The sequence below is a fragment of the Pholcus phalangioides genome, unplaced genomic scaffold (genome assembly GCF_987345545.1).
Source record: "Pholcus phalangioides strain wild (caught in Gottingen) unplaced genomic scaffold, Ppha-v1.0 ptg000007l_1, whole genome shotgun sequence".
NCBI lineage: Eukaryota > Metazoa > Arthropoda > Arachnida > Araneae > Pholcidae > Pholcus > Pholcus phalangioides.
Genome location: NW_028301600.1, coordinates 10,102,127 through 10,174,215, shown reverse-complemented (window position 1 = coordinate 10,174,215; position 72,089 = coordinate 10,102,127). Strand labels below are relative to the sequence as shown.

At 35.0% G+C, this 72,089-nt stretch overlaps 2 protein-coding genes across 2 annotated transcripts; one reads left to right on the top strand and one right to left on the bottom strand.

Moving 5' to 3' along the window:
• Window positions 1–45,230: 45,230 nt before the first annotated feature.
• On the bottom strand, window positions 45,231–50,694 carry LOC149084902 (uncharacterized). Its single transcript, XM_089233821.1, has 16 exons — window positions 50,625–50,694; window positions 50,446–50,514; window positions 49,981–50,189; window positions 49,378–49,867; window positions 48,596–49,272; window positions 48,106–48,453; window positions 47,869–48,009; window positions 47,669–47,751; window positions 47,232–47,574; window positions 47,025–47,147; window positions 46,763–46,925; window positions 46,445–46,668; window positions 46,239–46,338; window positions 45,940–46,127; window positions 45,744–45,847; window positions 45,231–45,603 (listed from the first exon to the last, which is right to left on the bottom strand). Exons 1-16 carry the CDS (start codon window positions 50,637–50,639, stop codon window positions 45,314–45,316), a joined length of 3,567 nt encoding a protein of 1,188 aa, XP_089089947.1. The 5' UTR covers window positions 50,640–50,694; the 3' UTR covers window positions 45,231–45,313.
• A 767-nt stretch (window positions 50,695–51,461) lies between these two features.
• LOC149084901 (uncharacterized) lies at window positions 51,462–57,042 on the top strand. Its single transcript, XM_089233820.1, has 15 exons — window positions 51,462–51,657; window positions 51,768–51,836; window positions 52,092–52,300; window positions 52,414–52,903; window positions 53,007–53,683; window positions 53,827–54,174; window positions 54,263–54,603; window positions 54,699–55,041; window positions 55,126–55,248; window positions 55,348–55,510; window positions 55,605–55,828; window positions 55,935–56,034; window positions 56,146–56,333; window positions 56,426–56,529; window positions 56,670–57,042. The coding sequence occupies exons 1-15, from the start codon at window positions 51,643–51,645 to the stop codon at window positions 56,957–56,959; spliced, it is 3,684 nt and encodes a 1,227-aa protein (XP_089089946.1). The 5' UTR covers window positions 51,462–51,642; the 3' UTR covers window positions 56,960–57,042.
• Window positions 57,043–72,089: the final 15,047 nt, after the last annotated feature.

Below are 72,089 nucleotides of genomic sequence, written 5' to 3'. Positions count from 1 at the left end.
ACATTTGTGCATATATATATATACATTTGTGCATATATATATATACATTTGTGCATATATATATATATATATCCTGTCTAGACTATTTTCTAAAGCCGGGAGTGGAGGCAACGGCCCCCCGAACTCCCGAAATGACGGGCCTGTGTAATATGTATCGATACTGTAAAAGATTTTGACAGAGTTAAAATTCTGAAAAATCTTGGAAGAGCTAGTATTTTCTAACAGCTTTAATCTAATATGTTGGTGAAACTGAAATAGTAAATAATATAACTTCTGCACAATGAGAAAATCTACATCCTTCTTAATGATAGCTGAAACAAAAAAAGTGGAATTTTTAACATGTAAATGATGAAGTAAAACACTTTTATTGAAAATGTCTTTCAATAAGAAAACATTGATGCTGATCATTTGATACACGATTCACTTGCGTTTTTTATTGAAAAAAATGTATACAGATTTTCGTCTCAGATGCGTTTTTCACTTATAAATTTGTTTTTGAGTAAACAATTTCGTTACATAAAGATCATATAGATACATAACAGCACAATTTGATTTTTCTTCCGTGCAACAGACATTTTTTTTGCTGTTATGAAAGAGGCATGTCGCAGAATATTTCCAGTCTTTGAATGAGTCTTGTTGAAGAGCGTTATTAGGACGAAGGCGGTATTTCATAAATCATTCCTGATGCCGGGGGGGGGGGGGGAAGGGAGAACACAAGAAAAAAAGGAAAGATGTTTGGGTGGACAAAAGTATTTAATATAACGTACAAGAAATCGTATAAGAAGATATTGATGTAGTTGTAGCACGAAAGAAGGAGGAATGCCTAATATTGCTCAGAAGCAGCAGAAGAAAAAACACAGCAAATTGCTCTTCCGTTATGAGATTCAATTGGGTTTCTTGTGTTCCTTTCCTTGCCCCACGAAGGTGAAAGGGTGAATGAAGGTGATGTCAAACATATGAATAATACATAAAACTTTTGCTTAAGGTATTCGCTCTTCATGCATAGTCTCTTATATATTTATTCAGGATTCCTCTACTATAAACACTTTTCGAATGTGATGATCGAAAGATGCTAGTTATTTCGTAGCATTTAGGAGAAGAACAGAAATCTAAACGTTCCAACATCACGATGATGAAAACGGGCGATTTTTTTTTTCTTCATTTTTTGTTTGCTGCAAAGAAATCTTTTTGTATCTCCATCACTTTTATTGCTTTCCGAAACCGATTTTTTTGTTATGTGGAATTTATTCGAAGGAAAGTTATGACCATAACGTGATGAAAATTACGGTAATTCCTCACTCTATAGTTACATTACTTCTGTTTGGATGGATTTATCGTCATTCCTCAGCAATTTGCATAAGAATGATCAATCTAGTGATAAGAGGGAGTAGCAGTTCGGGTCGATAAGATAGCGGCTTAATGTGTTAGAGTAGACAAGATTAAACCCGTTGAATGAATTCAATAATACGGATGAAAGGTACTATAATGATTAGTGTGGTAGAATTGGACAAGCAATCTAAAGGGAAACCGGAATGCAATTGTATTTGTTAAAAGAATTCACCGTACGCATTCAACTCTTTTACATACAGTATCTTGGCAACAAATATGAACGATGTATAGTTGAAGTTTCAGCGATATATCTGAGAAAATGGTATCTTTATTAATATTTAGGATATAGAGGTAGAAAAGATTAGTGGAACAGGTTTCCCCCTTCTTCCCTTCTATCCGTCCCTATATATGCGATGCTATTTTTTTATTTGTCAAACCACAGCAAAGCGAGACAAGATAGAATAATAATGCGAAAAATAATGATGATGTAAAGCAAAAGAAATAAATTTATGTTTATATAGCTACCAATGAAGCGTCTAAATTAGGGTAAGAAAGGTGAGAGAACTCAAATGTATTTCTTCCATCCATTCTAGTTTGAGATATCTCACCCTTGTGCGGGAAGACATTAGATACGTATGTAACTTTTACAGAGAAATGATACTGTCCATGAAGAAGGACTTCAGTTGATTTACAGTTACACTTTCGGCCAGCTGCATAAAGCTATCAATAATACGTGAACTAAAATAGTCTTGCACAATACGATTTTATTGCATTATGAAGCATGCAGTACCTCACGTCAGTTCATATCTTTCTTTCATAGGTCTCAAAAAATGAAAGTCGCATGGCGTCATACAGGGGCTAAAAGATGAGCGGTGCAAAACTTCCTACTCTTTCCTTACTAAAGCATCCTGCATGAGATTTCCAACACGTCAGCGAGCATTATTGCGTAGTGAAACCATACTACCTGAAAGCATGCCGGGTCACTTATTATTGGTCCAACTTGCACTATGTGTCGTTTTAGCGCACCGACAAAAATCGTTCTTCACGGACGTTCCGAGTCTTCCTCGAAGAAATTAAATGCATATCTGAAAAATGGGGGTAATCGGGAATCAAAGCGATAGGGAGTCGCTCCAGACCAGTCTAAACAGAATTGCAGCATGGGCAAATGAACGGAGCATGATGTTTAGCGTTGATAAGTGCATGGTCGCTCATTTTGGTTCGAACAACCCACGGTTCTCTTACGAGTTGAATGGTTTCACTATCCCGGATGCAACTAGGGTCACCGATTTGGGAATTCTCATTGACGAGCAGCTTAGGTTTTCTGAACTTTGTTCAGCGGTGGTCAAAAAACGAATAGAATGCTTGGTCTCATTTTCAAAAAAGTCTCTTCGCGTTCTCGTAAAGTCATTCTTCCGCTTTTCCGAGGCTTGGTTCGTGCTGGACTGGAGTATGCTGTAAGGTTTTGGAGACCATACCTACAGAGGGACATAGACTTGGTTGAAGGAGTGCAGAGAAGAGCTACGCGTGTCCTTATTGGCACACAGGGCTTGAGTTATGAAGAGAGACTTCATTTCTTCAATATGTTTACATTGGATGAACGCAGGTGTCGAAGAGATATGATCGAAGTGTTCAAAATTTTCAATGGGATGGATAGGATGGACCATGAACTTTTAGTACACCGCCAATCGATTGCTTTTACAAGGGGACACCAGTATCGATTGGTGAGGGACAATGTAAGGTTATGGTGTCGCAGGGAATTTTTCTCTAATAGGGTTGTTAATAAATGGAATAGCTTACCCCCGGAGGTAGTAAATTGTAACACAATTGACACGTTTAAAAAGAAATACGATAAACATGTTGGGGTAAATCGAGAAACTATCATTAATTGCATTTTTAATTGGGTTGCTGTATTTTGGAAATATATGACATCCATATTTTTATGGGCATCTTTTTCTCAGCCACCTCGTTGGGCATTTTGCCTGTTGTGGCGTTGTATTTGTATTTGTATAAATGCCTACGGGGTAACTTCTTATGAGAAAAACAATTGCATTTTGGGTTCTTTTAAAACAGCTTTGTTTGACTCTACTGCACAATCCCATGTACGTTTTGGAATACCGAACGTATTTCACTTTATCGAAACCTGTATCTGAAGATGCTTTAATTTTTTATGAGTATGAAACTGACTCTGCTTCAGTCAAAATCTTTCCGAAAAAAAAAAATATATTCAACTTCCACTTGTGGAGGAGTAAACCACGCAAGGAAATGGCTACCATAGAAAGTTTTTGCACCCAGCAGTAGGCGCATCAATCTCTTCATTATAGACGTTGAAAAAAGGTAAACCCTTAGATTTCACTTGAAAACTAAAAATCACGGTCCTACTAGCCTCACACGAATAAAAATGATCGTAGCGGAACAACAGTTCTTCAAAAATAATCTATGAATAAGAATTTAGAATGTTTGTCAATATGTTATATTGACGTTATTTATGACGGGCAAAAACTTCTTGTGATAATAATAAAATTCTGTTGATTTCCTCAATAAGAGTTAAAAGCTCATTCAACATTAATATATTAGATTTAAGGATGGGAAGATTCCTGATGTCTTCTTAACAGTAAAAGGCCCGATCCTGTATTTTTGAAACATTTTTTTAGAAATAGTCAGAGAGTTTTCCCTGTTTATATATACACAGCTCCATAGAAACTTTTTCTGAAAACTTTATGTGCAGTGTTCAGGATTTTCAAGAAAAGTTTTGGTTTCCGAACGAAGAATTTGCATCAAAAAGCTAACTTCAAAGAATAATGGTCGTTGGAATAAATATCACGATGCTAAGGGAAAATCCGCGCAAGCAAACGAAACCCATTTCCTTATTAAGAAAAGATAGTGCATAAAGGAAGCCTTAACGTTTGCTAGAGGGTACTATCTATAATGGATTCCACATGACTACTACAAGAAATTTTCTCATGTTCCAAATGTAGTGGAAAGTCATGCTTCAATGGGAGTGTGTGTGCTTGCTTTGCTATCCAAGAGAAAAATTTCGATCTGTTTGGCCATACCAAAAGAATAAAAAAAAAATGCTCGACATTTATATAGCAAAGAAAAACGTTTGAATATGAAAGTTTACGTGAGGTAAACAAAATACATTAAAAACCTAAAATTTGCTTTCCACATTAAAAACAAAAAATAAATGTGTGCTATTGCATATTTTTATGAGATGATGCATCAATGTAGCCAACATCATCGATATTTGATCGAAATGCAGATCATAGAATTGGTAGGATTTGTGGTTTATGAAAGAATATTCAAATTTAAAAATTAATTTTTTTTATTTGTGACATCATAGCCCTCCACAGCTATCATAGTTTCTAAAACATCTTTCTTATTACCCAAGCTCCTGGCATTTATAAGAACACATTTTAATTGGCCCAGTGATTTAGTGTTAATCAAGAAACCATCCAAGTCAGAGGTGGGTAAATCCCCGTTAATACTGTTATTATTATCATTGGCTAACCCCCCATTCCCGCCTACGTGGTCTGGGAGTAAAACACCTGACCCTAAGCCTATCGTAAACGTCCCAGACCACCACCTCCTGACACACATGGAAAAACGGCCATTCTTGATCTAAAACTCTAAATATTTTTTCTTTAGCTAGCAGAAGGTTCCATTCTTTTTTTTTTACCCTAGAACTCAAAATTTCAGCTTACTTCAATTGAGAATGGTTTATGTTGCGGACTAAATCATTCGGGTTCTTTTTTTTCTATGAGGTGAGATCATAATTCAGGTCTGTACAGTTGTGAAGGTCATGCATCTTCTGATTCACTTTCTTCTGACATTTGCAATTCAGTGCTTTTCAAATTAGACTCGCTGTGTAGTATGTTCATTTACAAAGAGTATAGAATAATCACGGATTTATGAAGAGATGGTATATTTTCGGCCTGAAATATACTGAGAAATTGAACTTTCTGGATGTTATCCCGAAACTGATGTTTGGAAAGAAAAGTTATTTGTCTCCTCCGGGAATCGAACCCGGGGTCCCCTTGCATACCGGGCAAGAGTGCGCTAACCAATACACCAGAGACACACTTTTCAACTCCTTATAGTACGCATTAGTAGCGTGAAGCGCTGAGCGGAGACAGCAGCCACCCTTAACTACAGCAATTTTCGCCCCAGTTGACGTTTTTCTATGAAAAACGTCAAATGTATTTTTACCATCTCTTTTCATACAAAACAACACTTAGTTCACTCGAATCAAACAATTAGTCTCTGAGATATGGTCCCGTTTGTTGACATGTCGAATTCGAAAAGTTGAAAATCGTGAGTTCAGTTTGTGAGAGCACAGCTCACGATGTTCGGTTACAACGAATGTCAGTTATACTGGCAAAAACTTCACCTTGCTTGTTTAAAACGAGACCAAGATAGCTGAGCTATGTGCATTTTTAATTGAGTTATTGAAGTTTGAAATTACTTCGATACAAGCTGCCGGTCATTTGGGTGCGATTGTTTCTCCACACCCGGCATCGATTTTAAAGACGTTTCAACGTCAAAAAAGAGGAAACAATAGTGACGATTTTTAGGAAATGAAACAAATTTGCTTACCATTGGACTAAGGAATTTTTTTCATGGAAAGAATAGAGTACAATTCGTAGCGCAAAATTGTGAGATAAATTTAGTGTATGCAGCGCTGATAAAATAACGGACTTGGCACAGCACATTAGAGTATAGCATCGTTTCCCAAGCGGCCACCTGATGATATAGCTCACGCTGGACACGTTTTGTGCTTTCAGAGCCTGAATAAATCGAATTTTAGTACTTACAACAACTCTTATTGCCACTATGCAGTCGTGTGAGCATGGTGATGAATACGCATCGTTAAAGCTTACGTTCAATGTTTGTTCGTCATATTTACTGATGTCCACCTTGCGCTGTTGCTGTGATATATGATCATATGAGCTCATATGATCATTTTTGTTGCGTCATGGTCATTTTCTGCACACGAGGGCTATTTATACAGCAGCCTACAATTTATTGCCGATTCCGAACGGCAGCCTTTTTTATACTCATCGAGTGGTTGGTGTGCTAACCACTCGATGTGGGACTCCCTGCGGTTACAAACTTTTTCTATTGCCATGTCGCCGTTTCTGTTGTACCCGTGTGTAAAGAAAGATTCCGACAAGGACGAACCGGGTATCGAACTCGCGACACCTCTAAATACAAGCGGCCACCTGATAATACAGCTCACACTGGGCACGTTTTGTGCTTTCAGAGCCTGAATGAATTGAATTTTAGTACCTACAGCAACTCTTATTGCCACTGTGCAGTTGTGTGAGCATGGTGATGGATCCGCATCATAAAAGCTTACGTTCGATGTTTGTTCATAATTTTTACTGATGTCCACCCTGCGCTATCACTGTGACATGAGTACGGGTACATTTGAATTTGTTTATTGATTGGTGGATAATGTTTTTAACTCGAACTCACAAGTCTCTGTAATATTTAAATACATTTTTTTTTATTTCTGCTGTCGACTGTTTTTAATGTTTCAATTAACTTCAATGATGCAGGCTTTAGAAAGGCTTAATAAACACACACAGATCATTTTGTTTCAGAGTACACAATAGTTTGTTAACATTATTAAAGCACAAAAATTGAATCCAAATATTCAGCTTATTTTTGTTTTGTTGAAAAGCCAAATCTGTAAAAAAAACGATGACTTTACCAATACAAATGCAAAGGCCATAACAGGCAAACTCTCTAACAAAAAAATGCATGTTAATAAAAATTAAAAGTTAGCAAACAAAACCAAAAACAATTACTTTCTGATTTCGTTTTTGCACTGAGCTATTTGCTTTCAAAATTCATCTTCATTATTTATTTTAGCACACTATATATTCGGGATGCCTTAGGCGCTAATATTTGTATGTTTTTGTTTTAAAAAATTATTTAATCTGATTTAAAATATATATATATATATTTTATCAGTTTTTGATCAAATTTTAATGGAATTTTTATCACTCCATTTTTGTAGTATATACTCTTTCGTAAGAAATTCATTGCCAAGTTCTGGATTCAACAAGTCTTGTAACAAAAATGAAAAAAAATTCAAGCTTTATAATTATAGCTATAGTGTATATATCTCGGGTATTTAGCGCATTTTTTGCACACAACACATTTTGTTTCTTAAAGGGACGAGAAAGAACAGAATCCCTACATACAAACAAATAATTTCACTTTACAAGAAAAAGAAAGGTTTTGAATTGGAAATAAAGAATTATTTCTTTTCAACGCGTATACACGTTGTGAGACAATACTAAGGAAGGTAAAGAGAGAAGACAAATTGCCATTAAGTCTTACGTGCCTGATAGATATATAACTGCGGAGGGAGAACAACAGCAAGCTCTGTGGACTTCCACGCCCATTCTACTTGTGTAAAAGGGCTTATATAAGGGTGGGTCTCTTGTAGAGGCTGAAAAAGATTATACTAAACGCTTTCGCATTCCGTATTTCCACCTGCGTCCCACAGATCCTCGACACTTTCACGTCCAAGTGCTTCCTAACACACATTTCTCGTATTTAAAAATGAATAGTAAAGCATCTATTTTTATAAATTCTTTTTAAGACCGTGTCGACAACTTTGTCCAGGAAAGAAATTTCCCATTCACTTCCTTTATTTTCATTTTCTTTCTTTTTTTCCTTACAACGAATGCTAGAAATATTATATAAGATTCAAGGGGTGCAACGAATTAAGAAAGTGTTTAAGAAAGAAGAAATTCCATTATTTTCGAATGAAAATAACTGATTTGGAAGATATTTGTTGTGAAATTTTCAATTACTTTTTTAAGTGAAATACAAAAATTTTTTCTCAATAAAATTTAAAGTTTCATTTCTTGAATATTTTGCTGGATAAAAGCAGCTTACTGACGTATTTTTCGATGATGTGATTGTGATTGCCACATGAATTAAATATGAATTTTACTTTCATGCCGTGACAAAAGACGAACGGTAGACCAAATAAATTTACTTTTAGGACTTATTTGCATTTGTGCTCACAAATATAGAGATTGAAAAACTTTTTTTTCGTAAGACGTTTAATAAAGAAAATCAGATGCTTGATGTGTCAAATACACTTTATTTCACTGAAACAGTATTTTTCAAAATAATTTAAACCTAGAATTGAAAACGTCAGAAAGCTAAAAAATATAGTAGTATTTAAAATACTTCAACAAATAAAAATTTCCATTTTAAAATGTATTCACGAATTCGTAAGAATATAAATGCACGTAGTAACTATGTAATCCAAAAAAGGCATGTTTATTGTGAATCAAATTTTATGAATAAAACGAATAAGAAAACACTCTGGTCTATTGAAAATGCAGACGATATAGTTTACTCTTTAGTTGTATTTCAGAACATCAGATGAAATTGAGCTACGAAACATTGCTGAAGTTACGAAGTACGAAAGCCTGGATAAACAAGCGGAGATCGAGATGTCGTTCGGAAAGAAAATTCAATTTCTCTGTGGGGAATCGAACCACCAATCTCTCACTATCCGGGCGAGTGTTCTATATAACCATTGAACTACAGGGGACAGATATTTTCATTCCTTAGAGAGGAATGAAAGAGGAACTAGGCTGTCCATGCGCAGTCCCGTTCAGCATTCATACATATGCTCTAAGGCAGCGGTTCTCAACATTTTTGACTCGCGGAGCAATTTTTAGTTAAAAATTTCTATGGCGGAGCCCCGTAGGCCCATTTCTTAATTATTTATCAAAGTTACTGATTTATTTTTACTGTTTCAAAATATTTATAATTATAATTTTTTTAATTTTACCGTTTTTTTTATTTTCCTCAAGTGGTCGCGGAGCCCCTGGAGAGTGCACAAGGAGCCCCAAGGGCTCCGCGGAGCACCTGTTGAGAACCGCTGCTCTAAGGAATAAAAATATCTTTCCTCTGTAGTTCAATGGTTAGAACACTCGCCCGGACAGTGAGGGATTGGTGGTTCGATTCCCCACAGAGGAATGTGAATATTCTTTCCGAACTACATCTTGATCTCCGCTTGGTTATCCAGGCTTTCGTACTTCGTATGAACAGCGGAGTGTGACATCGTTTCTCTCTATTGCTGAAGTTATTGTTGTTCCTGATAAAAGCAGTTTTTTCCAACCTGAGACCCCCGAAAAATATACTGTGAATATTGACTTAAGGGAAAAAGTACAAGAGTCAGTATAGGCATTTGTTGTATTTTAAGACAGATAAATCCATGCAAGATTACATCAATGACGAAACTTCCATGACCAAAGAACGAACGAAGTGTTTAAAATTTTCAATGAAATGGATAGGATGGACCACGAGTTATTAATATACTGTCAATCAATCAAACTGCTTCGACAAGGGAACAATAGTGCTGTTTAGACAGCGCCCGAACGGGTGGTGGTAAGATGATCGTCTACCACCGTGAAGATTGCCGTCAGGTCCTATATCAAGAGAACATAGATAACAAGATATTTTCCCTAACGATCTTGCGGCAACCACCAACAGATGGCACCTTCATTTCCAACCCAACTCGTTGATGACAGTAAATTGCATTATAGCGATATGGCCCCGGAGTTGGTGTTTGGTGAAGTAGTATTGTTTAGTAAAGGACAACTTCAGATTGTGGTGTGGCAGGGAGTTTTTCTCCCAAGGGCTGTTAATAAATGGAATAGCTTATTTCCAGGGGTCATGAATGCTAACATAATTGACACGTTTCAAAAGAACGTAGATAAACATAAGAACGTAAATAAAAAAGTAGTTCAAAAGAAAGATAAACATAGTATGATAAATCGAGAAGATATCCATACTTAAAATAAGACAACCATAATCTTCTTTATGGGCGGTGTATTTATATGCTATTAATATTTTTGACATTCATATTTTTTATGGGCTTTTTTAAAGAATGAGGGTGGTTTTATCCATACTTCATTCAAACATATTGGAATAAAGAATCTATCCATACTTAGATAAGACAACCATAAGTTTTCGTGGGCAGTGTATTAAGTTTTACCATAATTATTTGTTTGTACTAGTTTTTTTTCAGTGTGCATTTGTTTTCACGTGATAATTGCTCTTATTTTGGGTTGCTGTATTTTAGTTATATCTGACATCCGTATTTTTTATGGGCATCCCTTTTCAGCCACCTCATTGGGCTTTTTGCCTGTTGTGGCATTTGCATTTGTATTTGTAGTGATAATACCGAATAAAATAAGGAAATCCACAGTGAAGTTTCTGAAATATATCTATTACTATTGCCTTTTGAGATATTTTATATTTTGTTCTCAAAATTAGCTTATTTCAGTACTTACGTCAGACATTATACATACAATTTTTTATAAACTATGTCTGACATTAAAAAAACTATATATATATAGTTTATACTATATAAACTATATATATACTATAATTAAATAGTTTTAGTACCGTATATTGCTATGATGGTTATGTGCGCAAAGTGTAAAATTCAATATTTTATATTACAAAAGCTGTAAAATAATAAATTCTACGCATAGGGCCCAGATTATAATTCATTGCAGAGCTAATTTTGTTTGAAATGCTGTTGAAAAATTTCATGAAAATATCTTGCATAATTTTTGAGAAATTTAGTTTTGCATAGAATAAATAAAGTAACAAAAAAATCAATCTTTAAAAAACGCGTTCGAAAATTTTTTGTTGTTTTTGAAACCATTGTTTTTCTCAGATGATTCAAATCAGCCGTAAGCATGTTTTTACTTGTTGCATATATAAGAATAAAACAGTTGTGGATTCTGTGTAAGAAATTCTTTCGAATAAATTTATGAAACAATTTTCGACAATTTTCAAAAAATTCATTATTTGAAGGTAGTCAGATGCCTTTGCCACAATTTACACAAAACTCAACGATATTCAATTATTGTCATTACATAAATATACTATTGACGGTATATTAAGATAACCTACGAAATACGATGAACATATTGGGATAAATCGAGACGTTATCTATACTTAAATAAGACAACCGTCTTTCTTTTAGACAACCGTCAAATCTTTTTTATGGACAGTGGATTATATATTATTAATTATTAGTGATTTTCGTGATCTATGCTCTTGTATTGGGTTGCTGTATTTTAGTTATATTCATATTTTTATGGGCCACATTATATCAATTTTTTTTAGCCACCTCGCTGGGAATTTGCCTGTTGTGGCCTATGTATTTGTATTTCTATTTACTAACATAATTTCTAATACCGTAAGTCAGATATCAAACATACAATGCTAGTATAAAACAAAATTTCCCATACGAATTGAATCTTACGATTCCCTTACGAAAAATCAAGTCTAACATTTCATCTGGTTTCTTGATCGCTCAAGTTACGTGAGTTATTCAACGAACAAATATTTGCGAACTAAATTTTTCTTGTGGCAATTAATATTATCTGTATATCTGCAATGATTAATAATAATAAGTCTGATATGAATTTTTAATATATCCTACACTATACACATATATATGAATTTATTTTTTATAATACAATTCTCTTAATATTTACTGTTCGTAAAATTTTAATGCATTTTTGTTCTAATTTTCATAAGGGATTTTATATCTTGAAATTTTTCGTTTTAAAGATAGAATCACTTTGAGAAAAAATGGAAAATATTTTCAACGGCGATTGTTTTGTATGTATTTTCTGGAGTTTTGCGTGCTGAGTATTTACAAAAATGATTTGAATAGCTCAAGGGGAAACGAGAGGATTGAAGTGAAGTTCTTCGTATATGAATGTGTTTGTATTTGTGTATATATGTATATATATCTACATATATAATAGCCCGAAGGAAAAAAGTTACCTTCTTCCATTTCTTGTTGGAAATGGTATGTTTTCACACTGGATTTCATATACAACAAAAGACTTATTCCATAAAGATGGATACCGGATATTTGTTTCATGTTGAATTTTGCGTTTTTCGTGATAGGATGAAAGACAGTTTCTTGTCTTTTTTTTTTTTCGCGTCATGTTTAATTCATTTGATGCACGTATGCGAACAGTAGTTTTTTCTTTTACTGGTTAGTCTCCAACTGTTTCCTTTGGTAAATAATAAAATCGAAAAAAAAAATATACATACACAAGAATTCTGTTGAGGAATAAGGAAAGTATCCTCTTCTTATTATTACGAGCTTTATATAGAATGAGTGCGATAAAAATAAAAGAAAAGAAAGGTATAGAATGTGCGGGATGCAAGAAATGTTGCGTTAAAATGTTATTAATGAAGGAAATTTGTTGGATCCATATATTGATTTGGAGTAGACGGTTCTACCATCGAGAATCGCCTCTTAGTTTTTTTTATATTGTTATTTTTCTTCTCTCTTTCTTCTATTGATAGTTTCTGCTATCAATTTCTCGTTAAAGCTACGTTATAGGAAAGAAGAAGATAGTAATTGGTTTACTGTGCTCCAGTGAGATGTAAGACCAAAAATACCACAAATGGAAGTGAACTAGAGTAAACCACGTAACAAAAGAAATATCAGTAAAAATAAAAAATTATCAATGTTATGAAGAAGTGTATCGTATACTAAAATGTGGAACAATCTTAAAACTAATTTTATAAATTTTTTTTCAGATATTGACTCTAATAAATAGTTGCACTGGCCTCAAGGAGAGCTCTGTGTAGAAGGAAAGTTGAATCAAAGGTATTTGAGAATGATATTAATAGTGAGGATGATAACATATAGTCTATGATGAGATAAGTCGTATATATTCTTCAGGTTAATTCGTGTGTATAGTAAAATAGACCAACGAGAGCTTTGAGTTTGAACTATGATACAAATACAAATTCAACAGGCAAAGTGCCTAACGAGGTGGCTGAAGGAAAAAATACAAATTCGATATACAAATAAAACTATGAGATAAATGTTATATATGCTCATATAAAGTAAATCTATAGTAATTTTAACATATTTTATGATTGTTACCGTATTTATTAATTAGTAGGATGTCTCTTAGCCCTGCTAAAACTGTAGTTGGCATTTAATCCACCAATACACCACGTTTATAAATGTCTATATCATCATGATCATTATGATAATCATCATCATCGTCGTCGTCGTCAGCGTCATCATCATCAACAACAACAACAACCATTTTCAATCCACTGCTGGATGAAGGTATCCTCTAAATTTTTCCATTTTGCTCTGTCTGATGTTTTAGTCCAGCCACTTTTCTGATCTCGTCGATCCATCTTGCGTGGGGACGCCTTCTTGGATGTTTAACACCACGGGGGTACCAATCTAGAATACCTGTTGTCCTGTTTTCTTGCAATATGCCCAGCCCATTTCTATTTTAAACGTTTAATTCCTTCCATGATATCATATACCTTTGTGTGGTTCCTTATCCAAGTGATTCGTTTTCTGTCTCTCTGTGTGATGCCTAGAATACATCTTTCCATGCTCCTTTGTGTTGTCTGTAGCCTTTGTATCGTCTTGCTTGTGAGTGTCCATGTTTCATCTCCATAAGTCAGTGCTGGTAACACACACTGGTCAAACACTTTTCTTTTCAGGCATAATGGCATGTGACTCTTCAGACGTACACAGTTTTTGCCAAAATGGCAAATGCATGATGAAAAACCCATTATACCAATGTATTTCTTCAATTTTTTTGGTATTTTAGAAAGTACAAGTGTACATCTTTTCGTACAAAATGCGTACAAAACTTTTTTTATTAGAAAGTGATGATTCCCTGTCTGTGTTATCTGAGATTTTACATGTTCAGAGATTTATAAAATCACACCAAATTGAGGGAATCATAAACAAAATTTATTTCAAGGTAAAACTATTTCACTTTACCAAGCAAAATTTTATTTGTTTATAGATAACATTAAAATCAAAACAAACCGTATATTTTACCCATAATTAACAATTTCAGCTGATTAAATCAGAACTATAGTTAATTAAATTGCTGTGTTTTTATGTATTGTTTCAACTAAAAATATGCTAACCACCAATTTACATTCGGTTTACAAAAATAAAAATTCAACACGTTTTTATGGGGGTAGAACCATAGAGGTTTGAATTGACGAGAGGCATCAGCAATTATTACAAGCATGGCGAGGTGTAAAGAAATTATTCTAGGTCAACTGAAATGATTTATTATTTGAGCTGTCAAATACGTATATAACAAAAATACTTCTACTAAATAATAGAAAATGACGGTAACAAATTGAATTCTCAATCAATCCTTAAAACAAAAAAGAGAGAGAGAGAGAGAGAGTACATAATACATCGAAGTAGCACCGACTCGGTTTTTATTGGAAACGCAGTTTCTACCGGAAAAGCACTTACCTACCATTCTGGAAGAAGAGATAAATTTGACTGAATTCTCTTCCATTGTAATAAAAATTATCTTATAAAAGTAAAGTAATAGCGGGTATACATTACCTTCCATAAAAGGAACAGAGGGGAAGAGAAAAGATAATGTAAATGAAAGAAAAATAAGATTATTGACAATCAGAATGAGTAATCAATTGGAAAGCCGTTTGATAATTAGTAGTAGGAGGAAAATCGTTCATGCTTGGAAATGTAATTGATTTGTTTGAGGAATGGGAGAAGTTTAATGCCTCGCAAAAAGAAATCAGAAGAGGTAATGCGGAAAAAGGATTTCTGGGAAAGCGAATATACCGCCTTTTAAATGAAAGTATATCCTTGATTCCAATGACTTTTCTGAAAGAGAGAGAAAGAGAGAGCTAGAAAAGTGTGTAAGTGTTGGCCGAGAATATTTCTCCTTTTGTAACAGGATCCACATCAGAAGCAGAAACCTAGTTGTTCGCAATGAGAAATTGCCTGCCGTATTGAAAAATGGTCTTGTTCAAAATTGTAAATGGCCCCAGTTTACGCTAAAAATTAACATGTTTTGCCTGGGAAAAGGATATCGGAGGTCTTAATGAAAAATGAACTTTGGTGCTTTGAATAATGTTTGTCAGAATTCGGTTCTAAAAGGAAAAAAAAAGGAAATAATGATAATAAAAAAAAGATATAATTTTCTATTACAAAGATACGTACAAATTTTCTATATACAGATTACAAAGATACGTACAAATTTTCTATATACAGATTACAGAGATATTGACTTTTCTTAGTGACGCCTTGATAGGTTGCCGCTTCATATAAATTAGACAGAACACAACAAATAGATCATCCAAAGCAATCGAGATAAACATCAAAAAGAAAAGACAAAATTAAATAGAAACAGAAAGCACAAAATGTCACACATGACGACGAAACAGGCACTTTGGAACCCCGAGGACTGAACAATGGGTCAATATCAATTAATTCCACGGTTAAATTTGTTAAGGTATCCGACTACCCATTTTAGAACTTTTCTATAAAATGGTTCGGGAGTGAATTTTGATGACATTTTTCGATAGAAAGTGTCTCAAAATGGTGAAAACAGTAATAAATTTTGGATTACCTTTGTCATTTTCTATGAACAAAGTCATGTTTACGTCAAATTTTAAGCAAAACTCATTTAATATTCGAAACACGATTGCAGAAAATTCTATGAATGAAATATTTTGTTATTTTCACAGTATATTTAGGTAGAAATGATGCAGAGTATGAACTAAAAAATAAAGGACTGTATAGTATGCTCATAAGTTACACCAAAATCTGTTGATGTACGTACGTGTGAATGTTTTGAAATTTCATTCAACATATCATATATGAAACACTGTAATTAGACGAATACATGCGATGTACTTTAGATTTCGGTTCATAACCTTAATAATATGGCAAAATATCATATTTAAACTTTGTAATCATACAACTGATAGAATTTTAGAAATCATGTTTCAAATTCAAATAAACTGTTAAAAACAGCATTTTGTGCACCATCAATCAAATGCTTTGACAAGTGGCCACTAGCATAGATTGGTAAGGGATAGTTCTAGGTTGTGGTGGCGCAGGGAGTTTTTCTCTAATAGGGCTGGGAATGAATGGAATAGCTTACCTTCCGGGGTCGTGAATTCTAACACGATTCATTCGTTCAAAAAGAAATACGATAAAGATATTGGGATAAATTGAGAATCTACCCATACTTAGATGAGACAACCATAATTTTTTATGGGCAGTATATTGATATTTTATGATAAATATTGGTTTTTATTGCTTCTATTGGGTTACATACAGGAAATTCGCGTACAATCATATTTTCATATACCGTCAACTGGGGTGACTTTGCCCAGTCTCAAAATTTAAATTAAAAAATTTTCATTCAATCCGTTGATTAAAAGTCGAAAATAAAATTTTTTATGTTTGGCTCATGGTTAGTAGATATAATTTATGTAGCTTTTAATTTAATGGGGTCATCCCTCCTTTCTATACAAATACAAATACAACGCCACAACAGGCAAATTGCCCAACGAGGTGGCTGACTTAAGAACATCATGGATCCCCGAGCCCCTACCTACTACTGCTACACCACACATGAACCCCCCCCCCTTCCGCGGAACCCCCCAACGAATCGGTACATGCGGGAATGTGCGTGTACGTGTAGTGCAACCTGACGTAAAGTTTGTTTCTGTGTAATGCTTGTTATGTGTAGTGCTGTCATCTGCCCCCAGTTTTACTAACTATGAGTGAAGTGTTATGGTTGAATGATTTACCGTTGTAGGACTGTTGCTCTCTGTGGCGAGACTTTTTAACGGGGAGATCGGCTCGCATTTGCGCCTTGAAGTTGGGAACCACAGAAATATCAGGGTATATCAATAAAAACAGGGTGGTCACCCGGAGTAATGGGATGACTTTGCCACCTCATGATTTGTGTATGTAACAAAGATGTGAGTGAATTTAGGGTAATGTGACCAACACGGGGTGTCAAAAGAACTGCAATGACAACAAAGATAACGCAACACGAAAAATGCAATGAAATTTTATTTTAAAGCATATCACTTAATTATGACTCTTACTCGAAGCGGGTCCACGAAACATTACTATAAATTATAAAAGTACACGTTAAAGTTGAAATTAGGCTAATTACATACATTAAAAATTCACTTGTTAAACAAATTCGAATTTCGAAGGGAACGAAGGAGGAGTACGTATAGATAGACCGAACTGATGGTTTCACTGCAATATCAGTTAACATACACAGAAAAAACTTAACATAGGTGAATGCTACAAGTATGCGTATTATCTTATTATTATAATATTGAAAGAGTCGGAAAAAAAATCCGGAATCGAAACGAAAACAAACGAGTTAAGGCATCAAAAGTTACAGGTTGAATGATTCCCACAGAAATTTCATGAGTCCAAACTAGAACAAATCATGTATAAAGCCAAGCTATTTTCTGTGTATATTGGTTCTTTCTATAAGAGTGAATCTCGTGTTTAAAATGAACTTCTGTTTTTTCAAACTGTTGAATAGTTTCAATTCATATTTACGTTATACGATTCTATCCTTTAATACCTTTTAAGTTGGTATTCTGAGACAAAATGACAATTAGAAAGTGGGCAAAGTGACCCCGAATTTTCTGTGGAACCTGGAGAGTGACACATTGACCACTAAAATAAAAATCTTCCGGTAAGGTGCCAAACCAAAACTCTGATCGCTTTACAATTTTCATTACATCTAATACTAATAATAATAACTGATGGGACTCACCTGGTAATCAAAAAAGCTGCACAAATGAAAGTTTGAGGTCTTCAATTTTTCCTTGATATTAAATCCCGTCGAAAAACCGTCGTATTGGCGATATCACTTATCAGGAAACGCTCCCAAACCTCAGGTCGTCTCATTTACATGTAAAACGAAGGCCTTGACGACTGCAGCACCACAAACGATTACCCAAGTAAGTTTTTTACGCCTCCAGAAAACAATTTTTCCAAACTGGGCAAAGTCATCCTACCCTACGGTATATTTTTCATTTGATGTCAACAGGAATAATTATAATCTTGAATATTTTAGAACTAATTGTTGTATTTGTGTTGTTTTATGATTTACTATTGTTTTAACATAAATTCTAGAGTGATGTTCATTGAGAATATGAAGATGATATGATTGGATCTTATTATTTATATGATTAATTACATAATATAGACTCATGACTTTTGGAGAAGTGTATCTCTTGGTTTAACGTGTTGTTTATTTTCGGCACTTGATATAAATTATTTAATCTAGATGAAGTTTTCTGTTTTGTCTTTTTGTAATGATCTATTTTTTTAATTAAAACTTTTAAATAATAGATTAAAAAAACAAAATTTCATACTGTGTGAAGTATATATGGATCGAAAAAGATTATATACATATATATACACTTTTTTTTCACCCCATCATATAAATTTTTACTGTTTTCCCGTCGTAAAATGTTACGAATTTCTAAAATGAAATTTAAGGCCTGACTTTACTGATTAGAGACACGTTCAAATTTATAGGACAATTTTTTTTATGGATATTTCATTTAAAATTTTAAATAACTGCTTTTCTATCTAAGAAGATTTAAAACAAATCTTTCGTAATCCCATCAGGGACAGGCGGTGTCTGATAGTATATTAAGTGCAATAACTTCATCTGCTAGGCATTTTTAAATATCACGCTCACGTTAAATTTCCGGGACATAAAATTGGAAATGAAGTTTTAAGGAAAACGGTAAGGGGTAAGTGGGAACGTACGTAGAGGGAGTGGCACGCAAATTACAAGAAATTTAAAGTTGTTTGTGAAACAAACTCTCTTATACATGGAGAGTGAAGCAAAGAGCGATGGCGGTTCTTTGGAATGAAGCAAGAAATTATTAAAACTGTTCAAAAGGAGTCTTTAGTCCCGAAGAAAGAAATTTAATCAGATTTCGAGTTTAGAGAGTTCCGAGGGAGACGAAGCGATGGGCGTTTATTGGCGCTTTGGGGATTAAAAACTACTGCATTTACCCCATTGTATAAGCACACGTTCTTGAATCTACGGAATAGTGTATTAACGTGTAAAGCAAAAATTATGTTTTTTTCTATCCAAGCCCTTTCAAATTTTATTCTCGAACTTGTATTAATTACAGCTTTTAGATCGCCTTTTTTATACTCCGGCTATTCATTCATTAGCTTTTTTTTTATAGAATTCAGTGCAACCAAAAATCATTTGAATGAGGTTAAACATCTAAAAAGTTCAATAAGAAATCAACAATACGAATGAGGATTAAACTACAGTATAAAGATATCAGTTGGGGATAAAATTGATGTCTGAATATTGGTACAATGAAGACTTGATTGATTGTACAATGTAAGTTTTATTGTAAAATAATTATATATATATATATAAGTTGTATTTATTAATTATTATTATTTTGATGAATTAAAGGGTGATGATGCAGGCTTTTCTGTTGGAAAAACTACCCGTGTTTCTGGAAAATGCTAATCTCAAAATACACAAAAATTAACGTAATATGATTGAAATTAAAATTTGAATTGAATTAACTCTTTTATAGGAGACAACTGAGTACTTTTTTAAAATATGGTTTTTATAAAACATAGTTGGTTTCATTAGTAATTCGTTCAAACATATTGGGATAAATCGAGAACCTATCCTTCTTACCTAGATAAGACAACCTTACGTTTTTATGGGCAGTCTACTATGTTTTATAATAATCATTCGTTTGTATAGTTTTATGTCAGTTTGTGTATATTTGTTTTCTTGACCCTAAAGGAATGATATACTAACGTAGAGCAAAAATTAAGTTTTTTCCTATCCAAGCCCTTTCAAATTTCATTCTCGAACTTGTATTAGTTACATGTTTTAGATCGCTTTTTTTACTCGGACTCTTCATTTCATTAGCTATTTTTTTTATTGAATTTAGCGTAACCAAAAATCATTTAAATGAGGGTAAAAATCTAATAAGTTCAGCAAGGGATAAATAATATGGATAAGGATTAAAATATAAAAATATCAGCAGGCATTGAAGGGGTGTCACGACCCCTGAAGTCTAATTTTCAAAAATGACTTCAAAAAAATATTTCATTCAATTGCAAATAAAATGAAAAACAATTTCATGTTAATCGGTTAATTTGTTTTTTCATAATAAAAGAAAGAAATAATGAATTATAGTGTAAACGTATACCAGAAAGAACATTTTGAACGCGATTTTCTCAGATTGCAGTTTTTGAGCTCATCCGTGAGATTAAAAAAAAAAATAACAACAGCCTCAAAAATTCTGAAATTTTGCAGAAATGTTTACTCGACATGTTTAAGTAAAATGAACCTCGGATTTAGCAATTGACTAATGGGAAGTATTTTTTAGAAAAATGTTGAATTTCGATTTTTTAAATTTACATATTTTTTCAAACTTTAAAAATTCATAAAATTCTAACGAATGATGAGATATTCAAGTTCGAGGTCCATTTTACTAACATATATCGAATAAACACTTGTGGAAAATTTCAGAACTTTTTTTTAGGGCAGTTTTTTTTTTAAAGTTTTTTTAAATCTTACGGATGAGCTCAAAAACTGCAATCTGAGAAAATCGCGTTCAAAATGTTTTTTCTTGTATACGTTTACACTATAATTCATTATTGAACTGCCTTTGCGGGGAATCGAACAAACGTCCTTTCACTTTGCGGGTGAACGCTCTAGACCAGTAGACAACACAGGCTACGAATCGCTTAATCTTTCTTTGGATCTCGTGTGCACTGAACGGGACCGTACATCATGGGCGGCCGAACCTGACTAAAGGCCAAGCTCACAATTGCTGAAGTTGCCACCAGATGGCGACTTATATAAGCGTATGGCAGCGGAGAGTGATCTCATCCTTGTATAAGTCGCCATCTGGTGGCAGCGTCAGCAGTTGTAAGTTTGGCTGAGTCAGGTCCTGCCGTCCATGTACGGTCCCGTTAAGTGCACACGAGATCCAAGGAAAGAGCGAGACGTTAGCTGCCTTTGTAGTCTAGGACCTTCACCCGGTAAGTGAAAGAACGTGGGTTCGATTCCCCGCAAAGGAAGTTGAATTTTCTCTTTCCAAAAATTCATCTCCGCAACAGCCAGTTGTTAAAAACCTCCGTATTAAAATTAATGTCTGAATATTGGCCCAATGATTGGCTTGGTTGATTGTAAAATATTAGTTATCACTTTGATTAATTAAAGGGTGTTGATGCAGGTTTTCTATGCGTTTCTGCCGGGAAACCACTTGTCTTTCAAGAAGATTTGAAAATGTTTCGTTCACTTTGAGGCACTGAATTTTTTTCTCACATACCGTGAATACTTTTATACAATTTAATGGAAGCTTTGAGGATCAATTTTTTTTATTCATTAGGTTGCTTTATTCCCTCTCTTTCCGATTATTATTTTTTCTTCCGAATATTAACTTCAACAATATTGAAACTTTTCAAAAATAACCAAAATTTAATATTATTTTATGCTTAGAATTTGTTGCAATCATTTTTATCCTTTTGTTATATATAAATCATGTAACACTATATCATGTACCAAGAGGCATACAAAGTTTCAAGGCATTTGAAAAAGCTTTGTTTAAGAAAATGTTTATGGCAAAAAACAGTTTTGAAAAAAGTGCATTTTAACAGAAGATCTTAGCATAAATAATGCTTGCGAGTACCTTACATTAGAATAGGTTACAAATATAGGTTACAAGGGGTAGTAGGGGATATAGGAGTAGGATCCACCAATTCAATATAGGCCTGAAGGACATTTGCTCCTCACTTGGGGTCACGTTCTTGGAGCTTCCCGCATTTACCGATAGGTGGCTTCGTTCGGATGGGATCCATCTAAATAAGAGAGGGGTCTGGGAGGTTTACGATAGTCTTAGGTCAGGTTTTTTACTCCCAGACCACGTAGTCGGGAATGCGGGTTAGTTAATGATAATCACAACAGTACTGACGGGGAATTACCCACCTCTGACTTGGATGGCTTCTCGATTGACAACAAACCACCGGGCAAATTAAAATGTGTGTTAATAAATGCCAGGAGCTTGGGTAATAAGAAAGATTTTTTAGAAACTATGATAGTTGTGGAGGGCTTGGATCTTATAGCCATTACAGAATCTTGGGCAAACGATGGGGATGAATCTTTCTTACACATCTCCGGATACGATACTTTTTTGAGAAATAGATCTGATAGGAAAGGGGCTGGAGTGTTGATATACGTGAAATCATGTTTGAAGGCTAGAGAGTGTAACGTGCAGAGAAGTGATATTGAAACCATATGGGTTGAACTTGAGAACAAAAGACGTCATAAGCTTATTGTTGGGGTTTGTTACAATCCACCGAATAGGGATCAAAACTATATCGCCAAAATGCATGATGAAATTTCCTACATGTGTAAGCGAAAGAGGGTTCTCATACTAGGGGATTTCAATTACCCGGGTATTGATTGGGAGAACCTTTCATCTGGAAATCAGTATGAAAGAGACTTTCTTAAGTTGGTGCTCGAAAATTTTTTGTATCAGCATGTATCAGAAGCCACTAGGGGTACTGCTATTTTGGATTTAGTTCTTACTAGTTCTGAGGATCTAGTTGAACATGTTTCGGTGGGGGAAGAGTTTTCTTCCAGTGATCATCGTATCGTCAGATTTCACTGTAACTTTTCCTCGGGTAAGGTTGATAACAAAAGACTGGTTCCTTGTTTTCGGAGAACTAACTTTGATGTTTTGCGAAGAAGGTTAGCGGAAGTTTTCAAAGACCGGTTGGAATCAGTAGGGGTGGTAAGTCAATGGGAAGAATTTAGTACGAAGCTGTCCTCTGTTTTGCACGACGTCATACCCTTTGTTCGAAAAAAGCGTGTTTGTACATCACACCCTCTATGGTTCACGGATAGCGTGCGGAACCTTTATCTTGAAAAGAAAAGAGCATTCAGAGAGTATAAAAGTGGACGAGGTGACCTATCATTGTTTACTGATAAAAGAAGACTGTTGAAGAAAGCGATAAGGGATAGTAAAAAGCAAGTTGAATCTAGGTTGGCAGATAACATTGGCTCTGACCCAAAATCATTTTTTCGATACGTCAATAATGGATGTAAGGGGACAGTTGGCCCCCTCTCGATAGGAGGCTCAAAAGTAGAGAGCAATGTAGGCATGTGTAGTGCTTTCAATGACTTTTTCGCGTCGGTTTTTAATGGAGATAATGATATTCGATATATGGGTGTTGCATGGGGTAATAAAACGCTCAACGATATTCAAGTTGAAGACGTGGAGGTCCTAAATCTTCTAAGAAATGTATGTGCAAGCAAAGCACCAGGACCAGATGATATCTATCCCAGGGTTCTCAGGGAAGGTGCTAATGAATTGTTGGGGCCAGTCGCACAGATATACAGGAGTAGTGTTGCTGAGGGTATCGTCCCGAGAGATTGGAAACTGGCTAACGTTGTTCCGATATTTAAGAAGGGTAGTAGAGAAGTGGTGTCTAATTATCGTCCAGTGAGTTTGACGAGCTCCCTCTCGAAAATTTTGGAAATTATCATCAAAAGGCAGTTTGTGAAGTGGATAGACGAGAATAATGTATTGTCGGATAATCAGCATGGGTTCAGGAAGGGGAAGTCATGTGTAACTAACCTCCTTTGCTTCTATGATTACGTGACTAAGGCTTTGGGTAAGAGCAAAAATGTCGACGTTGTTTACCTTGATTTCCAGAAGGCATTCGATCGGGTCCAACATGGCAAACTCTTGAAGCGTTTACACGAGATTGGAATAGGGGGCAACTTGCTGAATTGGATAGAATCGTGGTTAAGAGATAGGTCGCAACGAGTTATGGTGAACGGGGAATTCTCTGGTTGGACAGACGTCACAAGTGGAGTTCCTCAGGGAAGTGTCCTTGGCCCCATACTTTTTTCACTTTTTATCGACAAACTCGATCAGGGTATCGATGGAATTACTAGCAAATTCGCAGATGATGTGAAGCTAATGGGGGTAATCGGAAATGAAAGCGATAGGGAGTTGCTCCAGACCAACTTAAACAAGATTGCAGCATGGGCAAATGAATGGAGCATGACGTTTAGCGTAGATAAGTGCATGGTCGCTCATTTTGGTTCGAACAACCCACGGTTCTCTTACGAGTTGAATGGTGTCACTATCCCGGATGCAACTAGAGTCACCGATTTGGGAATTCTCATTGACGAGCGACTTAAGTTTTCTGAACATTGTTCAGCGGTTGTCAAAAAATCGAATAGAATGCTTGGTCTCATTTTCAAAAAGGTCTCTTCGCGTTCTCCTAAAGTCATTCTTCCGCTTTTTCGAGGCTTAGTTCGTTCTGGACTGGAGTATGGTGTAAGGTTTTGGAGACCATACCTACAGAGGGACATAGACTTGGTTGAAGGGGTGCAGAGAAGAGCTACGCGTGTCCTTATTGGCACACAGGGCTTGAGTTATGAAGAAAGACTTCATTTTTTGAATATGTTTACATTGGATGAACGCAGGTGTCGAGGAGATATGATCGAAGTGTTCAAAATTTTCAATGGGATGGATAGGATGGACCATGAACTTTTAGTACACCGCCAATCGACTGCTTTTACAAGGGGACACCAGTATCGATTGGTGAGGGACAATGCAAGGTTATGGTGTCGCAGGGAATTTTTCTCCAATAGGGTTGTTAATAAATGGAATAGCTTACCCCCGGAGGTAGTAAATTGTAACACAATTGACACGTTTAAAAAGAAATACGATAAACATGTTGGGGTAAATCGAGAAGCTATCCATTCTACTTAGAATAAGACAACCATAAGTATTCTTTATGGGCATTGTATAATATTTTATCATGTGTATATATTGTTTGTAATTTGTGTTAATTGCATTTTTAATTGGGTTGCTGTATTTTTGAAACATATGACAACCATATTTTTATGGGCATCTTTTTATCAGCCACCTCGTTGGGCATTTTGCCTGTTGTGGCGTTGTATTTGTATTTGTATATATTTGTATAAATACTTTTGGTGCAGATAGGTGCAAAAACATTCACGGTTTTTAAAAATTGAAAAATGCGTGTTTTGACAATTCTTGTGTACCAATCCCCTCAAAAGTTTTAGAAAATAATTATTCTTCAATCATTAAAAATGTATCACTTTTTCTGAAATCGGCACTAATTTCCTAAAACTGTTTTTGTGTAAAAATATTCAATATACATGAAGCATATTTTGTCATCGTGTACGAAGCATTCGATTGCTATATCGTAAAAGGAACCCAGTCTTTCATTTATTTACAACATGGAAACTAAAAATTTATTGAAACAATTTTTAGTGCACGTATATATGACGAACAACAAAATTAATTTGAACGATGATAGTAGATTAAACTCCAAAAATAAAATTCCACGAGTTTCAGCTGTTTTTTTTTAAATAATGCTAAAAACAATTCACAAAGGATTCAATTAAATAGTGAGCACAAAAGTATTAAGAGAATATTTTAGAAGACATATTTGCAGGAGAAATATAATGAAAGAAAAACTGCAAAAAATGCTAATCATAGAGGTAAAAGACGCGAAAAATTTATCATTTGCTGTCAAACTAAAGACGTGTTTCCGCCATCTGCTTTATCATATATTTTTTTGTGCGTATCATTTTTCTTTATTCGACGACGCCGAAAAATATCATATTTTTCATTTTTGTGAAAAAATAATATTTTACTTTCATTTTCGTAATTTATTTCTACTTTCCGTCGTCGCACGGCGGCGATGAGCATTAGCTTTCAGGCTCCGTCGTACGGGGAATTAAGATGACACAAATGAAATCCACTGTATATATACACATATAAGTGCATGTGTATAGTATATAAAAAAAAATATATAAATATATCACGAGAGAGGAAAAGTCTCGTTTTTTTGTTTCGTTCTTGCTTGTCTTTTTACTTCGGAAAGTTTGCAGCTTTCACTTCGATGGACCACCAAGTAGCGTTAGAAAAGCCAGGAATCGAGCCTAAACAAAAGGAAAACTAACATGCAAGGCTAAAAGAAATAAATAAAAGTGATCCCAAGAATAAGAATAAGAAGAGGGGTGAGGAAAAAAAACCCCCTCATCATTATTCGTCGCCAGATACTGTGGATGTACTGCTCTTCCCAGTATTCGCGACAGCGTGAAGAGCGTGAGTTATTTTCCTCGGGACTTATTAAGCGGAAGAAATCTTTTATTTTATCGACTTTTACTGTCACCAGTTTTTACCCACCAAGGTTCTATTATTATTATTATTATTATTATCAGAACAGCTGCTGTCAGCCAACTATGAGAAAAGTTCAAAACAGTGAGGCAAAAACGCTGCTATAGAGAAGCACCAGGTGGTTTGGCGTACATTCTGAGCTTTGTGTGAGTGTACTGAGATCAACTGTACATGCTCGTGCTGCTGCTGCAGCTGACGCAATATACTCTCCGGAAAAGAACGCTAAAAAAGTAGGAAATTCCGGAATTTTTCTCCCTTTTAACTTTTATTTCCTATTCCGAGCTTTGTTAGCGCAAATACATATCAAGAAAACGAAAAAAAAGATTCAATTTTTTTTCCTTGTTTTCCGAAAAAACGGAAGGAAATATTCGTAATCATTTTTTATAGCTAGATTCCTATACGGTAACGTATTATTCACTTGCCTAATACTTACTTTTATAACGACTGTTATAAATTTTCCTGTGTATAACTTTTAATGAATAAATAGAGAATAATGTTTTGAAAATTTAAGGGTAACATTGAGAAAAAAAACGGTATATTGCCTATAAATTTTGAGAGTTATTTATTGTGTTTTTAGAGCTAAATGACAGAATTTTTTTTAAAAAATATAGTTTCTTACGGTAATTTAAATCCCATGTAAAAGACGTACGATTATTTCTTCGCAACTGGTAATTATTTGCACATGAAGGCTAATTATATCAGAATGGAAGTTATAGCCAAATATGAATAACTTTTTATTTTAATGGTTTTCGGAGTGTCATGAAAAACTCTGAGCAGGACTGAGAACATCATTCTCTGAAAAATCAGTCTGAAATCTTATAGACCGAACTATTGGGTCCTTGTAAAACTTGTTCTAGTGCAATATAATGTACATGGACGGTCGGACCTAACTCAGGCCAGATCTCGCAATATTGATATTGCCAGGTTTTAAACAGCTGGCTGATGCGAAGATGAGTTCATCATTCTTGCAGCGCACACGAGCTCTAAGAAAAGATTGAAATTCATTGCCTTAGTAATCTAGTGGTATAGGGAGCTCGCCCGGCACATGAGAAGACGTAGGTTTGATTCCTCGCAAGGGCAGTTAAATCTTCTTTCTTTCCTAAACTGATCTTCTCCACGAAGATATTAAAAACCTTCGTACGGAGGGTGAGATCATCCCTTGGGTACAGTAACGAATTGAAAAGATTTCTGAAAATAAATTGTATAATTAAAAAAATCATTATACTAAAACGATTTTGTACACCTAAATGGGTGATATATTTTCATGGGACACACTATATTATACTTTTTGTTATTTTTGTAGCTTATTTTGTTTTCTGAATTATTTTTAATTTAATCTATGACAACCATACCATTTTTGAAGCATTTTTTCCAATGTTATTTCTTTCTTATACGTACCGGGTGTTTCACGAAGGACCTCTAACTTTGAAAATAAATAACTCGGAAACAGTGATAGATAGAAGCATGAAACCAATGGTATGTTTATTAAAAAAACCATAAGAATCTGATACAGAAACCTCAACATTTTAGTTAGGAATTGCGCCGACGGATGGCACCACTGGCGGAATTACCATAAGTAGCCTCTGCGTTCATCCGGCGTCACCCCCTGCGACTACTTTCGGCGGTGCACACTGAAGGACATTGTTTACCGCAAAAATCCTTTAACACTCGACGAGCTGGAGGAGGCTATTTGCCAGGCTTGTGTGTCGATTTCCGGTGACCACTACAGAGAGTCACTGACAACTTCATTCTTCGTTTGCGACGTGTGTGTTGTGGGAAAGGTGTACATTTTGAATCGCTTTTGATGTGAATACAACGAGGGCTGCTTGCATTATCCACTATGTACAGCCTACTTATGGTAATTCCGCCTGTGGTGCCATCCGTCGGCGCAATTCCTAACTAAAATGTTGAGGTTTCTGTATCAGATTCTTATGGGTTTTTTTAAATAAACATACCATTTGTTTCATGCTTCCATCTATCACCGTTTCCGAGTTTTTTATTTTCAAAGTTAGGGGTCCTTCGTGAAACACCCGGAATATTATATTTACATTTTTTTTTATCTTTCTTGATTTTTTAACACATTTTTTACTCAGCCCCGATTCGGGAATTGATTTTAATTATACAATTTTTTCAAAATATAAATTATATAATTACAAAATATAATTAATAAAATGAATTTATACTTTAATTGCTGACAAGGATATTTTCATTGCACTTTTAGTTATTTTAGTTTTTTTTAATTATTCTTAATTTAGGCTGACAATCATTTTTTTTAGCTTTTTTTCCAATGTTATTTCTTTATTAAAAGTATTACATTCACATTTTTTCTCATCTGTTTCTTGATTTTTTAAATACAAATAAAAATACAATACAAGGACCACAACAGGCAAATTGCCCAACGAGGTGGCTGAAAAAATTTGCGCATAAAAACTTTTTATTTCCCAGTCAATTGGGACAATTTGACTGTTGTGGCTTCGGATTTCGTATTTGTACTTGGTATAAATTGAAAATAATTATTGCAATAATAAATTTATACCTATTTTTTTTCCAGTAATACGAGAAAAAAAATATTCATGACATTGAAAAATTCATTTAACTTTGGCTTTGGTTCTCCTTCAAATTAGAAATAAATACAGAATGCAGAGCTATAGTATAGTACAAGTTTGAAGAAATAGTAAAAATATATATAACTCACATTGTGCAAATTAAAGCAGATTAATTTTTCAAATCGAAGAAATAATGAACAAAAACTATATCCTCACTCTCGAAGGTGTTTTGGGAGAATATTAAGTAGGTTATAAAATATTTTTAGCCTGTGGGAATTACAACGATACCGAGATTTTTACAAAATAGTTACTTATTAACTTATATACACACGCAGATGGAAAAATAAGCGATTTCTTTCTCGTTATTTGTTAGCTTTTATTTCAAACTAACGCGAACGGAATAAATTACAGCCTTACGTCATTTCAAAAAGACTTCAATAAGATTCAAATAATCTGTATTATCATTTAAGAAAAAACTCCTTAAAGTAATTTAGATTCGAGAAAATAATTTACATTACAGATTTGAGGCTTTTCGACAGTTTTTCGACATACATAATGGTTTGAATAAATCAATGAGGTTTCACTTGACATGTGGGTGGAAGTGTTTAAATTTTTAAAGCAATTAAAATAAAATTAAAATATATTCTAAACCTTTCCATATAAAAATTCAGGTTAAACGAGATGTGCATATTTAAATGATTCAGAAAATTCTCGTTTAAAACCAAGAATGCCATTAAGATTTGTTTTATGAGGATATCCCGGAGGATTATCGAGTTTTTAGGGTGTCTATCAATTAATTATATTCATATTTTAATTCTTTAAAAATGTCAAAGAAGTTTTATTCCAAATAACATTTCAAAGGAAAAATTAGAGTATTATTTTTTTTAATAGAGCTTGTTAAGTTTATTTCAAATCCGTTTGAAAAAGGGAAAAATTCCAAGGAATAACTCAAATATGCATCGTAACAAGCAGATATATATATTGTACCTGAACAAAAATTGTCAACTACAATTATTATTTGTAAAGTACGGATATACATTATTTTAAAATACGAATTTTAATTTACTATTGGTTTTTCTTCATTAGAGTATTGTGGGATCTGGCCTGAGTTAGGTCCGACCGTCCATGTACGGTCCCCTTCAGCGCACACTCGCTCTAAGGAAAGGTTGAAATTCGTTGTCTTTGTAGTCTAGTGCCCACTCGACACGTGGGTTCGATTCCCCGCAAAGCAGTTGAATTTTTTTCTTTCCTGAATTCCTCTTCGCATCATTAGCTGTTGTAAAGAACCTCCGTTATTGTATATTATATTGCACTAGAACAAGTTTTACAAGGACCCAATAGTTCGATCTATAAGATTTCAGAATGATTTTTCAGAGAATGATGTTCTCAGTCCTGCTCAGAGTTTTTTATGACACTCCGAAAAAAATTAAAATAAAAAGCTATTCATATTTGGCTATAACTTCCATTCTGATATAATTAGCCTTCATGTGCAAAAAATTACCAGTTGCGAAGAAATAATCGAATGTCTTTTACATCGGATTTAAATTACCGTAAGGAAATATATTTTTAAAAATATTCTGGTATTTTAGCTCTAAAAGCACAATAAATAATTCTCAAAATTTATAGGCAATATACCGTTTCTTCTTGAGGTCTTCAACCTTTTTTACATTGTGCAAACTATATCATGAAAATATCATTTAACCATGGATTTACTTCACATTTAATACGCATATAATTGATTGTATATGCTATTCTATGCTTGTGAAAAAAAGTTTCCATATCCCTAATATTTCAGTTTTTGCAATTTAAAAAAAATGCATTATTAACACATTATGCTAATAATGTTATGATAAAATAACATTACATCAATATAACTGAATAAAATCTAATTCAAAATAAGGAAAACAGTTTAGTTCATAAAATGAAGAAAACTAAGACTCAATTTTATTTAAAATTAAATTTTAAAACTGAAATTTATTTTTCTTTTCATAACTCCAGTATTTATGAATGGGTCTCAAATCTATTTCGGCATTTAATAAACTGAACAATTTTTTCTTATTTTGAATCAACTTTTATTCAGTTACATGGATGTCATGATATTTTATCATGCGCTCAATGTGTTAATTGTAATTTTTTTTTTAAATTTGAAAAAAAATAAGAAACAAAGATATATAAAACAACCTTTCTGCATAGGGTAGCATATACAATCAAAAATATCTATACCGAATTTGTAATAAATCAATTGTTAAATAATATTTTTAATAATACTTTTGCTGGAGCATAGTTTTCCAGCACGTTAAAAAGTAGGAGACACCTTAAACGTTAGGTACGTAACAAAAATAAACAGCAGGTATTAATGAAATTTATCACTAAAAGCTGCATAACCAGTGATTTACAAAACACGCAAACTAACAACTTCTTTCAAGAAAGAAACGAAAAGTTCTTCGAAAAACTTTCTTCCATTTTTGCAATCTAAAGTTTGATGTAAAATTTCGGAGCAGAGTGACAAAATAACGACAGAGCAACTAGAAGAACAACGTCAAAGAAGGATGATTGAGGGAGTCCAATTTTCGCAGGATTTTCTGAAAGACACGCAGAATAATGCCCGAAATGTTGCGTGGCGTAAGAATACAAAACGAGTCGAGGACAGACTTAATTTAGATATTCAAAATTCTCTGGATCCTTCGGTAAAGATTTGGTTCTCTCTCTTTCCCCGTATGCTCGTAAGATAAAACTTGAACATAAGCGAGATATGTGTGAAAGAAGCGATAAACTGAATAGATTGAACAGAATTCGGTTCGAAGGAGAAGTTCCTAAAAATAAAACGAAGGAGTCGCCCCAAGTATATGCATATCCCGACCCAGATCCTAACGCCACATTTTCTCAGAAGAGAGTTATTGCTTTAATAAGAATTTCTCGTTGTATGTGAATAGCATAAATAATCGAATTTAAATAAATGGAATTATACAAACTTGATGTTCCGACGCATTTGCATGCATATATTTCATCATTGCGGGCATATTCTGTAACGTGGTTGTATTCAAGGAAGCCTAGGACTTGATTAACATGTTTGGTGAAGGTGGTCTCTGATCCATGATTTATAACGTATTCAAAGGTGTCTTCAATTATACCATGGTTGTATGAGTATCTATCTTTGTGTTTGGAAGTATGGGGTTCATTTATTTGAAATGTGTGTAGAAATGTTAGTTATCTCAATGTTTACGATTTGTTTCTTTCGTTGAAACATTTTCGTCAACACTTGAACCATTGATGACGCCCTTTTTTTAAACAACACTAGTGGCGTTAAACTTGAGTACAGAATATATCTTGACTTTATTATAATTAAACTAAATATATTAATAACAGAAATTGGACTAAGGCCGGTATTACACTATAAAAGTTTGATAAAAGTCCTTTTATAAAACTTGAGAAATGCAGCCAATAAAGTCACAGCTTGCATTTTCTAGAATGTAGCCAATAACATTATTAGTTAGATTTTTCAAGTTTTATAAAAGGGATTTTTCAAGTTTTATAAAAGGGATTTTATCAAACTTTTATAGTGTAATATCGACCTAACGGAAGTTTTTTTTTATCAAATAATTAGACACTACGATGCGTATAATTTAATACTTTATACAAATGCGAGGCGATAACAGGCAAAATAACGAGGTGGCTGAGAAAAAGATGCCCATAACAAATATGGATGTCATACATGTCTAAAATACAGCAACCCCCAATTAAAAATTCAATTATAAAAACTAACACCTATATATACATGATAAAATGTTATATAATGCCCATGAAAACAATTTATGGTTGTCTTATTCTAAGTATGGATAGATTCTCGATTTTTCTTTCCTGGTTGTCCACAACGCAGGGAATTTAATACAGTTTATTACCGTGAAAGAAATACAAATACAAAATCAGAAACCATAATCGGCGTAACCCCCAACAAGTTGGCTAGAAAAAGAAGAAATAATAAATATAAAAAAATAAATAATATTAGAAAAAGGCCATAAAAAAATATGGTTGTCATAGCGTAAACACAGCTGCCCGAAAATAATAAGCCAGAAAAAGTAACTAAACAACTAAAACATCTGCTCATAGAAAACTGGTTGCCATTCTTTAAATATGGTAAAAACTTTTTTTTTTCAGTATGATATTAATATATATGAATTTACGGCATCGGAACATGAGCTATTTCATACATTTACATCCCTGTTGGTAAAAAGTGCTCATTATCGCATTCCCTAAGGACGCAGTAAATGTCATCTGGTCCTGGTGTCTTGTGCTAGCAGATAGATTCCTAAGAAGCTGGACGACTTCCCCTCTCATCAACTTGAATTCCATTGGGTTCCTTATCAGTCCGAAGTGCATCCCTACTTGAAACATCGGTGTCTTTGTTGAAAACTGACGCGAAAAATCGTTGAATATCCTACACGTTTTTTTGTCGTCCTCTACCCCTAGACCCTCCGATGGTTAGTGGACCAACCTTGCATACCTACCTTGCATGCATTGACATACCTAAAAATGATTTTCGGGTCAGTACCAATATTATCTGCTAGTCTAGATTTCACTTCTTTCTTGAGATCTCTAATCTTTTCTTATATATATAGTTTCCATTCTTTTTTTAATTCTCTAAATAACCTTTTCTTTTCAAGATGAAGATTACGCACGTTATCCGTGAATCAGAGGGGATGCGTTGAACAAACGTGCTTTTTAAGAAAAAAGGTAAATTAACTTGGACAAAAGTGAGAGAAATTACTTTCATTTAGTTCGCTTTCTCCCTGAAAGCAAGATTTGCGGCGGATTATTTTGTTGGATAAATCCACAGAATTTGTAAATCTTAGTGAATCCTGCCATCTAATTTTCAATTTGGCAGTTTGAATGCATATTTTATTTTGTAGGTCTAGTTCATTATTTGACCCTCTCACCGTCATTGATGAGATATATCACCTACTTAAAAGCCGCTTATTTTATTAGTTGAAGGAGGTCCATGAAGGTGATCCATGAGTTATATCGTATTCAAAGGTGTCTTTAATTACGCTATTGGTGAAGGAGTATTTATGTTTGTATTTGAGATGAGGGAGGGGCTTGTATTTGTAATATGTGTACAAAATGTTACACATATCATTGTTCACGATTTGTTTATTTCGTCGAAACGTTTTCGTGAACACTTAAACCGCTAGAGAGAAACGATGTCACTCTCCGCTTTTCATACGAAGTACGAAAGCCTGGATAACCAAGCGGAGATCGAGATTTTGTTCGGAAAGAAAATTCACATTCCACTGTGGGGAATTGAACCACCAATCTCTCACTGTCCGGGCGAGTGTTCTAACGATTGAACTACAGAGGACAGACGTTTTCAATCCTTAGAGCATATGTATGAATGATGAACGGGACTGCGCATGGACAGCCTCCAAGCTCAGCTAATAGCCCTTAGGAATGTGAATTTTCTTTCCGAACAATATCTCGATCTCCGCTTGGTTATCCAGGCTTTCGTACTTCGTACTTAAACCGCTGTTGACGTCGTCGACGTTTTTTAAACAACTCTAGTGGCATTAAACTCGAACACAATATCTTGACTTAATTTTATTCGAACTAAAAATTTGTAACAGAAGATGGACCGTGGAAAAATATTTTCCCACCGGCCTCCTGGCATCTAATTTTCAACTTTGCAGTTTTAATATATTTTTGTATTGATGTAGGTCCCCAAGCTCTTTATTTAACTCTCTCAGTGACGTTGACGAGATATTTCACTTGCCTTTTATTTTAGCATTGACAAGCCCAGATATTTTGTAAAGTTGATTTCTCAGTGGTACAATTTCCCCCATACCCCTTACTTTGCACTTGCTGAAAATCGGAAGAAATCCTATTTTCATTAAAAAGAAATAGTTTTACGTAGGGTTTAGTGATTTTTACTACGGCGCGGAAAGGGTTAATAATGTGATACGATGCCATTTCTGCTGCGAAAGTAGTTAGATGAACACTTCGATGTGTTTTTTAACGACTGGTAATCTACCACTTCATAGTTATTTCGAAAGTATCTTGGATCAATTCAAGTATTTCTTAAAGAAATTAGCATTAACCAAAAAAGAAATGTATACTTAAAGAATTTAACAGAAAATATGGAAGGATTTTATGCGATAACGGAACACATTATTGAACATTTAAGATCTTAAATACGAATTTCTTCCTATTTTTCTTTAAAAAAAAACAAAAACACAAAAAATAACACGAATAAAAAACACAAAATGAGCGAAAATATATTGACTCTGACATGTTCAATTTCTACTTAAAAGAGTTGTGGGCTATTAAAACATCCTGCTGGCTTACTAGAAATAAAAGGGTTTGAGAACAATCTAAATGGCTTTCGCTTTCGATGGTAATCTCTTAAAAGCGTTTTTAAGCTATTCTTTTTTCTTCGCTTTGGTATCGAAATAATTAAGATTAGAGGGGGAAACGCGGAAAAATAAAGACTTCGATGCATGACACTCTTTTTCATTTTTTTTTACTGCTCTAGGAAGTCTTGAAAGTGTCAAAACGACTTGATAAACACGTGTCGTAACAATAGGGACACCTTAGTTGAGGTTTGGTTGGCTTCAGCCATAAAAGCGAATGGCAGGTTTTCCATCACAGATAACGAATCCCATCTGCCAGATGCTGCTAGGTATAATTTACAGCCGTGGATCAAAAGGCTTGCTGCTATTCGACTACCGAACCATGTGCCTTCCTTTATTTTTATATATATATATTTTTTTCCTGTTAGCCTTTTTTATTCTCCTGTGTTCTCCGTTCTACTCTTTACTGAATTGAAAAGAGATCTATCTATCTATCTATTCTTGCTCGATTATAGCCATCGATCGATTAAATAAGATGGATAGTTGACTGTGATCCATTAAAGAAATTGGCAGAGAATAGAAATTATGCTATTCGATGGTTCTCCCAAAATACACCTGATTCGGTAAATATTTGCCGTGGGAAAACCACCAGAGAAAGTTGAGTGATGATAGATTGAAATGACACATGAAGAAAAAGAGAGCGCAAATTAAATATTGATGATTTCACATAAACAGACATGATGAATGAATATATTAACATTGTTCTCTAAGAAAATAATTTAATTGTAATTTCGGACTGCTGGGACTTTTAATGGGGTGTCAAATTCTTGCAACGAAATCTTATGGATAGATAAGTTGGAACTCATTAATTTAATTGATATTTGAACAAGCACCTGGATGTATTTAAACTGTGAGTGAGATAATGATTATATAGTTTCCAGTAGAAATTACATGCAAACATGTTTTTTGGTCTCTTCTATTTTGTCAAATAGATTAAAAAAAAATAATGTGTGATGTATTACGTTGAAATTGATATTAGCGCCTGAAAAATGATTAAAATGTCAATGAGTTAATGAAGTCTAAGAAGCGAAGAGATCAGTCTGATGGACCATACACTCTCTTCGAAGTGAAAAATCAATCTCATATTAATAGATTTTCTGTTACTTTATTGCTTTCAACTGCATTTATATTTTATATTGTTGAGTATGTTTCATTTATATTTACATATATTTCTGTTTGGTGAAGAACTCGACTGAAATTAATTTCTACCAATTGACAACGTGAGATGCGGATGCCATTTCAAGCATTGTTAATCAACTAGAAGAAAATTTTGTGATACAAAATAGGTAAAAAAAATTATTAATTTTTTTTACGATTTCGTGTTCCCGAAATCCCAAGAAAAATCCCCGAAAATTCGGAAAAAATGCTGTTGCAACACAGTAATACAGGGTGTTTCAAAAAGAATCACCCGATTCGAAATGCGTGTATTATGAAAAATATTGAACGTAGACACTTAAGATTAATTTTATATTACATGGCTAATCATAAAGTTTTTCTACAAACCACATTAAAGGTGCTCAATTTGTCCACCTTGGGATGCACGGCATATGTCTTTATGGTAGTCAAATTCGTCCCAAACATTTGCGAGCATGTTTGCATCCACTGCGAGTGGATATCTGTGGACTACGTGCGAAACTCCGTCGGATGCGCTCGCCCCGCCCAGGAGATTTCCCTTTACACAGACAACCCGTGTCTCGGAATTGTTTATACCATCGCCTAATGCTTTGAGCGGTAGGAAGTTCAACACCAAGGTATTGCCAACGAAAAGCACGCTGAACAGTTGTTACGAACTCACATTTCGCGAAGCTTAGAACACAAAACGATTTCTGCTGTGCAGTCGCCATCTTGGACATTTCTCTGAAAACGCAGAAAAAGTCTGACAAAAATTGTCGAATTCATGACTTTAATAATATTAACAACAGCACTTTGTGGAACCGGCCTAATCACAAATGAGACATAATCACAGCTCACCAAATTAACGAGGCAAAGCATGTACTATACTTCAACACACACACCAACCCTGGCCATATCGCTATACTGCAATTTACTGCCGTTAACGAGTTTTTCCAGACTCTGCCACGAAGCTGGGCTGGAAGAGATCTCGGCAACGGGATAAGTCCAGTGGCAAAGTTCTGGCGTTCATTCATTCATTGCCGTTAACGAGTTGGGTTGGGAATGAAAAGGTGCCACCTCTATATGGTCGCTAGGAAAAATATCCTGTTATATAAATATCCTTCTCGATTCGAACCGGGAACTTGACGGTAATCCCCACAGTGGTAGACAGGTACCTTACCGATACACCACTCGGGCGCTGGCAAGCATGTACTATGTATGTTATATACAAATACAACGCCGCAACAGGCAAAATGCCCAACCAACGAGGTGGTGGGAAAAAGATGCCCATAGAGCAAATATGGATGGCCTATATTTCTAAAATACAACAAGCCATTTAAAAATGCAATTACAAAATCTAAAAACTATATATACATGATAAAATATTATACAATGCCCATAAAAAATATTTATGGTTGTCTTATTCTAAGTATGGATAGCTTCTCGATTTACCCTAACATGTTTGTTGTATTTCTTTTTAAACGTGTCAATTGTGCTACAATTTACTACCTCCGGGGGTAAGCTATTCCATTTATTAACAACCCTATTAGAGAAAAATTCCCTCCAACACCACAACCTAGAATTGTCTCTAGCGTACTATATATCGATACTGGTGTCCTCTTGTCAAAGCAGTCGATTGACGATTCATAAATTGACGATCAATAGTCCATCCTATCCATCCCGTTGAAAATTTTGGACAGTTCAATCATATGCCCTCCGATACCAGCATTCTTCCAATGTAAAAATCTTCAAAAAAATGAAGTCATTCTTCATAATTTAAGCCCCGTGTGCGAACAAAGACACGCATGGCTTTTCTCTGCACCCCTTCAAGAGAGTCTATGTCTGTCTGTAGGTATGGTCTTCAAAACATTACAGCGTACTCCAGTCCAGGACGAACTGAGCCTCGGAAAAGTAGAAGAATGACTTTAGGAGAATGCGAATAGACCTTTTTGAAAATGATACTGAGCATTCTATTCACTTTTTTGACCACCGCTGAACAATGTTCAGGAAACCTAAGCCGCTTATTAATGAGCATTCCCAAATCGGTGATCATAATTGCATTCGGGATAGTGACACCATTCAACTCGTAAAAGAAATGTGGGTTGTTCGAACCAAAATGAGCTACCATGCACTTGTCGACGTTAACCGTGATGCTCCATTCATTTGCACATGCTCCAATTCTGTTTAAGTTGGTCTGGAGTAACTTCCTATCACTTTGATTCCCAACTACCCCTATTAGCTTCACGTCATCTGCGAATTCACTAACAATCTCATCGATACATTGATCGTGTTCTATCAGAGAATTCCCTGTTCACCATATCCCGTTGTTACCTATCTCTTAACCACGATTCTATCCAATTCAGCATGTTGCCCCATATGTGATTCAAAAACACTTGATGACCATTTCTAATGAATCTGCCCGTTGCAACTCTAGCACATACTGCTTCACCAAGTGAGCTTCATGAAGTTTAAAGTTATAGAAACCACATAATTGTATATTCGTGCATCATCTGCTTGAAAAGCAACGCTATACAGTTGCGCAACAAAATTACAGTATTCCATACTCTACCGGCATTTTTGGCATCTACGTCTTAGCTAGATAAAAGTTATTTTGTATGATAACATCAGCAAAAGATGCAACTTTGAATGAAAGGTGAACGTAAAAGGATGTTTTCGTGCGCATGCACGATTACTCAAAATTACAGTAAATCATAACAGGTCATCACTCACTGAAGTTTGCAAAATACTTTACTAATTCTCTAATTCATTTAGTTACCACTTATACAGGGCTCGAACATTCAAAATTATCTCGTTCTTGCAATCACCAGGACATAAAGACATGTAAATGATAGTACACCACGCACATGTTTGAAGCCGAATAACCTTAAAAGGTATAAATCATGAAAATTTTATATTCAAGTTCAAAAGTTTTCATAAAGTACTTTATGGAAACTTGGTAATTGTTTCACGTGTGAAATATGTTTAGAGAAAGACAACAAAATATATATCTCACGTCCCCCTCAAAACAAAACAAAAATTCAAGACGTTCCGGAAAGATATCCGCAAAGTTTATAGATTTCTAGCAGGCACACAAGGAACCTAAACTTTGCCATAGAGAATGAGAAGAAAACGAAGACTAACTTTTAGGAGTCACTGGGGGATTTAGTTGTGCCCCTTTTTAGGAAGACGTGACTCGGCACTCTCCACGCAGCTATCGGTTTTGCTGCCAAATAGGAAAACTGTCGCTTTCGTATAAATGGGAACCAAATTTCCCCGATGGAATGTCATCAGTTCAAGGGATTATCCCGAATGGTCTGTTGTGTTCTGTTCTTTCGTGAACATAATACCTCCTCCTTGATTGACGCTTACGTTGAGCGAGCGCTACATGGTTTCATTCTTTTCGTGGTCGCTCTTTTCTAAGAAGGATATTATCGTTTGTTTTCTGGCTATAAAATTTTTACGCAACTAAGATTTGGGCTCTATCTTCTAACAACAATAATATTTCTTGAACATTTTATTCACCTGAAAATACAGGATTCTTTTTATACTTTTATGACAAATAGCTTTACTCAAATGAAAAAAAAAAAAAACGTATAGGATAGGATAAGGTTGATATAAATCTATAAAAATAGAGGCGCAGCACACAAAGCACTAGTTTACCAATCTTTTTTGATGAGCGATATAGCATTTTATGGGTACAGCATTTTAAACAAGAAAAACTGAATCAATGAGGAATCCATTCTCCCGAATGGTCAAATTGATTGATTCTATTTACACCAGTTTTCATGATGCTAAATACAAATACAAATACCAGGCCGCAACAGGCAAAATGCCCAACGAGGTGGCTGAGAAAAAGAAGCCCACAAGTATGGATGTCATATATTACTAAAATACAGCAACCCAAATAAAAATGCACTCACAAAAATTATAAACAATATAGTATATACATGATAAAATATTATACAATGCCCATTAAATGTATTTATGGTTGTCTTATTCTAAGTATGGATAGCTTCTCGATTTACCCCAACATGTTAACAAATACATTTCGAATGTTAAATAATGAATATTATGGTTTCTGTAAAGTGAATGAATATGATTTTTCCGAAGAAAAATGATGCCACTCTCTGCTATTACTAAGAAGGTTCGAAAGCTAGCTGATGCGAAGATAAATCCAGGAAAGAAAATTCGAACTAGCCTTGCTGGGAATCGAACTCAGGTTCTCTCTAGTTGCCCTAGACCACTAGATAAAAGCCAATGAATCCTCTTTTCTTAGAGCTCGTGTGCACTGAACGGAGGCTTACATTGCCAGCCAGACAATTTCGAAATTGTGCGCTTTGCCCTTAATTGGGCCCGTTCAGCGCGCACGAGCTTTAAGGAAAGAGGATTCATTGGTTTTTCAGTCTAGTGTCGGGGTTCCCAATCTGTTCTCCGTGGATCACCAAGTGATCAAGGATTTCTTGGTACTCCGCGAAGAGATCGGTGATTAAATGCAAGAATGTTTCCTTTTAAACCTCCATACGATTGAATGAAGTTCAGGGCGAATACTGAACGGCAAATAGGATCACAGGAACTATACTCTTTCGCGAGATGTACATAGTAGAAGAAACACGGGAACCATATTCTATCTATCGTGAGATGTAAATCGAGCAAAAAGTGCACGAGAACAGTAGCCTACTCTATCGCGAGATGTGCAAAGCAGAAGGACCACGAGAACCACACTCTATTGCGAGATTTACATGAAGGACTATGGGAACCATACCCTATCTATCGCGAGATTTGCATAGCAGCAGAACCACACTCTGTCACGAGATGTAAATAGGAGGGGAATGAGAACAATACTCTATCGCGAAAAAGCAAAAAAGCAGGCTGACCACGGGAACCATATTCTATATCGCGAGATTTAAATATAGAAAAAGCATGAGAACAGTACTCTATCGCAAGATGTACAAAACAGAATGACCAAGAGAACCATATTCGATATCAAGGAGATTCAAGCAGAAGGACCACGGAACCACACTGTATCTATCGCGAAATGTATGCAAGAGAAAGACCACAGCAACCACAATCTATCTATCGCGAGATTTGCGTAGCAGAATGACCGCGAGAAACCGCTGAATTAATGAAATTTGGTAAGAAATTTTATTTCACGATGTAAATACTACAGATTTTTTTTTCGAAAATTTTGAATTACATTCGACCCTTAAGCCAAAAGTGATATAAAAATCACGCCTAACCGAAACCGATGAAATTTTATCAGAAGGTTTATTTCATGACGTAAAGATCAACTAAGAAGGTTTTTTTTCCAGAATTTGACCCCCGAGGGGGGCATAAGTGTGTTCAAAGGTAACAAATAAATCACGCTGAGCAGATACCACTGCAGCTAATATTCATGAAATTTATCAAAAGTTTTATTTCATGACGTACGAACTAACTAAGAAGCGGTTTTTCGAAATTCGACCCCTAAGTTGAAAGTTAGCATTCACGAAATTTGGTTAGTTCATTTAGTTTTGTTCATGTGTTTCATGCGTAGAGACTAACTAACAAGGGATTTTTCGGAATTCTGACCCCCTAAGGGGTTCATAAGGGGGTTCAATGGGGGGAATTATATGGAGAAATCACGCCCAACCGAAACCGCTGAAGCTGTAAATATGAAATTTTGTCAGTATTTTTGTAATGTAGAGACTCATTGTGAGACGGAATTTTTCAAAATTTAACTCCCTGGGGGGGGGGGGGGGGGCAAACGTTATATAGAATATATTTCATATAAATATGAAATTTAGGCAGTATTATACTTGATAATGTAAATACCCACTAAGACGATGATTTCTGAAAATTCATCCCCCCAATGGGGGTCATGAGGGGTTCGAATGTTATATGGGGAATCATCGCCGAGTAATTTTCAGGTTACCAAATCCGCGCGAACGAAGCCGCGGGTAACATCTAATTTAGACATGTTATGTGCCGTACATAATGTATGATAACATTATATACGCATGAATCTTATTATGAGTCATATTAACGTGAGTTGTGACCACCAGCTGATATTCAGAATGGTGCTCTTTTGCGCGCTAGACTACACCTAGACACGTTAAATGATTTGGCAATCATTTAACATACATTCACCTAGATTAAATATCTAGGCCGGTTCAGATTGCAATGTATTCGACATCTGCTGGGAAGCATGTGGTGGATGATGTATACAAAAATGGCGGTCGAGTGGAACCCAAACGCACAGGATTGTATTGTTATCAGAGAAATCAGGTGGCCAGTGGAACTTCTGTTAACGAGCAAAAAGTTTGAAATACCTTTGATTCGATTAACTAGCGATGATTCGCGTTACGAGCAAAAAGTTTGCTCTTTTTTTATGACACGTTATCACAACTGAGCTGATGGTTTGTCATTTTCACGCACACACGTACTGTGGAATTGTAAGCAATATTCTCTTCTACAGTCTCTGGTCAGCGTGCCTCACTCGAAAAATGAATACCCGTACGAGAGTGACTGTTCACAACTCGAAACTAGATGTTGCATTATAACCACGCGTATGTGTGCTTGAAGTTTTTTTTATAAATTCTTCTTGCCAGGAGTTGACCGTAGACGAACTGAATGGATCTCCATTTCACGCAACAGCAAGAGCTCATGGAGGGTATCTTTTTTGAGGAAGAGAGAAGTGAGAAGTTTCTAATTTTTCAAGTCAGATTAGAGAGATGCGTAAAATGTGGGAATCTGTGCAAAATTCTGTAGAAAAGAACGAATCAAGTAAAGCTACAGCAAAGCGAGCAATGAATCTGTCCAACCAAAATACAGTTTCTCCATTTGAAATCCTATAACGGAGGCAAAAGCAAGTATCATTATATCCGTTTTTATAAAAATCTCTCAAAAAGAATGAGTTTGCAAACAACAGTGAGTCCGTAAATAGTCCAATACCATAGTCCTCCTCTCTCTCGTCGTTTAGAAAAGTTAATTTGTATACATTACCGTATTGCATGTTTATTTACGGCGTTATTATATTATATATATTTTATTGTATTATTTATTACATTATTATTGTGTGGTATTATTGATTGAATGCCATTTTTATTAGCCATGGGAACGAAGTGATTCGGATAACGAGCACGTTGGTGGAAAGAATTAAGCTCGTTAACCGAAGTTCCACTGTACCTGAAATTGTTGGTCATATTTATTTACCTATCGCTGAATCTTCTTCAGCCATATGACACATCGCCTTTTATACAGCTTCAGAGATGACGAATGTACATGATTTGCAAGAATATATTCAACAGTCATATAGGTGAGGGGTCCGTTCCAAAAATATCATTGAATCTGGACAATGCCAGCGTAAAATTGTCTTGAAAATAATATGGCCATAACCACCTAGTGTTTCTCAAGCAGTTGTTTCCGAGTGTTTGTTCGTGGCAGCTAGTTATCAGATACGACATTATCTATTTAACAACACCTAAGATGCGATTCCAAGAAGATGACCTCTATCAATGAGATAGAAGGTCGTAGAGATAAGATGATATATTTTTATCCATATTTTTTATGGGCATCTTTTTTCAGCCACCTCGTTGTTATGGCCTTTGTGTTCGTGTTTGAGAAGTAATTCAATTTTGATATTGCCATGCAAATTGAAGTTATTTATACCGATGAAACGTTGTTAACATGTGTACAAAGATAACCCATCCTCTCAATCCACATTAAAAAAAAATCGCTGCACTGATATTTGAAGCAAAAGTGTGGATTCTGGCATATTTGGAGAATGAGTTACTAACGTTATAGTGCTTCGGTTGTCACTGGAGTCTCACCAAAGCCGATATTCAACTTTCACATCAATAGCACTTGGTTTTCGGCTATTTTCGTTTCTGTTATTTGTAGTGGTGTCATATGTCTATGTATGGCACTCTAGAAAGCCTTGTCTAGAAAGCCGTCAATCATCCCTTCTATAAATATCCGAAAAACCGCTTGTTCCACCTATTACAGTACTGACCAATATATTTTAAGAATGTTATATCGTAAATTATATCCACACAAAGAACAGCTCACACCACGTGCTTTATTTCATCAGCTGTACATTGTTCATGTTAAATGTAGAACCTTGTCTGAATGTGATGTGACTTGAGTAGTATACGCAGCGGTATACCGCGCTTTTTTGGCACGCTCCATCTCCGGGGACCCTCCGTCTCTAGGTATTTACTGAGATATAGTATGATATGGACTCCGAGGACCCTCCGTCTCTGTGTTTATCCCCACTTTCGGTATCTCGAGCTTTTGTCTATTCATAGTTATTTTATTATTTATGTTTCAACTATTACTTTTTATTTCATTCACTTGAAATTTTTTATACATTTCTATTAAAAGTTTTTAAAAGTTTAAAAAGTTTTAAAAATATGTTTTAACGTACTTAATTTTTTATACATTTATTTTTGTTATATTAGATTCAAGATTATTTTTACCGACTTTTTTTATGTTTTTTTATTTGAAATTTTTCACTTTAATACATTTTTCAATTTCTATACAAAGTTTTTCAATTCAACTCTTTAAACAAATACTTTTAAACTGATTCTTTTTTCTATATATTTGTAATATATTAATTCAATATTGTTATTTACTTAATGTTTTCTTCATTTCTTTAATACTTCTTATATTACTTTTATGAAATTATATGATACATATAAAAAATAAGAGAATGCATGCAAAAAACCCACAAGACAGGAAACAAATCTATAGCAAAAATAATTTATTCATGAAATAGGAGCGTATATACATATGGGAGATAGGGGATTTTCCCCTATTGTGGAAACATTATCAATATCCGTAGGGTAACGTGGAGAAGTCATCCTTCAATATTCTTTTGTCGTAGACAAGGCCATACTTCTTCTCTTCAACTCTAGTGAGAATTCGTCTTCTTTTAACCTCTCTGGTTATCTTATATTCGTCTCGAATGACGACTTTTGCGGTGAAGTCCAGGGATTGAACCAGGGCATTCATCGTGTCGTAATTGAGGATTTTTGAATTCCTATAGTTCAGTGTGAAACCGCGAATCTTACAAAACACTCGTCCATCCGACCTTCTATATGCATAGTTTTTTGCTCCACCTATAAAATTTACGAAAATAGAATAAAAACGTTGACAAATATCAGTTTTCCCTATGGAAAAAAATATTAATGACACTTCATTCAAATGAGAACCTTTTTTTTTATGGATTAAATATTAATTTTTTTAAAAAGGGTATTACCTGATACAAAGTCAGTAATCGTATGTCCATCAAGTTCATCTGTGAACTGTCCAAGAAAATCACCAAGTGGCGGGTCGTTGGCCCCGTTACTGGCATAGATTATTCTGAAATTTAAAAAATAAAAATCAATAAGTAAATGATTGCTAATGAAATTAAACAGTTTCATCAAAATTTTTATAATATGTTAGCAACTTACGAGTCTGTATCAAAATACAACAAGGCATCTCCTAGCTTCTCCATCTCCGAGTATAACTTTAGCCGAGCCCACGCTGTTGTGAATGTAGCGAGAAAAATATTTGTCCTATCTGTTTGGGGTGTGCAATCAGTCTTGTACTGCCAATGAACAGCTGCTATGTTTTCGGTTGGTAGATACAAGTCCTTAACCTGCAAAAGTTTTTGGTTTAATGAATGAGTATTTGAATTTTTTAACTAGTTAAAATTATAACTCTGAATGTTTTATAAAACTATGAAGAATAATCTAAAAAACATATTTACCTCTATCGCAGTATCATTCATCATCTTATAAAAATCGGATGTTTTGGTTACATACGACAATTGGGTCTTGTTTTCTTGCATTCCCCAGCGACCCCAGAAGCTAAGAAAAAAAACGTTAGTTTACCAGTGATTCTATATGATCATGAAAAAAAAGAGAAAAACATCGTGACTTTTATCAAACCATGTATGATAAAGTTAAAAGTTACCTATTTAGACATAACTTTGCCACCTGGCGTCGACCTGGATTAACCTGGATGTTTTTGGGATCTAGTTCTATGTCCTCGACTTGCTTATACTGGTTAATGTATGCGGTTTTCTCCTCGTTTGTCACACAGTTAGTCGGCCAACCAGAGGATTCCTGTTTGATCTTGAGGAAAGCATTGATGTAGGGGGCGAATAGACCCTCCTGCGATTGCTCAAAATGGTAAACCTGGAAAAAACAATTTACGGATTGAAAACAATATCACATTATATGGATTAACGTTAAAAACTACAAAAAAAAAAGTGATGAATAAAACAATTACCTCGTATATCTTCTTCACAATGTAGCCTTTTTCAATGGCCTTTTTGATCTCTTCAGAAACCCATGTACCTGTGAGACTCCTCTCTTCATCATTGTGCTGACATTCTTTAGATAATGTTTCAACACACGAACGACATAGGGGAAAAGTCAGTTTTCCATTAGACCTAGAAAAAAAAACATTTTTTAATAAATGAGTAAATAAATATTTAGAAAAAACACTCAAATAATAATAATTTAGAGGGGAAAAAACACGCTCTATTTACCTGTATGGGAGAACGGGTAGGTATAAACCTCTGGGTGCTAAAACCTTGCACTTTACTATACCGAAATATGATGATAGGTCATCGAAATCTTCTGTGACAATCCGTGGATGTCCGACCGGATATCTGGAATGGAAAAAACCATCGATAATCTTTTTTTTTAATCAATACATTAAAATTTATTTATAAAAAAATAATTAAAGTACTCACTTGCAGTACTTATTGACCCACGGGTACAAAGACGTGAAGTCAATATATTTTGCAGTGCCTTGATAGAAGAGCTTGGTAGCATTGGTCCTTCCACCATAGAATGCGTCTCTGGGTTCTAACCTACCAACAAAGTTGAAGTCCGTCAAGAAATTTTTCAAATCTGTGTCCGTTTTTTTCTGGGCACTGAAATCGTGCTCCCATATAATTTCAAGATTGAAACCCCCTTGTCGTAACTTTTTTTCTTTCTCTATGGTCTTTTTGTGGAGTTCCCACATATAATTTTGTGTGGTAGGATTCATCATGTCTTTCTCGAAACATTGAGGACACCCATGCCAATAGCAACCTTAAAAGATATAAAAAACAATAATTAGTGAAAATAGTTCAGAAAATAAACTAAGAAATGTAGTAAAACAAAAAGTAACTTAAATGTCGCTTACCATGAAACAAAAATATAGTGTTTGTTTCGACACAGAATCCGTCCACGCTGAGTCCGAGAATTCGTTTTTCTCCTGCTCCGTTTCTTGAATGATTTATTTTCATGCCATTTTTGTGATTGAGATATGATAACCATTCAACGCCTAGTCTGCTGCTGTTCGTTTGGTTGACATAGCCTGATACAGGCACCATTCCAATTCACCCCTCATCGATGTATTTAGACCTATAGGTCGCCATATAGGCCGAGGCAATGGTCAGATATTGGAAGGGGTCAACACCCGTTAATTCCAAGAACTCATCTCGAAACTTCAAACAACATCGTCGAAGAATATCAACGTCTGACCTAAAAGAAATTAGAAAAATAAAAATATTCATTATAGCGTTGGAAAACGATAAAGAAATAAATCATATACAGCACAAAAAGAAAAAAAAACCTTACTTGCAGTATTTGTACATTTCGTCTCGGAAGACGAATTTTTCACATTTTCTCTTTTCATACCAGACGTCAAATTTTGCTTTGATGTCGACAGCGTAACCTTCAGGATTATAGAACCTTTTGTCGGGAAGCGCTTCATCATAGTCCTGATTTTCTGGTCGGTTGAAGAGATGGGGGAAGAACCCTTTCTTCAACTCTTCAAAACCAAAAGTCTTTGGAAATTTGGATAAGGCCATGGGGAGAAAGTTGAGACTGTCTATAATTCGAATATTTAGACTGTCCAGACGCAAAGCCATGATCTTGGAGCCGCAAGGTACAACAGATGGCTTGATTCCTTGCTCCAAGAGATATCTATAAAAAAAAGCATGTAAAAAAAATTTAACATTAAAAAAACCACATAAAATGCATGCATGTATATAAACATTGAACTAAATATACATATATATATGAGAATGATATATCTAAAAATTAGAGGTTTGACAAAAAAACTTACTTGAGCAAAAATTGACCATCGAACCCCTTCATGTTGTGTGCGATGGCTGTAAATCCCTTATGTTCCTTGCAAAAGAGCCAGATGCAGAAATCAACGATGGCGTTGTAGCCACGAAAAACGAACTCCGTTCCATCTGAATATTGTGCCATAGCAAAGTTGATAATATGTTCGCCGGAAGATTGGTCTGTTTCAAAATCGAAGAAGATGAGTTTTTTCGATGGAGACTTTGGATTCTTCTTCTTGAGGGAGCACAGATGACTTTCATCGAGATAGAAAACTTGACAATTATTGCAATATTTTTCCCCACAGACGTGCTCACCACGGGGTCGCTCTTGTTCTACGAGAAATTTTTTGCAAGATTGACATTCATAAAATTGCTGACAGTAACTGGCATTCTTGCCCCCAAAGTTCTTATGCCTAGCAAAACAACCATCTGATCTACAAATTCTATGGCAGTCTTTGCAGTGTTGAGCGTGAGTGGTGATGCAAGACTCGTCGAAGCAGGTGTTACATCTCGTAGCACATTTATGGTACTGGACATGGTCGTAGGCCTTATCGCAATCCGGACAGTAGAAATTAGTGCCGTGGAAACCCTTGGGAGATGTAATCAGATCATAATGTCCATTGTGAAGCAACAAAAATATTTTTTTGTCCTTCCTGGATGTCTTGAATACAACCTGTAAAAATATATAATAGTATCGATATATTAGCTTTACGTAGTTTTGGCTTAAACATAAGTAAAAAAAAAAAAATTATAGTCATTCGATAGTTAAAACCAATACCTTATAAAATTCCTCCAAGGACTTGACAATTATCTGAACGTCTAGAACTGTGGCAAACTTTTCGATTGCATCAAACCCACAGGGACCTATAGGAACATCGGCTTTTTGATACAGGTCCAGGGCCATCTTTTTCTGTATGTTTCTTCTTGCGTCTTTTATGCTAGAAAGTTTAGGATGTTTCTCAACTATGGCGTTTCCTACGATGATCGCGCGTGCGCAGCACAACCCGTCTTCAGGAATACATATAACTGATTTCTTTGCTAATCTATCTGTTGTGATGTTAGTGATCTTTCTTCTTGGAATTCCACCTCCTCGCGGTAGTCGGACTGTGATGACGTCAAATCTCAGGGAAGGATCGTTTAGTGGGATGGAATTCTTGCTTTGCAACACTTTCATTATAACTGCCAGAAATGATTCTATCGTGAGCGAGGCCTTAGGAACAAGACCTGTTGATATAGGCTTTTCAAAATTATCGGAAAGCATTATAATTCTGGAAAAAAAATATATTCAAATCAAAAATAATCAATTTTTCAAAAGTAAAATCAACTATTCAAATAAAAAATAATTCCTCAAATTATTCTGAATACTTTAATAAATATTTACCGAATTCTGTCATCTGAATGTAGTCCACGTGTTGTTTCGTCTATCAACTGCGATAATAAGGCTCGCAAAAAATCCACTGCTACTATTATCAGGGTTGATGGGTCTGTCAAATGTTCGGTCTTTATTCGAGCAGTAAACGTAACCTGGTCCGCGTTGAACCGAAGGTTTTTCTTACGGGACTGTTCATGTAATTCGTATGGTTTTTTGACCTACAGAACAAAGCGAAAATATGATATCAAAGCAACAAATAGAATAAAATCACAACACACAACATACAAGAAAATACAATAATTCAAAAAAAAAAAAAATCTTATGTAATCATCTTTGAATGTCCCTTCTAATCCAATCTGATTTATAGCTTCCTATAACACAGATACAAATATTAAATAAATGGCTTTTTTTTTTAAACAATATTATCGAAAACAACAGCATTGAATTTTTAAAAATAATATTGTACTGCCATACCTTTTCTACATGCTCCATATCGATATCATCAGGAAATGGATCAATCACAGATTCAATATCAAAATTGTCCTGTAGGAAGAAAAATACAAATTTAAAATGGATGTCCCCCTTAAGGCATTTTTTTTAAAAAAAATACCTTTTCATCGACAGACTAGCTAAAAGCATAGATATGAACTTACATATTGATCTTCCATCGTAGTCAGAGTCTAAAGATTTCGAGAGATGTTGTTACTCCGAATGAAGAAAAACGAATAGATCTTCTAATCGCGCAGTTTATTATATTGGGTCCGATAACTGAATTGCAGCCTCTGGCGATCGACAACACCGATAATTACACAAATTTAACGCGCCAAACAGCAATCACAACTGATTGACTGAAGTCATTGTACTGCGCGTTAGGAACCAAAGAGCTATACATACATTACTACTGTTAGTAACAATCAACTGACGAGCTGGGATGAACAATTCTTTCTTTTCCAATTTATTATTCATTTTTTAATAAAAAGTCTTCTATATATCAGAAATCCTTTCAGAAATATGCGTATTTAAAGTAAGAAACGGCGATTTAGAGTTTTTCAGTATCTTCAACATATGTCAATAAAATAATATAGATGGCAGTTTAAGGGACACTATCATGGCAAGAGTGACCCCCCCCCCCTTCTTCCCTCCCTGTTGTTTCAATCAGCGCCCCTAGCGGCGAACAAAACTTCCGACCAACAACAGGGAGGGAAGAAGGGGGGGGGTCACTCTTGCCATGATAGTGTCCCCTAAACTGCCATCTATATTATTTTATTGACATATGTTGAAGATACTGAAAAACTCTAAATCGCCGTTTCTTACTTTAAATACGCATATTTCTGAAAGGATTTCTGATATATAGAAGACTTTTTATTAAAAAATGAATAATAAATTGGAAAAGAAAGAATTGTTCATCCCAGCTCGTCAGTTGATTGTTACTAACAGTAGTAATGTATGTATAGCTCTTTGGTTCCTAACGCGCAGTACAATGACTTCAGTCAATCAGTTGTGATTGCTGTTTGGCGCGTTAAATTTGTGTAATTATCGGTGTTGTCGATCGCCAGAGGCTGCAATTCAGTTATCGGACCCAATATAATAAACTGCGCGATTAGAAGATCGTATTCGTTTTTCTTCATTCGGAGTAACAACATCTCTCGAAATCTTTAGACTCTGACTACGATGGAAGATCAATATGTAAGTTCATATCTATGCTTTTAGCTAGTCTGTCGATGAAAAGGTATTTTTTTTTAAAAAAATGCCTTAAGGGGGACATCCATTTTAAATTTGTATTTTTCTTCCTACAGGACAATTTTGATATTGAATCTGTGATTGATCCATTTCCTGATGATATCGATATGGAGCATGTAGAAAAGGTATGGCAGTACAATATTATTTTTAAAAATTCAATGCTGTTGTTTTCGATAATATTGTTTAAAAAAAAAAGCCATTTATTTAATATTTGTATCTGTGTTATAGGAAGCTATAAATCAGATTGGATTAGAAGGGACATTCAAAGATGATTACATAAGATTTTTTTTTTTTTGAATTATTGTATTTTCTTGTATGTTGTGTGTTGTGATTTTATTCTATTTGTTGCTTTGATATCATATTTTCGCTTTGTTCTGTAGGTCAAAAAACCATACGAATTACATGAACAGTCCCGTAAGAAAAACCTTCGGTTCAACGCGGACCAGGTTACGTTTACTGCTCGAATAAAGACCGAACATTTGACAGACCCATCAACCCTGATAATAGTAGCAGTGGATTTTTTGCGAGCCTTATTATCGCAGTTGATAGACGAAACAACACGTGGACTACATTCAGATGACAGAATTCGGTAAATATTTATTAAAGTATTCAGAATAATTTGAGGAATTATTTTTTATTTGAATAGTTGATTTTACTTTTGAAAAATTGATTATTTTTGATTTGAATATATTTTTTTTCCAGAATTATAATGCTTTCCGATAATTTTGAAAAGCCTATATCAACAGGTCTTGTTCCTAAGGCCTCGCTCACGATAGAATCATTTCTGGCAGTTATAATGAAAGTGTTGCAAAGCAAGAATTCCATCCCACTAAACGATCCTTCCCTGAGATTTGACGTCATCACAGTCCGACTACCGCGAGGAGGTGGAATTCCAAGAAGAAAGATCACTAACATCACAACAGATAGATTAGCAAAGAAATCAGTTATATGTATTCCTGAAGACGGGTTGTGCTGCGCACGCGCGATCATCGTAGGAAACGCCATAGTTGAGAAACATCCTAAACTTTCTAGCATAAAAGACGCAAGAAGAAACATACAGAAAAAGATGGCCCTGGACCTGTATCAAAAAGCCGATGTTCCTATAGGTCCCTGTGGGTTTGATGCAATCGAAAAGTTTGCCACAGTTCTAGACGTTCAGATAATTGTCAAGTCCTTGGAGGAATTTTATAAGGTATTGGTTTTAACTATCGAATGACTATAATTTTTTTTTTTACTTATGTTTAAGCCAAAACTACGTAAAGCTAATATATCGATACTATTATATATTTTTACAGGTTGTATTCAAGACATCCAGGAAGGACAAAAAAATATTTTTGTTGCTTCACAATGGACATTATGATCTGATTACATCTCCCAAGGGTTTCCACGGCACTAATTTCTACTGTCCGGATTGCGATAAGGCCTACGACCATGTCCAGTACCATAAATGTGCTACGAGATGTAACACCTGCTTCGACGAGTCTTGCATCACCACTCACGCTCAACACTGCAAAGACTGCCATAGAATTTGTAGATCAGATGGTTGTTTTGCTAGGCATAAGAACTTTGGGGGCAAGAATGCCAGTTACTGTCAGCAATTTTATGAATGTCAATCTTGCAAAAAATTTCTCGTAGAACAAGAGCGACCCCGTGGTGAGCACGTCTGTGGGGAAAAATATTGCAATAATTGTCAAGTTTTCTATCTCGATGAAAGTCATCTGTGCTCCCTCAAGAAGAAGAATCCAAAGTCTCCATCGAAAAAACTCATCTTCTTCGATTTTGAAACAGACCAATCTTCCGGCGAACATATTATCAACTTTGCTATGGCACAATATTCAGATGGAACGGAGTTCGTTTTTCGTGGCTACAACGCCATCGTTGATTTCTGCATCTGGCTCTTTTGCAAGGAACATAAGGGATTTACAGCCATCGCACACAACATGAAGGGGTTCGATGGTCAATTTTTGCTCAAGTAAGTTTTTTTGTCAAACCTCTAATTTTTAGATATATCATTCTCATATATATATGTATATTTAGTTCAATGTTTATATACATGCATGCATTTTATGTGGTTTTTTTAATGTTAAATTTTTTTTTACATGCTTTTTTTTATAGATATCTCTTGGAGCAAGGAATCAAGCCATCTGTTGTACCTTGCGGCTCCAAGATCATGGCTTTGCGTCTGGACAGTCTAAATATTCGAATTATAGACAGTCTCAACTTTCTCCCCATGGCCTTATCCAAATTTCCAAAGACTTTTGGTTTTGAAGAGTTGAAGAAAGGGTTCTTCCCCCATCTCTTCAACCGACCAGAAAATCAGGACTATGATGAAGCGCTTCCCGACAAAAGGTTCTATAATCCTGAAGGTTACGCTGTCGACATCAAAGCAAAATTTGACGTCTGGTATGAAAAGAGAAAATGTGAAAAATTCGTCTTCCGAGACGAAATGTACGAATACTGCAAGTAAGTTTTTTTTGTGCTGCATATGATTTATTTCTTTATCGTTTTCCAAAGCTATAATGAATATTTTTATTTTTCTAATTTCTTTTAGGTCAGACGTTGATATTCTTCGACGATGTTGTTTGAAGTTTCGAGATGAGTTCTTGGAATTAACGGGTGTTGACCCCTTCCAATATCTGACCATTGCCTCGGCCTGTATGGCGACCTATAGGTCTAAATACATTGATGAGGGGTCAATTGGAATGGTGCCTGTATCAGGCTATGTCAACCAAACGAACAGCAGCAGACTAGGCGTTGAATGGTTATCATATCTCAATCACAAAAATGGCATGAAAATAAATCATTCAAGAAACGGAGCAGGAGAAAAACGAATTCTCGGACTCAGCGTGGACGGATTCTGTGTCGAAACAAACACTATATTTTTGTTTCATGGTAAGCGACATTTAAGTTACTTTTTGTTTTACTACATTTCTTAGTTTATTTTCTGAACTATTTTCACTAATTATTGTTTTTTTATATCTTTTAAGGTTGCTATTGGCATGGGTGTCCTCAATGTTTCGAGAAAGACATGATGAATCCTACCACACAAAATTATATGTGGGAACTCCACAAAAAGACCATAGAGAAAGAAAAAAAGTTACGACAAGGGGGTTTCAATCTTGAAATTATATGGGAGCACGATTTCAGTGCCCAGAAAAAAACGGACACAGATTTGAAAAATTTCTTGACGGACTTCAACTTTGTTGGTAGGTTAGAACCCAGAGACGCATTCTATGGTGGAAGGACCAATGCTACCAAGCTCTTCTATCAAGGCACTGCAAAATATATTGACTTCACGTCTTTGTACCCGTGGGTCAATAAGTACTGCAAGTGAGTACTTTAATTATTTTTTTATAAATAAATTTTAATGTATTGATTAAAAAAAAAGATTATCGATGGTTTTTTCCATTCCAGATATCCGGTCGGACATCCACGGATTGTCACAGAAGATTTCGATGACCTATCATCATATTTCGGTATAGTAAAGTGCAAGGTTTTAGCACCCAGAGGTTTATACCTACCCGTTCTCCCATACAGGTAAATAGAGCGTGTTTTTTCCCCTCTAAATTATTATTATTTGAGTGTTTTTTCTAAATATTTATTTACTCATTTATTAAAAAATGTTTTTTTTTCTAGGTCTAATGGAAAACTGACTTTTCCCCTATGTCGTTCGTGTGTTGAAACATTATCTAAAGAATGTCAGCACAATGATGAAGAGAGGAGTCTCACAGGTACATGGGTTTCTGAAGAGATCAAAAAGGCCATTGAAAAAGGCTACATTGTGAAGAAGATATACGAGGTAATTGTTTTATTCATCACTTTTTTTTTTGTAGTTTTTAACGTTAATCCATATAATGTGATATTGTTTTCAATCCGTAAATTGTTTTTTCCAGGTTTACCATTTTGAGCAATCGCAGGAGGGTCTATTCGCCCCCTACATCAATGCTTTCCTCAAGATCAAACAGGAATCCTCTGGTTGGCCGACTAACTGTGTGACAAACGAGGAGAAAACCGCATACATTAACCAGTATAAGCAAGTCGAGGACATAGAACTAGATCCCAAAAACATCCAGGTTAATCCAGGTCGACGCCAGGTGGCAAAGTTATGTCTAAATAGGTAACTTTTAACTTTATCATACATGGTTTGATAAAAGTCACGATGTTTTTCTCTTTTTTTTCATGATCATATAGAATCACTGGTAAACTAACGTTTTTTTTCTTAGCTTCTGGGGTCGCTGGGGAATGCAAGAAAACAAGACCCAATTGTCGTATGTAACCAAAACATCCGATTTTTATAAGATGATGAATGATACTGCGATAGAGGTAAATATGTTTTTTAGATTATTCTTCATAGTTTTATAAAACATTCAGAGTTATAATTTTAACTAGTTAAAAAATTCAAATACTCATTCATTAAACCAAAAACTTTTGCAGGTTAAGGACTTGTATCTACCAACCGAAAACATAGCAGCTGTTCATTGGCAGTACAAGACTGATTGCACACCCCAAACAGATAGGACAAATATTTTTCTCGCTACATTCACAACAGCGTGGGCTCGGCTAAAGTTATACTCGGAGATGGAGAAGCTAGGAGATGCCTTGTTGTATTTTGATACAGACTCGTAAGTTGCTAACATATTATAAAAATTTTGATGAAACTGTTTAATTTCATTAGCAATCATTTACTTATTGATTTTTATTTTTTAAATTTCAGAATAATCTATGCCAGTAACGGGGCCAACGACCCGCCACTTGGTGATTTTCTTGGACAGTTCACAGATGAACTTGATGGACATACGATTACTGACTTTGTATCAGGTAATACCCTTTTTAAAAAAATTAATATTTAATCCATAAAAAAAAAGGTTCTCATTTGAATGAAGTGTCATTAATATTTTTTTCCATAGGGAAAACTGATATTTGTCAACGTTTTTATTCTATTTTCGTAAATTTTATAGGTGGAGCAAAAAACTATGCATATAGAAGGTCGGATGGACGAGTGTTTTGTAAGATTCGCGGTTTCACACTGAACTATAGGAATTCAAAAATCCTCAATTACGACACGATGAATGCCCTGGTTCAATCCCTGGACTTCACCGCAAAAGTCGTCATTCGAGACGAATATAAGATAACCAGAGAGGTTAAAAGAAGACGAATTCTCACTAGAGTTGAAGAGAAGAAGTATGGCCTTGTCTACGACAAAAGAATATTGAAGGATGACTTCTCCACGTTACCCTACGGATATTGATAATGTTTCCACAATAGGGGAAAATCCCCTATCTCCCATATGTATATACGCTCCTATTTCATGAATAAATTATTTTTGCTATAGATTTGTTTCCTGTCTTGTGGGTTTTTTGCATGCATTCTCTTATTTTTTATATGTATCATATAATTTCATAAAAGTAATATAAGAAGTATTAAAGAAATGAAGAAAACATTAAGTAAATAACAATATTGAATTAATATATTACAAATATATAGAAAAAAGAATCAGTTTAAAAGTATTTGTTTAAAGAGTTGAATTGAAAAACTTTGTATAGAAATTGAAAAATGTATTAAAGTGAAAAATTTCAAATAAAAAAACATAAAAAAAGTCGGTAAAAATAATCTTGAATCTAATATAACAAAAATAAATGTATAAAAAATTAAGTACGTTAAAACATATTTTTAAAACTTTTTAAACTTTTAAAAACTTTTAATAGAAATGTATAAAAAATTTCAAGTGAATGAAATAAAAAGTAATAGTTGAAACATAAATAATAAAATAACTATGAATAGACAAAAGCTCGAGATACCGAAAGTGGGGATAAACACAGAGACGGAGGGTCCTCGGAGTCCATATCATACTATATCTCAGTAAATACCTAGAGACGGAGGGTCCCCGGAGATGGAGCGTGCCAAAAAAGCGCGGTATACCGCTGCGTATACTACTGACTTGATCATGCATATGTATTGAATACTTCACGAAAATTTATAACGGCCGCTTTAGTTCTCAACAAAATGATGCTTAGAGGATGGGCTGACTTGGGCTTTGAAATGAAAAAGGAACATCAGAAACTAATTATAATTTAGTGATGGTGATGCACATTCTTTAACATGTTATGCACATTTAACCTTCCTGAAATTTGGATTTCGGAACTAATTAGGCAGTAGATATCCATCAGGGATTATCTTGAAAAAAGTTTGAATTCTCATTAACAGAGGATTTTCTTCTACTTTGGTAACAGGAGAGTCAACTGATTATTATGAAAGTTATTAATGCATGATAGGAGATTTTCTACAAATTTTGAAACCGAAAATTGAAGTTCGAAGCGGAATAAAGTACATTATAACAACGACATTTGGGTTGGAAAGCTAGATTGTGGACAACTAGATCAAAGTGTAAAATATATAAATAGTCAACAATTTAGTGCCCGTCCATCTTTTTGCGCAATAAACTAAAACTTTCTCCACCTCCATTGGGTATTTATTTCATCTTGTGTTGAATAGAGTTGATGTATAAGTTTCTGAAGAACAGAATTTTTTACTTAGCAAGAAAATTTTACGCACGTGCAGCAACCAAAGTCCAAGTCAATTTCTTCATTATTCTGTGAGAAGATCTAGCTGATGCAATGTATTGACGATATTTCATGTGATAAATAAATTTGATTACAGGAAAATAATAAATTCAGATTCAAACTTTAATTCCTTTACTCATGGGTTTTTTGACAACTGCTTTCGATGATAGTAGTAGTGAAATGTGCGTTTGTGGGTCGTAGAAGTTCCCATGGAGAAAAACAAGCAATGAATCTCCGAAACTGGTATATTTGTTAAAATTCAGGAAATAAGGCGAAAAAATGATTACTGGAGTTGGTTTTCCCTCTCGTCTTCAACCACACCCGTCACATTTCCGTCATCATGTATATATTCTTTCTCACCTCTCAAACCGTACCTTCTCTCTTCTCCCATAATCATCGCTTCAAAAAAAAAATAATAATTTGCATATTGTTAATGCTAGAGAAGAAAAAAAAACACTATGAAAAGAACTAAAAAAAATGTCGCTCAACTTCCATTAAGTGGATTGCCAATGGAACGGCGTCGTGATGATAAGGGTGGAGAGAAAGAGAATTTTCTCTAACGTATTTCCTCCATATATTCTAGGACGAGATACCTCACCCTTGTAAGGGAAACGGCTTTTAAAAAAATCAGGAAGCTACGTAGAACAGGTATCCATGAAAAGTGAAAAACCTTAAGATGCTAAAGGAAGAGGAGATAAATATTACTCAAATACTAAGGCAAATACCAGGAAATACTAAAAAAATTCTTAATGCATTTCGACATACTATGGGTGTCGTCTTCAGAGGATAAGAGTATCACGCTGACCGAGTTTCCCACTTGGATTGAGTACAATCTTCAATCTCTGCGGAACGAAAAAAACAATACGTCTGTTCAAGTCAAACGTCGTGGCAAGAATTAAGCGAATCGCCTGCGTGTAAGTCTTTTGCAACAACCTGATTGGCTGCTAGCGAAATGGAGAATGGAGACAAATATTATTGAAAAAATAGGACAAACTTTATCTGCAGAAAAATGCAATTTTGAGTATAAAGTGATTAGTGCGATTGGTTCAAGTATTACCAACGACGGTCTAAACACGTGCAATGGGGCGGAAAATCTCTTAGTGAATAACATGAGAAAGATTAAATGAAGAGCTTATTTTCAAAAGTGAACATTTCCACTTTTGCTAAATGTACAGTAGAAGTAAAAAAATAGAAGAAGAAAATAGCCCAACAGGTAGCATGTAGGAATGGTAGAAGAATACTTATATTCCTTGTTTCTTGATCAGCATTCAAGGGAGTTATCTACATTTCAATTTTAGAAATGTTCCGTATTGAAAGAAAATTAGTGAAAATGATTAAAATTGAAGCTGGTCATGTCTGAAAAAACGAAAATTTCTACGTCACTTGTGTACTCCAGAACGTTTTAACTAGCCCAGGAAGGTACCCTAACTCCCTTTCCGTCACTACCATGAGAAACACGATCATTCATCCTTGAAAATTTTTCCATAACGGACACTTTTTCAATTACGTCGACGAAACTCAATGTATTTTACTGTCTCTTAACGGACACTCCTCGTTTGCGGACAAAATTTTAGGTCCGGTTAATGACGGTTATCAAGAAGAATGAGTTTATTATCATTATATGCCGGAGCCCTTATATTACAATGAAAAAGCAAAAAGAACGGCAAATAGGTGGCGTACAGAATTATAAAATTAGATCATAGCAGTTACACAGAAATATCACAATGCAATACAAAAAAAAGACGGAGAAAAAAAAACACAACAACATCAGCTCAGAAACAAATCGAATTTTTTCCTTGCAATAACAATTTAAAAGATATAAAAAATCATTCTCTAAAACAGTATCTGTCATCAAGAATTTAACCAGATCAAACAATGAGAAGAATTGTAACTGTGACAGTGAATATCTGATTCCCTCTAGCGCTACACATGAACAAAACACATGAAAAAAATCAAGGGGGCACATTCTTGGTTGCAGAATCGGCAGGTAAGGCGGAATCTATTGATTCCCTTTATGGAGTTACAACGTGCATGCAGCATATTTTTGATGTAAATGAGACTGTAGTTACCATTCATATATTCTTCCGAGAGGAAATATAAATCAAGATTTTTATTTTAAAAAAAAGGTGGAAATCCGAGTGACGATTTTATCGAGAAGTTCTACCAAAAATACTTTAGTGAATGAACAAGACGGATATGTTCTCTCTTTTGGTAGAAACGACTAACTTTATATTGTATAAATGTTTACCAAAAATATTTCCATTGAAATAAACCCTGTCGCATAATCCAATAGAGTTCATACCCAAGGATTTAGAAATCGTTCAAAAATGAGTTTCGAAAAAAAAAAAAAAAACGGGAACGTTCGGTTTCGAAAATAAGCTCCTAAAATGCTCATATTAACAACGCTTTTTGAAAACTACTTGCAAAAAATATTAGACTTTAAAAAAACAGCGATTTTATAAAAACACGAAACGATATAAACTCTAATTCAGACGTAGCCTCTTTACCAGAAATATTATAGAGATTACGTTTCTGTTAGAATTCATCTGTAACCAAATTATTACTTTATTGCCACCCTTTAATAAAAGACCGCACCTAGTAACAGAAACGATTGATAGTAACTCATTTGGGAAATAAAATGAAATTGAAAACAATTTTATTCTTATTTCGAGATTTGATTAGAAAATTCATAAATGAATTAAATAATATATATATTTATACATAAATATATACGTATATAAAAATTTCATCTGTGATATATTTCCGGAAATAACGCCGTTAAATGCAGTGACTATAATAAACTGTTTTATCTTATTATAAAGCTGGGTTCGTGATTTGATAAGACTTCACAAGGACCTAGAAGACCAGCCAGAAATCACAATCTATGAAAAATTCATCCTTTTAGTTAAAATGTTATAATATAGTAGCATTAAGATAATCTGAGGGGTACATAAGCACATTTTATATACTCTTTCAGTCTCACCAGCTTCTCACTATCAATACTTTGAAATACCTAACGTCTCGATCAAATAGTTCCTGCTCCTACATTTTGCCATTCTCTAACGAAAACGTATTCAATCAACCCAAACACTCTGTAGCTCTTTCCTCTTATTCCAGTTAATGACTTGTGATCATTCTCCGCACCCCTTCAGGGAATGTTCCTTTGCAGATAAGACCTCCAAAACTGTACCACAAATTCCAAAGTAGGCCCTAGTAAGCCTTCGCGAAAGAGACAAAAGATAACTTTTCGGGACGTCGAAATAGCTTTTCTGAGAGTGATATTCAAGTCTTTTCTCTCTTAGTGATCGAAATCAGTAACATTATCTTCTAACACAATGATTTCTTCGTTTAGAAAACACGAAAAATTTCATAATAGCGTTTGTCATTCTACATCTAGTCATGAAATATTGATATTAATCAATACAATTTTGGATGCTCACAGATAATACCAGTTCTGATCAGAATGAAAAAAATAAATTATTGTCATAATGGTACTATTAAAAAAATTATCATAAAATTTAACCCTCTATGGTCTCGTATACTTGTATATATGTTACCGCTAAAAAGTACATAAATCAGTTATTCTACAGATTATCTAGGTATCAAATCAGTTAATCTGCAGATTAGCTAGGTAATGTGCACATTAACGGCTTTCGAGCTTTCGCGGTAACATATAAGCCTATACACTGGAAAATTTACATGGTAAAAAAAACCTATTATACCAATTTCTTTTCCAAACTTTTTAGATACAAAAACTTGGGTAATTTGCCTGTTGTGGCTTTTGTGTGTCTGTATTTGTATATGAAGTAAAACTTTACATTTGGAAGTATTAAGGGGGCACGTGACGTTCAAGTGAAAATTCCTTATTACTGTATATTTCTTGCTAAAAATGCTTTAATGACATTTAAGTATCAATGTAATAACAATTTCAGGTGTCTGAGTTTAAATTGTATGTGTTCCAACAAGAGCACCTTATTTGGACACCAAAAGACGTCCAACTGGAACGATCATCCTTTTGTAATTTTTTTGTCTCCTGCGTTTCAAATTTCATTTGAAAGCATCAATTTTTTATTTAGCTCTGCAGGCATATATCAATGATTTGTAGCATGCATTTTGTATTATGAGAAACCATATGAATAAAAAAAAGTATAAATCTATTTTTATGGCATAAATTTGCAAATTTTTCATAATTTTCAATTTTTAATTATCATGCAAATAAAATCACACAGTAAAATGGATGCTTTCTTTTAAACCGAGCAAAACTTAGGTCTATCGCCATGGGCAATTTACTATCGAGTGAGTTGTGCTGGAAGTGTAAGTGTATGTAGCTAACAGTCTGCTTGCGTGTCTAGTGTTGTGTCTGATTTTTCAGTGCTGTCATCTATATTTCGGAAGTGAAGTGTAATGATTGAATATTTGTACTGTTTGTAGGCCTGTTGCTCTCTGTGGCAAGACTTTTTAAAGGGGAGATCGGCTCGCAATTGCGCTTCGAAGTTGGGAACCACAGAGAACCAACTTCAGCCGATCACCACTGTGGCTCGAAAAAAATTGGATGCTACAAATCATTGATATATGCCTACAGAGCAAAATTTAGAAAAATACCTGAGGCTTTTCAATAAAATTCTGAGACGCAGGGAACAAAACATGACGTTTCAATTTGATGCTTTTGGTGTCTAAATAAGATGCCAAGCTTGTCGGAACACATATTTTTTTAACTAAGACACCTAAAATTGTTATTATATTGATGCTGAAATGTCATTGAAGCATTTTAACCAGAAATATATTGTAATAAGAAATTTTTATTTGAACGAAATGTGCCCCCCCTTAAAATACTTTTTATCTTCAACATATACGGCCAAATAAGTGAAATACTTTCTAATCTAGAAAGAGTTCATTTTTTGAGAGCTGCTGAAATTTTACGTGTTAAGCGGTTTATAAAATCGCACCAAATTGAGGAATTCGGAAATAAAATTCCTTTGAATCTCTCGTGTAATCGAAAAAGACTGATTTTTTAAATTGTATTTTGCCAGCCAGAATATCAATATATTCTTGTATTTTTATTGTTCATTGTGCAGACAATTTTGTCTGTACAAATAAAGAAACAACTGAAAAACAAAAAGAAACCAAACCATTAGCGTTTGTGATTATAGTAACCCTCTTGGTCCAGTGTTCAGAATATATAGTAAAAAAAAAACCCATTGTATATAATAACAATTTCTTATCTCAATTTTTTTTTTGGTATTTTAGAAAATAAATCTTTTAAGCAACATTTCAGTACAAAATACGGCTATATAATTACATTACTTTTTTTTAAATCTAGAATTAGTTGATTCCTTGTCAGTGTCATTTTTTGAGAGCTGCTGAAATTTTACTTGTTCAGAGATTTATAAAATCTCACCAAATTGAAAGGATTGTGGAACTAAAAATCAAAGTAAAATCTATTCAATTTAGCTAAGCAAGATTTGATCTGCTTGTATAAAACAAGAAAATCAAGGCAAACTGTATACTTCGCCCTTAATTAACCATTCCAGTTAATTAAAAATCTACTCTAATTAATTGAATTGCCATGCGATTATTTAAATTAAAAATATGCTAATAGCCCCAATTTACAGCCATTTTTGTAAAAAAAAAAATCTAATACTTCTTGTGTGGGTGAACCAAAGAGGGTTAACATAATCAGAAGATAGATTTAGAAAAAAAAGCAGTTTTCTCTCCTCACACATGTATTCTGTGAAAATACTTTATTGAAGTCTTAAACAATATATAACATTTCATATTTCTATTTCTTTTCTTAGATAAAATGTTTATCTGTCACACTTGAAGCTTCTTCCAAAATTAATGCTATATTTTATTGGCGGGCATTTCCCTCCGATTCCACGATACTTCGAAGCCAAAGCAACGTATCTACATGATCACAAATCTGAAGATGTATTTCTCTTGAAGTCATTAAAACTGGCATGCGAGTTTTAACGATATTCGCCCAGGTGTTTTACTTTATTAGCAGAGCTTTATTCGCGGTCGTAACGGCACCGCCTGGTGAGGTAGTATTCCTAAAAGTTTGTGTGTGTGCATTCGCTCTTTACTTTTAAAGCTGGGGGGATATATCCTAAGTTTTTATTGCTCTTTCTGTCGGGGTAACGCACCAAGACGAAGGCGAAACACTCAGTTGTATTTCTTAATTACTTTAAGTGATCGGAACTGCAACAACTGAATATAGCGTATGAATGCAAGAGGCGGTGACCTTTTGCAGAATGAAAGTAGTATGTTTGCTAATATCTAACTTACCTCGAGATTCTGCATCAGAACAGATTTATATCTGCAGAAATAATTCTCTTTAACTAATGAAGAATATTGTAGGTTTTTTTTGTACTTCGCTAGATGGAAGTGTTGTAAATTTTTGTTATTTTTAACACATGAAATTTTTTAGTTTCATAATGTGCATATTGGTAGAGAAACTTCAATAATACGACTCAAATTCAAATATCATTCTGTATTATTTCCACAGAGAAAACGAAATATCGTATTGTATACTATTACCTACAACAGCAAATATGTAATAATCTGACATAGGGGATAATCTGTTATATGTTGAGACATTTTTAAAATTTTTTTTCAAAGTCAGTTTTTATCGTAAAATTTTACTAAATAAATTTTATTATCTGAGACATCGGGTGATATTTTAATTATATTTCTGTTTTTTGAAATATGAATTTAAGACTGGGCTAAAATATTCCAAGGTACAAATTCGGGATGCATAATTATTCTACATTATATTTGTAGGAAGGAAAACGGAATGTTTTTTAAATCGTTAGTTCTGTCAGTTCCTTTGATGATAGGTGATTTCATTACAAATACAAATGCCACTACAGGCAAATTGCCCAACGATGTTGCTGAAAAAATTATGCCCATAAAAAACATGGATGCAAATATAATTAAAATACCCAATATATAAAAGCATATCACCAAAAATAATTAATGATATATAGTCCCCTGCCCATAAAAAATATTATGGTTATCTTATCTAAATATGGGTAGCTTTTCGATTTATCCCACTATGTCTATCGTACTTCTTTTTAAACATATCAATTGTGTTTGAATTCACTACCCTCAGTGGTGAGGTATTCCGTTTATTGGCAACCCTATCAGAGAAAAACTCCGTGCGACACACCACAACCTGGAATTGTCCCTTACTAAACGGTACTGATGTTTCCTTGTCGAAGCAGTTGATTGATGGTGTATAAATCACTCGTGGTCCATTCTCTCCATTCCGTTGAAATTTTGAACACTTAGATCATATCCTCCGACACCCTGCGTTCTTCCAGTGTAAACGTATTCAAGAAATCAAGTCTTTTTTCAAGCCTTGTGGGTCAACTAGAGCACGCGTAGCTCTTTTCTGCACAAGCTCAACCAAGTCTATGCCCCTCTGTAGGTATGGTCTCCAAAAGCATACGGCATACCAGTACAGGACGAACTAATCCTCGGAAAACAGGCTAAGAGATACAACATTCGTGATGTGAACATTTGCTTTATCTGGCAATGATGAACAATGAAATAATTGCTCACCTAAGGAAATTAACTTGGTAAAAGTGTTTGTTGAATGCATCCCACATTGTAAATTTTATTTTTTCCAACAAATTTGTCTAGGAAATAACCAAAAATGGGTGGAAAAGACGAAATGGGGTAGCTGAAGTTTTTGTAGGAGGAAAAGTTCAACCGCTTCAAATTTGAGGGCAACCTAACCATTAAAATTTTTTTCGATTAATTTGTGCTTATTGTACGTAAAAATGCCCTTCAAAAAGAGACAAAAAATTTCAAAAAAAAGATGAATAAATTTGGTTCGATATTTTACTAGGATCATTTGAGTTAGGTGCCCTTACGCATATACCTCAAGTCTTAACTTGAAAAAAGTATTATAAATCCCTTTGAAAACATTAAATACAAATACAAATACAAATACAAATACAACGCCACAACAGGCAAAATGCCCAACGAGGTGGCTGATAAAAAGATGCCCATAAAAATATGGTTGTCATATGTTTCAAAAATACAGCAACCCAATTAAAAATGCAATTAACACAAATTACAAACAATATATACACATGATAAAATATTATACAATGCCCATAAAGAATACTTATGGTTGTCTTATTCTAAGAATGGATAGCTTCTCGATTTACCCCAACATGTTTATCGCATTTCTTTTTAAACGTGTCAATTGTGTTACAATTTACTACCTCCGGGGGTAAGCTATTCCATTTATTAACAACCCTATTGGAGAAAAATTCCCTGCGACACCATAACCTTGCATTGTCCCTCACCAATCGATACTGGTGTCCCCTTGTAAAAGCAGTCGATTGGCGGTGTACTAAAAGTTCATGGTCCATCCTATCCATCCCATTGAAAATTTTGAACACTTCGATCATATCTCCTCGACACCTGCGTTCATCCAATGTAAACATATTCAAAAAATGAAGTCTTTCTTCATAACTCAAGCCCTGTGTGCCAATAAGGACACGCGTAGCTCTTCTCTGCACCCCTTCAACCAAGTCTATGTCCCTCTGTAGGTATGGTCTCCAAAACCTTACAGCATACTCCAGTCCAGGACGAACTAAGCCTCGAAAAAGCGGAAGAATGACTTTAGGAGAACGCGAAGAGACCTTTTTGAAAATGAGACCAAGCATTCTATTCGATTTTTTGACAACCGCTGAACAATGTTCAGAAAACTTAAGTCGCTCGTCAATGAGAATTCCCAAATCGGTGACTCTAGTTGCATCCGGGATAGTGACACCATTCAACTCGTAAGAGAACCGTGGGTTGTTCGAACCAAAATGAGCGACCATGCACTTATCTACGCTAAACGTCATGCTCCATTCATTTGCCCATGCTGCAATCTTGTTTAAGTTGGTCTGGAGCAACTCCCTATCGCTTTCATTTCCGATTACCCCCATTAGCTTCACATCATCTGCGAATTTGCTAGTAATTCCACCGATACCCTGATCGAGTTTGTCGATAAAAAGTGAAAAAAGTATGGGGCCAAGGACACTTCCCTGAGGAACTCCACTTGTGACGTCTGTCCAACCAGAGAATTCCCCGTTCACCATAACTCGTTGCGACCTATCTCTTAACCACGATTCTATCCAATTCAGCAAGTTGCCCCCTATTCCAATCTCGTGTAAACGCTTCAAGAGTTTGCCATGTTGGACCCGATCGAATGCCTTCTGGAAATCAAGGTAAACAACGTCGACATTTTTGCTCTTACCCAAAGCCTTAGTCACGTAATCATAGAAGCAAAGGAGGTTAGTTACACATGACTTCCCCTTCCTGAACCCATGCTGATTATCCGACAATACATTATTCTCGTCTATTCACTTCACAAACTTCTTTTTGATGATAATTTCCAAAATTTTCGAGAGGGAGCTCGTCAAACTCACTGGACGATAATTAGACACCACTTCTCTACTACCCTTCTTAAATATCGGAACAACGTTAGCCAGTTTCCAATCTCTCGGGACGATACCCTCAGCAACACTACTCCTGTATATCTGTGCGACTGGCCCCAACAATTCATTAGCACCTTCCCTGAGAACCCTGGGATAGATATCATCTGGTCCTGGTGCTTTGCTTGCACATACATTTCTTAGAAGATTTAGGACCTCCACGTCTTCCACTTGAATATCGTTGAGCGTTTTATTACCCCATGCAACACCCGTATATCGAATATCATTATCTCCATTAAAAACCGACGCGAAAAAGTCATTGAAAGCACTACACATGCCTACATTGCTCTCTACTTTTGAGCCTCCTATCGAGAGGGGGCCAACTGTCCCCTTACATCCATTATTGACGTATCGAAAAAATGATTTTGGGTCAGAGCCAATGTTATCTGCCAACCTAGATTCAACTTGCTTTTTACTATCCCTTATCGCTTTCTTCAACAGTCTTCTTTTATCAGTAAACAATGATAGGTCACCTCGTCCACTTTTATACTCTCTGAATGCTCTTTTCTTTTCAAGATAAAGGTTCCGCACGCTATCCGTGAACCATAGAGGGTGTGATGTACAAACACGCTTTTTTCGAACAAAGGGTATGACGTCGTGCAAAACAGAGGACAGCTTCGTACTAAATTCTTCCCATTGACTTACCACCCCTACTGATTCCAACCGGTCTTTGAAAACATCCGCTAACCTTCTTCGCAAAACATCAAAGTTAGTTCTCCGAAAACAAGGAACCAGTCTTTTGTTATCAACCTTACCCGAGGAAAAGTTACAGTGAAATCTGACGATACGATGATCACTGGAAGAAAACTCTTCCCCCACCGAAACATGTTCAACTAGATCCTCAGAACTAGTAAGAACTAAATCCAAAATAGCAGTACCCCTAGTGGCTTCTGATACATGCTGATACAAAAAATTTTCGAGCACCAACTTAAGAAAGTCTCTTTCATACTGATTTCCAGATGAAAGGTTCTCCCAATCAATACCCGGGTAATTGAAATCCCCTAGTATGAGAACCCTCTTTCGCTTACACATGTAGGAAATTTCATCATGCATTTTGGCGATATAGTTTTGATCCCTATTCGGTGGATTGTAACAAACCCCAACAATAAGCTTATGACGTCTTTTGTTCTCAAGTTCAACCCATATGGTTTCAATATCACTTCTCTGCACGTTACACTCTCTAGCCTTCAAACATGATTTCACGTATATCAACACTCCACCCCCTTTCCTATCAGATCTATTTCTCAAAAAAGTATCGTATCCGGAGATGTGTAAGAAAGATTCATCCCCATCGTTTGCCCAAGATTCTGTAATGGCTATAAGATCCAAGCCCTCCACAACTATCATAGTTTCTAAAAAATCTTTCTTATTACCCAAGCTCCTGGCATTTATTAACACACATTTTAATTTGCCCGGTGGTTTGTTGTCAATCGAGAAGCCATCCAAGTCAGAGGTGGGTAATTCCCCGTCAGTACTGTTGTCATTAAAAACCGTAAAACCTTCATGTTTCTACATGAAGGTAGAAACATGTGTACCTGCGGAGCGAAGAAGATGAAACTAAAGAAATTAAAATATGAAATGTACTAGAAAAAAGAAAAACTAACAGTTAAAAATTAGTAAAAGTTGAGTATTTCAAGGTATTTTAAATAAATTTCAGATTTTATACTGTTCCAAGGTACACGATCTTTTTTGGTTGCAAGATGCACGATGTTTTACCATTTGTGAAAAATATTAATAACTTTGATCACAGTGTTTGTCAAGATTGAGTATTTGGTATAATTCATCAGGTGACTGCGTGGATTATAATTATTGAATTGATATAATTCATTGAACTTATTAAAATTTGCCATGTTCTATTTGATAGCTTCGTCTTTTCTGGCCATTATATTACAGCTGCATTTCAGGGATGATGTTCGTTTTTGTAAAATTACAAATCCTTCAAATTTCCTTCCATCCCTTTTGCACAGTTCTCCAAAATCCATCCAAGAAAGTCGGTTGGTGTTTCATTGAAAAGACGTGTTTCAAAAGTAATCAATTGTGGTGGAGGGTAGGTGATGAACTTTCAAACTGGTAGGAATATGACGAAATGGGACTTGATTTCGGTGTTTCTTGTCTCATTTGTACCAGAAACGCGATTAGTTTCCAGGCAGTGTGGCTATTCATTTTGTCGTGATAGATCTTAACACTATGAAATTTAGTGGGAACTTCATACTTCATAATGTTTTTTAACATAAACTTTTTTAGAACATTTTCTTTAACAATAAAAGGAGTCCAAACGTTATTTTTAACACCGGTTTTTGCGATAAACCGGATCATATGGCTAATCAGTGTGCAACTATCATGTATTAGAAATGCATTGTTGCACATGGTAACTACTTCGGAGTGGACACCGCAAAAACTGGGATTATCTGTACTAACTGCTTTTTTTTTTCGAAGTTCCGGAATTTTTTGAATGTTGTGGTATGCAAGGTAAACTGCACCTAATCTGCCAAACGAAAGGGGGCGATAGACCAGCCTAAGTGAAACATAAAACACCATAACAACCTTGTACTATCTCTAACCAATTTCGAATTATGGTGAATAATCGATTATAGAAGAGAAATGCGTCAAGTCAGATAAAAACCCAAATTTTTTAAGTTTCGGAAGTCCTATATACAAGTTAAGCACCTATTTGGAAAGAGCACAGAAAAATCCCATAAAATGACTTCATTTTTTATTACAATATATGGATTTATTTTATTAGAATTTATGGCGAGCTAAAAGCGTTGAAAGATTGGCGAAGTGCAAAATCGAATTTTTGCCAAAATATGTAATCACCAATTCCGCAAACACCCTTCTATCTACAATCAGTCAAATTTATCAAAAACGTACCGATTCTACCAGCTTCGGAAGGGCCCTTAATAAACCACAGCAGTGTTCTAGCTCAATTTCGTCTTTTGTTCGTAATACATTACTGAAATCTGCGTTCATCGAAGTAGATACGCGACGAAAATTCGGAACTGCCGGTTACAGATTTCGGTGACAATTTGATTTTGCATAAAAAAAACCATCGTATAAGATGACACCACATCTACCAGGATACCCGGATTTGATTGTGAGATATAAGTCTTGAGAAATTGGTGAAGGGCGAAATCGAATTATCATCAAAATCTACTAAAATGTCTACTTCGACAAACGCTGATTTCAGTGATGAATTGCGAACAAAGGGCTGAATTTTTCCTGAACTAGAACATCGATATGGTTTGTTTCAGGCTTTTTCGAAAGCTGGTGAAATGGGTTTATGGCAAATTTGACTGTTTGACTAGAAGGGTGCTTGCGGAATTGGCGATTGCAGACTATGGTGGCAATTCGATTCTGCACCAATCTTTCAGCGCTTGTAGCTTGCCATTAAATCCAGATATTCTGATAAAAATGATGACACCTCATGGGATGTTTTTTGTTCTTTCCAAATGTGTGCGTAGTTTGCTTGTAGGTTTCTCAGAAATTTAAGAATTTTTTTTTGGACTTGCGCATTTTTCCCTTCCAATAATCAATTATCCATCATAACTCTAAAATGGTTACAGGACACGGTTGCTATGATGTTTTATGCTCCACTTGGGCTCATCTATCACCTTTCATTTGGTAAGATTTGGTGCCGTTCACCCTGGATAAAGTTGATTTTTGCATTTTTTAAATCTTTTAATACCTTTAATTGTCCGTTATAAAAAAAGTCAATTTGATTCAAATGCTCTCGATGACGATCCAAAAGTTTCTTTGCACTCATCTCGAATCGAATTTTCGTATTTCTGGTTTCATTATTTGGTAATAAATCAATGTTTTGTTGTTACCATCAGGCGCCGAGAGCCACAGTGAAACAGACATAGCGAGTCAAATGTAGAATTGGAAATTTAAATTGGAGAAATTATTACAAGTGGTATCTTTTGTATCTTGGACGCTCCATAGTCTGTTTCACGAGTAGGGAACCCACCTTCACCTCCCCGCGGTTCGGTGCCGGGTGGCCCTAGGGCCAGTCAACGAAAGTGGGTGGCTCTAGTCATAACAGCCGTTCGTCTGACAAAACTTGATTGACAATGGCGAGTAGCGTTGCCAGTGGTTCTGTCCAACCACTTAGACATGACATGAGTGCCGTAAAGCGAGCTCAAAAGCTCGAGAGAGAAGTTACCATGATGGGACATGTGTCGAAGAAAAAAAGATGACTTGTACGCCAAGCTCAAGGAAGTCTTTGAAGAGTTGAAAAAAGTTGCCAAGGTCTCAGAAACATAAGCTGAGGAACTGACGACACTAAAAGGTGACAAGACGTACTTTACCAAACAGCTGCAAG

Coding starts and splice junctions, on each gene's coding strand:
- LOC149084902 (XM_089233821.1), bottom strand. Junction 49,868..49,980: donor CATTCAGATGACAGAATTCG/GTAAATATTTAT, acceptor TTTTTTTTCCAG/AATTATAATGCTTTCCGATA. Junction 48,454..48,595: donor GATGGTCAATTTTTGCTCAA/GTAAGTTTTTTT, acceptor TTTTTTTTATAG/ATATCTCTTGGAGCAAGGAA.
- LOC149084901 (XM_089233820.1), top strand. Junction 51,837..52,091: donor ATATGGAGCATGTAGAAAAG/GTATGGCAGTAC, acceptor TTTGTTCTGTAG/GTCAAAAAACCATACGAATT. Junction 55,042..55,125: donor TGGGTCAATAAGTACTGCAA/GTGAGTACTTTA, acceptor TTTCCATTCCAG/ATATCCGGTCGGACATCCAC.